Source organism: Dermacentor silvarum, chromosome 3 (genome assembly GCF_013339745.2).
Source record: "Dermacentor silvarum isolate Dsil-2018 chromosome 3, BIME_Dsil_1.4, whole genome shotgun sequence".
NCBI classification, from domain to species: domain Eukaryota; kingdom Metazoa; phylum Arthropoda; class Arachnida; order Ixodida; family Ixodidae; genus Dermacentor; species Dermacentor silvarum.
In genome coordinates this window covers 82,518,204-82,590,292 of record NC_051156.1, presented here as the reverse complement: position 1 = coordinate 82,590,292, position 72,089 = coordinate 82,518,204, and positions in this window count along the sequence as shown.

Sequence of the window (72,089 nt, the reverse complement as noted above, 5' to 3'; positions counted from 1 at the left end):
TTCACTATGGGTATTACTTGCACCACGAAGTTACGAAGTCTCTTCATTAAAGATCATAATTCATGATTTCTCTGTGCTAAAATTAAGGCCTAGATTTGTCGCTGCGTTACCACAGATATTCGCAAGTATCTGTAAATCTGTTTTATTGTCCGCTAGTAGCACAATGTCGTCTGCGTACATCAGTCCAGGGACCTTCTGTTGCACCATTTGTCCATTACGCATGTAGGATAAATGAAAACCTAATTCGCTGTTTTCCAGTCGCCTTTCCATACCCTTAACGTAAAGCGTGAACAGCAATGGAGACAAAGGACATCCTTGCTTCAATCCTTGGTGAATTCCCACCATTTCATTGCCTTTTCGACCTTCCCATACAACTTGTACTTGGTTGTCTCTATATCTCCCTCAGCAGCTCCACGAAATCGTCATCTATGCCTCTGTGCTTAAGCATATCCCATAACAACTCCCTTTCTACGTTGTCCCCTGTGTACGTTGTCAGTAGCTCCTTTAAAATCTAGAAATGCTATCGATAAAGGTCTTTTCTGAGCTTCTGAAATCCCTATGCACTGAGTTAGTACAAACATATCCTCTAAGCGTCTGCCTGGCCTGAACCCATTCTGTAGTTCCCCCAATACATTGTTTTTCTCCACCCACTTCGACAGTTGTAATTTTATGGCTTGCATTGTCATTCTATATATCACCGACGTTACTGTAGCTGGCCTGTACGAGCTCGTCTTATCCTTATCTCTTTTGCCTTTGTAGATGAGGTTCATCTTGCTTTCACGCCATCCAACGGGAATTTTCCTTGTTGTAATCACTTGCTCTACGGCATTAGTCAGCAGTGCCTTCCTCTTTGGACCGAGGTTTTTGATTAGCTGTAATGGGATTTCATCTGGTCTTGCTGTTGTATTATTAGGGACATCTTCTGCTACCCTTTGACAGTAAAAGCTTGCTATGCTAAATTTTGATCTCTCAGGCCTCTATGTTGTTGCTGGATCAGTTCTCTGAACTACGATTTTTCTCGTGCCGAAGATATCCCTAATAACGTCGGTGATGCACCGCAGCGCATCGTCTCTTTTGTCTCCCCAATGTGCGCGGAAGCGCCGCCCGCTCGCTGCCATATTATGTTCAGCTCGGTGACAGCTCGGTCGGTTCGACGGCGCTGCAGCATGCGGTCCCAGTCCCGGCGGCAAGGCGCATGCTGCCGCTGCTGCGTCTTCCTGCTTGCATGTGCGGTCGCGCTGTTTTGAAGGCACGCTTTTTCTTCGCGTGTGTTTCATGAGCTTGTGCTTTGGTATTGTCGCCGCGGGCCATCGACAAAGGTGTCAGCAGCCTTCTGAGGGGTGTTTCAAAGGGGTAGAAGGTGCTTCGTTCCGAACTGCAATTCTCGATACCGGACTTGTGCGGAGCGTGTGCCTGTATTCAAAGCGCCATCCGACAGCGGTCGTCTAGAGCAGTGGCGACGTGCAAATATGAGGGCAGACCGAACTCTAATGCCTACCGATCATGCCTGCGCCAAGCATTTTTCAGAGGCTATAATATGCACGGCATATTACGCGCAACTTGAGGAAAGGGTGCTACTTGACGCGCCAAAGAGCCCGGTTGTCTCTGCAAGTGCAGTTCCCACCTTATTTTCGAACTGTCCCAAGAGCCTCACACGGTAAAATAAGCCTCGTAAGCCGCAGCAGAAGAGTGTGCCACATGAACCGCTGTGTGAGAAACTACTGTGTGCCGGAGCAGTTTGTGCAAATTTGCTGCATGTATAAGAGAATGTAGTGTCATCATGCACCAAAATTTTAAAATATGCAAATGTGACATAGCTGGACAGACCAAGCTAATGTTGTTTGCCGTCGGTTGAGGGATATTCAGATTATTTTTACATTCCGCCTAATTACAAAATTATTCTTATAATTGATTGATCAACTTTTCAAATATTATAATTCATATAAAAAGTGTGAACGAGAAAAATTGCAGAACAGCTTTGAAAACTCCCGATACAGCTTTCTGTTGCTCAGTACGTGATACATAAAAGTGTTTTCCGAGTGCGAAAAAAACCCACGAGTACACGCAAAATTGCCGCGCGCGTTGTCGCTCGAGGCACTTTGCGTGTATTCGTTGGCTTCTTTCACACTGGGAAAAACACTTCTATGCAGCACGTTTTGAGCAAAAGAAAGCTGTATCGGGAGTTTTTCATGTTGCTCTGCAATTTTCTCATTGACACTTTTCAATTATAATATTTGGCACGTTGATTAGTTAGACAAATTATGTAATTATGCGGAATGTAAAAAATATTCTGAGTATCTCCAAGAGATGGCAAACAGCATTACCTTGGTTCTGTCCAGCTATTTGAGACTGGCATATTTTTAAATCTTGGTGTACCCTGTATATTACTGCTGTTTTCTGTGCAGATGTGCGCCTGATTTCCAAATTTGTTCAAATCCTGGCTATTGATTTCTTTTACAATGCGCGTGTGGTGTGTATTGCACGCTTGAAATGTTTTTATTCAACATTTTTGCATTGTGCGAATGTATGAAGCCCATTGTGGAGTCATAACGTTAAACGTCACGTTTAGCGACGTGCGGCATGATGAGGAAAACATTGAAGTCGGTAATTGCATGGGTATAGCAAGCGGGACATTTATTTACAGGTACTCTTATACAGATAACAATAAGATTCGCTAAAACAGGTTATTCTCTAACATTCGACGTTCAGAAAACGCAGAATACTGCAAACTGCCCAGCTTAGTTCGCTCTTACGATTGGAAGTAATGCGCGACTACCGAATCACCACTTCTGCAGCGCAGCGCAATATAGAGCAACCGGGTAAGCGGCGGAGGTGAATTAACGAGAAGCCGCATGGGCGATGGGTCAGGATACAGTGTATGACAGCAACCGACAAGACAAAGGACACGGCCAGGACCTTGGCACGATATCTCGCGAGCCGAAACGAGGCTGGTCCGCGATACGCACGAGTAGTGCTTTAAGGAATGGCTCCCCGAACCACTATCTGCTCATCTCATCGGCCTCCATGGCCGCACCTGCCCGTTCGTTCATGTCTTCCGCTTGCTCCTCTTTTTCTGCTAACTCTTGTCATCTGTTGTTACCCGAGTCGTGCGCCGCATGTGTAGCTGCCATCATCGACTTTCCCCACATCCAACAAGCTTTGCAGCTCCCGGAGAGATTGCGGCTGCTTGAAGTTGCTGACAGCGGCGACTTTCTGTGGGTATGGCGAGAGAGTCCAGAAGGTATCTCAGAACCGTTGCTTTGCGTTCTCTAATATAACATTTCAACGAGTTCAATGCGAGTGCAGTTCTCTCGAAACAGATTAGCACAACATCAAGGTAATAGTAATAGTCGTCAAATATGTGGCTTACGATCACCACATTGTCCTGGTAACAAAAGCTATTCTTCCATTGACGCATCGCAGAACTGTGTCCATGATTCTTTCAAATGTTGTGAGTTATCCGACAAACCAAATGGTATAATAACAAATTCCAACAAACAGCCTGCCGTATCAAAAGCCCTATTTTCTTTATCAGCTGGATCCATGGGAATTTCCCAGTAGGCGAATCGCACCAAACAAAAATAAAATGTGAAACATAGGCACTCGATGACGTCATTGGTGCGAGGAAGCGGGAACGCATCCTTTTTGGTTATGTAGTTGCGACGCCGATAGCCGACGCAGAGCCTCCAGGAACCGACTTTCTCCAATATGACAGTCGGCGAAAAATGCTCGATGATTCTTTGAAGACACCGGCAGTCAGCATATCGCTGACTGGTTGCGAAATGAAGTTTCTGTCCGACGTGGAAACTGGGTAGGGATTCTGTTGAAATTACGGGCGGATACAGTGTCGAAAGTGTGAAGAGTACATGTGTGCCGTACTTCAGTTTTATATGCCTTCTGAGCAAAATGAAAACCTCTAGCTTGTCTGAACAGCGGTGGAACCAGGGATCGGTGCTACTGCGAGGAAATAAACCTGCTTATCTTCAGGAACAGCGATTAACTCATGCAAACGTCCGTATTTTCTTAATTGGGAAAAATGCATACCCTCTGGAGATTACTGGACTCGCATGATCAGTGCCCCATAATAGAGCTCTCACGTTAGTAGCAAAAACCACACAGCGCGGAGGCTGTCATGAGTAAGAGACAACATGCGAAAGAATAACCACGACAACGAACATGCAGTGTTCCAAACAGCACGAGCGCTCGAGGCGCGTGACCCGGACCGTGATCGAGTGAGAGAGAGAGAGAGAAACAACTTTATTTAAGTGAAAAAAAAATTCACTGAAGGATGGTGGTCAGGCGGTGCCTGGCCGCCACCTCCTCGGCTCGTTGAATGGCCCGGAGTTGCACGTCGAGGCTAGAGTTCCGGAGCACATTATCCCACGCTTCGGGCGAGGGAGTGGTCAGGAGATCAGGCGGGGGTGGGTCCTCGCTGCAGTCCCAGAGTATGTGGGCAAGGGTGGCGGTCGTGCCACACTGCGAACAGTGTTGGCTAAAGAGGTCGGGGTATATGTGACTGTATATTTGCGGGCAAGGGAACGAATGGGTCTGAAGGCGGCGCCAAACGATTTGCTGGGGTTTCGTGAGTTTGGGGTGCGGTGGCGGTTTTGTTTGGCGAGCGAGGCGGTAGTGTTGCGCGATTTCGTGATACGAGGTCAGAGGCTCGCCGGGGCCCTCCTCGGGATCCGTGGCACTGCCCGCCGCTCGGTTGACGAATCCTCGAGCTTGCCGGTGGGCGGCCTCGTTTCCCGGGTTGCCCGCGTGTGCAGGGACCCAAACTAGCGAGATGGGTGGGGGGTCCTCGTCGTCAGACTGACGAGCGAGGGGTTGAAGAAGGCGTAGTGTGCCAGGGGTGACGGTGCCGCGAGCAAAGTGAAATATGGCGGTTTTCGAATCGCTAAGTATTGTAGTGTAACCGGCAGATGCCGCAAGCGCGATAGCCGCTTCTTCGGCTTCAGCGGGGTTTAGGGCGCGGACGGAGCCGGCGATGCGTAAGGCAGTGGTCGTGTCCGAGGGAGTGCGGATAGCCATAACGCTGAGAGCGTACGCTTTCGACTGCGAGGTGTAACGGGCCGCATCTACATATGCTGCCTCTGTGCTTGAGGCGTAGGTCTCGTGCAGGGCCTGCGCCCTCGCCTGTCGACGCCCGTCGTGGTGACCGGCCAGCATGTTTTTCGGTAGTGGTTTTACTACAAAGCGTTGTCGTATCGGAGAAGGTAGGCAGATCGGGTCTTGGCCAGAGGGCGATGCAGTGAGGCCGATGCGATCGAGTATCCACCGGCCGGTCTTGCTTCCGCGAAGACGTTGTATTTGGGCAGTGCGATGTGCCTCAATCAATTCGTCGAGGGTGTTATGAAGACCGAGGCTCAGGAGATGTGTCGTGGAGGTGGTGGGGGCAAGGCCTAGAGCTAGCTTGAAGACCTTGCGAATGAGTCGTTCGACTCTGTCCTTTTCGGTGCGTAAAAGGCGGAGGTACGGTAGGGCGTAGGTGATGCGCGATATCACGAAGGCGTGAATGAGTTGGACAAGTTCCTTTTCGCGCATGCCTTGCCGGCGGGCAGACACGCGTGCGATGAGACGGGCCGTCTGTGTGACCGCAACGGTCAGCCGGTCGAGCGTGGTGGTGTTGTATTGGCCTGTTTGGACGTGAAGACCGAGGATTCGCATGTGGTTCACTTGTGGTAAAGCCGTGCCATTTACGTAGACTTGGATGGTCGGTAAAGGGGGGTGTTTGATCTTGCGGCGGTCGGGAGGTCTAAGCAGCAAGAGTTCAGATTTGCTCTCCGAACATTTGAGGCCTGCCTGCGTTGCGTGGTGAACGACGGCGTCGGCGGCACGTTGAAGGGTCTCTTCAATCTGGCCATCCGAGCCAGTGGCCGTCCACAGTGTAATATCATCGGCATAGATGGTGTGGCGTAAGCCGGGGATCTCGTCGAGTGAGGCAGGAAGTGTACTCATGACCAGATTGAAAAGAAATGGGGAGAAGACTGCCCCTTGAGGGGTGTCTCTGTCCCCGAGGTTCATTCGTGCGGACGTGAGGCCGCCGGCCAGTGAGAGCTCTACCGTTCGGTTTGAAAGGAATTCACATACGTAATTGTACGTGCGCTCGCCCGGATGTATGGCGGCAAGGTTCGAGGCAATAGCCGCGTGTTGCACCGTATCGAAGGCCTTGTGGAGGTCGATGCCGAGCAGGGCGCGGGTTCCCGCGTGAGGCGGTGTCCGAAGTATGTCGTGATGTATTTGAACGAGTGCGTCTTGCGTGGAAAGATGGGCACGGAACCCCAGCATCGTCGGTGGAAACAGGTCGTTCTCTTCCGCGTAAGTTTGCAGTCTGGCGAGGACTACGTGTTCGATCAATTTGCCGAGGCACGAGGTGAGCGAGATGGGACGTAAGTTGGCGATATCCATCTTCTTGCCCGGTTTCGGGATGAACACGAGTTTCGCGTGTTTCCATTCTTGAGGTAGTTTGCCCGAATGCCAGCACTCGTTTGCATATTGCGTGAGTGCGACAACCGATTTGTTGTCGAGGTTTCTTAGTACTTTGTTTGTAACGCCGTCGGGACCGGGCGCCGAGGTCGTGTGAAGTTTGAGAAGAGCCGCATACATTTCGGCCTCCGTAAAATCGGCGTCAAGCGTGGGGTTTGGATCGCCATTGTAAGGGGGCAACGGTGGTGGCGGTGTATTCGGTGGGGCAAGGCCCACGTAGCGGTCGGCTAGCTCGTCGAGTAAGTCGGCGTCCGTTCCCGGGTAGTAGTGCAGGAGCTGTTGCAGCTGTTTCTGGGATGACGACTTTGAAGTGCCGGGATCGAGCAAGTGACGCAGAAGATGCCAAGTTTTCTTGCTGCTCATCTGCCTGTTCAGGCCGTCGCACAACTGGCCCCACTGTTGCCGCGCGAGGACGTGACTGTGGTTTTCGATATCGCGTGCGAGCGCCTCGATGCGGCGGCGCAGCTTCCTGTTGTGTCGTTGCCGTCGCCACCTGCGGAGGAGGCTCGCATGCGCATCCCACATGTGCAGAAGACGAGAGTCAGTCGTAGGCGAATCGGTGGCGGTCGCTTCTATCTCGCGCGTCGTGATGTTCACGTGCTCGTGCAAAGAAGAGATCCAGTCGCGGAGGTCGGTAATGGCGTCCGGGGCTTGCTCTTCGCGCAGCTTGCGGAACTTGGGCCATTCCGTGATGCGTGCCGTGGGCTTGGGCTTCTTGCAGACGAATGTCTGCACTGTGGTCGCAAGGATGTAGTGATCGCTGCCCGCAAGTAGGCCCGTGTTCTCCCAGGACGCTCGCGTCACGTTCTTGCAAAACGTGAGGTCTGGCGAGGTGTCGCGGCATACGCTGTTGCCTATTCGGGTGGGCGGCTGTTGCGGGTCGTTTAGCAAAGTAAGGCGCAGATCCTGCACGAGGGACCATAGCTTTTTGCCTCGGGGGTTTGTGTGCATGTAGCCCCAGTCAGGGTGGCGTGCGTTGAAATCGCCGAGCACGAGCAGTTGTGCGTCGCCGGCGAGTGCTAGTGTTTTGCGAAAAAGATGAGAGAAATTTTCTACGGCTGCTCGCGGGGAACAATAAACGTTCAGAACGAATAGCGACCGGTCCATGCGTTTTCGTGGTAGGATTTCGACGAGTGTGTGTGGGATGTCTGTGTATTCTATATCGTGCTGTGTGGCCGTGAGGTTGTTGTGTACAAGCGTGGAAGTGCAAGGGGAGCCGTGCGGGTCGAGCTGCTGGTAGGCCGCGTAGCTAGGAAGGGTGGCCGGGGCGGACGTTTCTTGCAACGCGATGACGTCCGGAATTGATTCAGTGTTTGCCTGCGGATCGTTTTGTAATTTCTTTATGAGTTGCTGCAGATGGCTCCGTTTTTTGCGGTACCCCCTGCAGTTCCACTGCCATATGATCAGATTTGTACGAGCCATGATTAATTCATGGGAGTGGCCCCTTGCGGCGTGGAGGGGCGACTGCGCGATGAGGAGCGGTGGCGTCCAAGATGCTTATGAACGCTAGCGAGCGCATTTTCTGTGTGTTGCTTCAGAGTGTTGTACGAAGCGTGCGTGTTGCCGATTGCCTGCTCTAGATTTGCGAAGCGGGCATCTATGGCTTGTTGCATGGTATTGAGACGGGTCTCGAATTTCGCATCCAAGGCGTTAAAGCGGGATTCGAGCTTTGCGTCGCTGGCTTGAAATGCCTCAGCTACGGCTTTCGTGACTGCCCCTGTAATGGATGCGTCTATTTGAAGCGACTCAGTTGAAGTGGTGGCTTTACGCTTTCCCGCAGCGGCGGCTTGCGGCTGCTGCTGCTGTGGGACGGTGGTTGTTACGGGCGGTTGGGTGAGGGCCCTATTCAATTTGGAGTCGAGCGACTGTATGTGCTGAGTGAGGTTTTCTATTTGGGATAGGAGTGTTGAGATTTGGGACTGCTGCGAGGACAATCGGGCCTTAAGAGAGATATTCTCTCTGACCAGCTCCCTCACCTGTGTGTCTTGCGACGGGTCCTGTGACGACGACTTCAGCGAGGACGGGGGTCCTTGGGCCCAGGCAACCTTCGTGGGGCCGGACGACGACTGCGACGAGCCCTTGGTCGAATCCAAGGAACAGTCGACCGATGTCGAAGCGCCCAGGGAGGACGAGGCCAAGAAGTAGCGGCTGGTTGACGGGGTCCTCGAGCGGGACCTCGAGCGGGACGGAGATCTGTTGCCGGTGCGGGATCTCGAGCGACTGGCCCGTTCTTGCTGCGGTGGTTGGCCGAGAGGCGGGAAAGACTGATCGCGGGACGGCGAGCGGCCGGTTCGTAGGATCGACGGTCGTCGAGGCGATTTAGACCGGTTTGAGTTTGGACCGGATCGCGTTGGCTTCTTCACGAAGCGATATTTACAGTTGGAACTGTTTGTGGTGTGTCCGCCGTTGCAAACAATGCAGCGGGCCTGGCATGTCGGCTGGGCGTCTTGCGGGGCCGGCGGGTGGTCTTCGCCGCAACGGGAACAGCGGTTGCGTCTGGGATGAGGGCACACGTCGGTTCGGTGGCCCACCTTGCGACAATTGAAGCAGGCTTCCACCTTCCGATAGAAAGGGTAGAGGCGTATGTGCACGCCGTGGTAAAATATCCATCGGGGTAGATGATCCCCGAGCATCGTGACGAGTATGTGACTGGTCCGTCCCATACGGCGGCCGCCCACCACGGGCATATTCGGGTTGCTCTCCTGTAGGTCTTGCAGGAAAACTTCATCAGAAAAATTGTCGAATGCGTGGAACATGATCCCACGAAACGCATCGTCTGGCGGCGGGGCGTAAATGTGAATTTCGATGGCCTGGTCCCCGAATTTTAGGGACGTAACTTGGAGGTACGTCTTTGCTCGAGCTGAGTCTTGCACGCTTAGAGTGAATGTATTGTTGGTAGGGTGGACCCTCACTTGGTCGCGGGACGCCGGCGGCTGGTCCGGTAGCGACGCTGCCTTGAGTAGGGCTTCGTATAGTTGCCAGGGCGGCAGCTTCGTCAGGTCGATTGGGGTTTTGGGCCATCCCACGATGTGGATGGCGTCGGCCGGCATCCTGGGTAAGGGGCCGCGTCGTCGCTGGGGCGGCGGTCGTGGCTTCGGATCGTTGCTTGGTGGCCGCGTTTGCTCGGCGTCCTTCGGGTCCGGCGTGGCTTGGCGAAGCTCGAGCCTTCGCTTCTCCTGGGCACGAAAACCGGGCGGCGGCTGCCAAGAGTCGTCCTCCCATTCGTCGGTCGAGATCGTGTTTCTTTCTACTACGCACTTCATGTCGGTGGGCGGCCGGGTGCGGTAGGAAAGGCGGGCGGCCGCGAGAGAACGCGCGGCCGCGCTGAGCCTAGGCGCGCAACTGCGCTAGGCCCAACCGTCGGGCGAGAAAATGTGGTCGAGGGAAAAAGAAACTCTCACTTGAGAATGGCCGTCAGAAAGCACGTGAAATTGGTATCCACGGGTTCGGAAGCACTTCGCGCACCCACTCGTGCAAAAAGCATTTACCTAGAAGAACATTTACGGCGAGAAAGTCGGAAAATCACGGAGCTCGATGCGGATGCGTCCGTTTGCTCCGAGCGCCGGCAGCGTTCCCCGTGATCGAGTGGAAAAGCAGCGCTGAGCTGGCATTGTCTGCGTGGCTCCGGTATGAGAAGGTCGCCTCGCCAGCACCGCACTGGCGACGGGAGCAGCGGGTGTTCCCCTCCGGAGGCCGTGACGTTGGCAGTCCGATGCGTGGCCGTCGACCTCGGTGACGTTCGAGCGAGGCTCCACGAACTTGCTTCAGCCTTTCACGGTAGTTCCGGACGCACCAGCAGCAATCCCCCTTCGAAGGATGGCCAGCGGCAGCCGGAAGACAGTCCCCAGGGCACCTCGTTGTCAGTTGAGCAAGGCACCAGACGGAAGCGGCGGCCGAACCCGTCACTAGGTCTAGCTTGCCGAGCCGCAGAGCCACGTCATCCACAATGACCAGGATACCCAGGCTGCTACACCGGCGACGACTTCTACAGGAGCGCAGACTGCTAGAAGTGTCGGGGACAAACACTGACTATAAGGACACCATAGCTGCCTGCTAGTTTTCAGTACGAATTCGTGGTTCGTATACCACAGGTTCGCCATGTATGTGTTACACATATTGTTATGTTTGTAAAGAGGTTTATTGTAAAAAGTTGGGTCCAAGCCGCAATCATAAAGGCGAAGTTAAGCACAAACCGGCCAAAGTAGGAGCATCACCCTACCAAGCTTGGTAACTGCTTTAGAGTCCTCGGTTTTGTGAAGTCGACGACAGCACGTAGTTTAGCCGGGTCTGGAAGAACGCCGTCCATTGATACGACGTGACCGAGCGCTGGTGTGTGTATCCCTTCTTGTCTTCTTGTGTTTTTTTGCGCTGTTTCCCTATGGAGAATGGTAAGTTTTCGCGCAGCAAAGCGGCGCTTCTTGAGGTTCAGTTGCAGCTGAGCGTTCTTCAGACATGTCAGGACATGGTTGAGGCGTTTGAGATGGATTGTGAAACCTGGCGCGAAGACAACAATGTCGTCGAGGTAGCAGAAGCATATGTGCCACTTCAAAGCCCGCAGAACCCAGTCCATGCGCTCGAATGTGGCAGGTGCATTACAGAGGCCGAGCGGCATGACATTGAATTCATATAGACCGTCAGGGGTGACGACGGCTGTCTTTGAACGGTCGGCGTCTGCTAAAGGCACCTGACAATACCTGGAACGCAAATCTAGCGACGAAAAAAACTCGGCTCCTTGTAAGCAATCGAGGGCATCGTCAATTTTGAGCAAAGGGTACACGTCTTTCCGAGTGACCTTGGTTAGGCTAATTCACGCAGAAGCGAATCGATTCGTTTTTTTTTTTTTTTTTGAACGAGAACCACAGGGGATGCTCACGGCCGTTGTGAAGGGCGAGTAACGTCGCATTTAAGCATATCGTTAACTTGGTCGGTAATAACTTGACGTTCTGCGATGGAGACACGGCATGGGCATTGTCGCACTGGCGAGTTGAAGCCGGTGTCGATGTAGTGAACAATGCTAGAAGGTCGGTCAAGGGCACGTTGGACAACATCAAAAAAGTCGCGGAACAGATAGAGCAGCTGGAGAAGAGCAGAGCGTTAAAATGGTGATAGTTCGTCTGCGATCGACTAATTGAATAGGTCGGCAGCTGGTACATCAGAAGGGGTAAGAGTGCTGACAGCGTCGAGGTCACTTGGTGACGAATCTTGCTGCAGGGAAAAAAATTTAGGTAGGAGGCGCGGCAACAGGCTGCGCTGCCTGCGCATACGTAAGAAGTGCGGCGACAGGCTGCACTGCCTGCGTATAAGGAAGAGGCGCGGCTACAGGTGGCTGGTGGTGAGCAACGGGAGCAGCTTGTGCGACCTCTTCGGCAATGACAGAACGGAGCGTCGAAGGCAGACGACAGGACGGCTCCTGAGTGAAGGGGACCAAGGAAAGTTGACGGGCAACCTCCTCTAGCACGAAGTCCTGAATCTGCTGAAGCAGTGGAGAGTGTTCGGAAACGGCAACGAGACTCGCTAGCGAGTCGGCGGTAGACAGAGGCTGCCGAGTCAGGGTGCGTTGCTTCTTCAGCTCTTCGTAGCTCTTGCATAACGTGACTACTTCAGAAATGGTGCGCGGATTCCTGGCCAATAGCATCTGGAATGCGCCGTCATCGATGCCTTTGAGGATGTGCTGAACTTTATCAGCTTCGGGCATGGCGGCGTTGACACGTTTACAAAGGTCGACGACGTCTTCAATGTAACTAGTGAAATTTTCACCAGTCTGCTGTGCACGGGCTCGCAAGCGCTGTTCAGCGCGTAGTTTGCGCACAGCAGGTCGACCAAACACTTGAGTGAAAGACGTCTTGAAAGTTGACCATGTCGGGATGTCGACTTCGTCGTTATGAAACCAGAGTTGGGCAACGCCAGTAAGATAAAATATGACGTTGGTCAACTTCTCGACGTCGTCCCACTTGTTATACGCGCACCCGTTCATACGACGTAAACCAGTCCTCCACGTCCGTTTCATCTGTACCGCTGAAGACCTTCGGATCACGTTGCCGAGGAACCCCGGTGCAGATAACGGGCTGGGGCGCAGGCGCCGGCGGGTCGGTGTTGTCGGTCATGATGGGCGGAAGCGTTCGGGTTCGAAGCTCCAGGGTGCAAGCGGCGGGGGAAATCCAGCAACCTCCACCAATTGAGAAGAGGTTTATTGGCGGTGTCCGTCAAGGACGCTACGAGTTCCAAGAACGGCGGGGCAAAGTGGAGCACCGTCTCCAAAAAAACACCAGCGACCAACAGCGTGAGCAGAGTGGGCCGAGCGTTGGCGATGCCGCTGGACGGAGGCGCGTCTTCTTCTTCACAGGTCGGACAGTTTTACAGGCGCAAGTTGGAATCAGCTAGCGCAAGACAGGGGTAATTGGAGATCGCAGGAAGAGGTCTTCGTCCTGCAATGGACATAAATATAGGCTCCTGCTGATGATGATGAGTCGAGCAGTGCAGGCGGCTATGGGCCGAACAGGGGAGCGGGGACGATTCATGTAGTTCTCTAAATGGTCGTCTGTGTATCCTAGTGCGCCACGATGGTAGTGTCGGGCGATATGACCAGGGCCGCCGCATGCAAAACAGATCGACCGGTTGTCGCGGGTTCGCCAGAGATTTCCAGCTATGGGAACATTCCATGTGACGCACCGCTGAGTCGGGGTTGTGGCATGCGACACACAGTGGAACGGCGAGGGCTGTTGTAGCTGCTGCCGCTTGACTGCCTCACCGTAACTAAGAGGCGCGGCGGCAGGGTGCTGCTGAATGGGCACCGCCATCCCTATTGCAAAACCCAGTATCCAGTGTTCAGTGCCATGCCTGATTATGGGCCCAGTGTCGCGCGCTGGATGCTGGAACGCTGGCAAGGCGCGACATAATGGGAAGCGCTGGGCGCGGGAAACTGGTGCGAAATGCAGCTCTAGAGCGAGAAATACGTAGTGCCTAGCTACCTTACATATTTTTTTCAAATACAAAAAGGAACTGATAGCGTTGTAATGCAATTAAAAAAAAACTAAAAAAGCCGCAAGGATTCGAACCTCCGACCCACACATCACAATCCTAGTATCCCAGCACACACACGCCGATTCCTGATTAATAATTTATAATTTGCCATGTCAACAAGCAGACACAGTTGCAGTTTTGCACAGACGTCTCGCACAGGCATGATAGATGCGATATCGCACCGCAACTAAAACTTACGCCTCTATCAGAACGAGAAAGTTGTCCGTATTGCATAGTATGCCTGGAAGTGCTGCAACACTTATTTGCTTTTGCGATTGGTATATTACCTCCGAAAAAAGCGCTAAATGTACCGCCGACTCGGGACACTGTACGGGCTCTTACTGCCGATTTCGACAGCCGTTTCTTGTTCTTCGCGCAAGTGTAATGCAACATTTCCATAAATCGACAATGCATTTCAATCGACACGTGTGTAGTCACATATCTGCGTCAGAGAAGCGGTTGGTTAATGCGGCTGGCAGCCTTCGGCGACAGCACATATAAGCATGTTTATAACGCGTCATATCGTCGCTCATCGCTTGTGCTCACACTATAGACACGAAAGAATGGTTTGTTTAAAAACACCGATGGGAAAGTTGAACTACAGAGTGGTTTATCCTCGTTAGACTTATTGATTCCTCCGCCCAGACGGGCCGATAGAGTGTAGACGGACTCAGCGGCTACGGTAGGCCTAACCTTCGGTGGAAGCGAACGATCTCGGCGCGGAAACCTGATGAATGCAACAATGTTGGTATTTGAGCTTCAGAACTTCTAACTAATATTTTAGTGTACTAAGGGAAGTGGAAGCACACGAATCGCGTCAGCTTTGTTGTTGGTGCGATAATATCAATCAGCGGCAGGCTTCCTGAGGCCCGTGTGACCACGTCTGAACGGCTGCTTGGTTTCGTGTCTACTGCACAACACTGCGACAACTGTCAGCCATCCCTTGCGTACAAACTGCTGGAAAACGAGGCGTTATCTGCGTTTCCGTAATTTCGTTCAGGAATACAGCTATCCGCTCAGTCAAAAAGTCAAAAGGGAAATGCACAAAGTGAAAGTGATCTTCAGCGCCGCGTGCGCATGGGCAGCTCACGCACCTTTATTCCAAGCTGCAACAGCGCCGACACGAAACAGTTATTTATGACCCCAAATTATAGCGCTATTTAGGACAGGAGTCTGTTTTTGCACAGGACATGCCCATAAAATTTATCAAGCATTTAATATTCAACAGCGCCTATACTCTGGCAGTGCGGCACAAATGAAACCAGCGCAGTTTCCAGTACGAGCCAGCGAACTCCAGCGACAACCAGCGCGTGTACAGCGCACACCAGTGCGCCCCAGCGTCATAGCAGTAAAAACCAGCGTCTCGCCCAGTGTGACCCAGCTCTTATCCAGCGATCTCACCAGTGTCCCAGTGACTCCCTGCGTGCGCCAGCGTCCCCAGTGCCATCCAGTGTCAAAAACACCGCATATCCACGGGGTGAACGATGATGAGTGGGCGAAGCTCCGGAGGGAATCATCGGTAAACCGTGAATCTTCCGTGTAATTCGCCCAGTCTCGCCGCACTAAATCGAACGATTGACTTCCACCAATGACACGCGCCATATGTGACGTCATTCCTATTTTATAACAGCGCCCTTCATTATAATTGCACCATCTCCCGCTTAAGGGGACGCTAGCACAAACGCGTTAGAAACGTGCAGTACTCTCTAGTAAGGGGGAGAGGCCACAGCGTCTTACGCAGCCGTTTACACATGCCGGAACGTGCACCGCGTTTGCCAACGCCATCACATGACTGCTGAGAGAGTATAACCCCCGTATTCATAAACGCTCCTCGACTTGAACTTGACTTGCCACCGCCTTCAACGGAATGCGGTGACGGCATTGGAACGGGGTGGAGAGGCCCTGGAGCGTCGAAGTGAGCGGACGCACTGGCATCGGCTCCGTCTTTTCCGAATGTTTCCGCGGGTACTTGTTTATATTGTGGCGCAGATTTGATATCATCGGATCTGTGAAGACGAGAGGATTCGGCGGATACCTGATTTCAAGGTGGGCCACCCATTTTTGGACTTTATTGGAACTTTTGTGCTCACGCCACGCTGGCCGAGAGCTAGCGTCTGGTAGACCTAGCGCGGCGGGACGCGCGCGTCCGGCATGGCAGCAACGCAAGTCGAAGGGGAAACGCTCCTGGAGGAGGACTTTACTGAAGACCTGGGATGGCGGACAGTGTCCAGCCGAAAATCTAGAGCTACCACGAAGCCTGGATTGGGTGATGGCGGTGCACGAAGCGAGATGCCTGAACGAAGGGGCGCAGGTGAATGGCGCAAAGGCTTGGTAATCAAGAACCGCATTGTGAAGGCATCGCGCATGCCACCGATGCCTGAAGAGCACATCAAAATAGTCATTCGCCCACGGGGTGGATTGAATTTGGAGAAAGTTAGCCCTCCAACGGTGGGCAGGGCTATCGTAAAGGCAGCCGGCCTCAGTACTGAGCAGATCAAGGAAGATGTTATCTGCCCTAACTTTATGCAAAATATCTTGGTGGCTAGTACGCCAGAAAGGAGCAACGCTGAACGATATGTGAGGCTCAGGTCAATCAGAGTGGCGGACAAGGATTTTGAAGTGAGTGCGTACGAGACGGCCCCACACACTACGTGTAAAGGAGTCATTCGCAATGTGGACATTATGGATGGCCCTGCGGCACTTGAGCGGAACATTGTTAACGATCGCAATCCGCTGGCTATGGCGGTCAAAAGAATCAAGAATACAGGATCTGTTATCATTGTTTTCGACGGGTTAAGAGTGCCCAATTTTGTCAGATATGGGCCAACCCTGGTCCGGTGTTACCTGTATCGAAAGCAGGTGAATGTATGCTATGTGTGTGGCAAGCTTGGACATCGAGCGGATGTCTGTCCTGCGCCCGATTGTCTTCAGTGCCGAGGATGTGGGGCTCGGAACCCCGAAGAGGATCATAACTGTGTGCCTTGTTGCAAGCTTTGTGGCGGCCGACACCTGACGGCGGATAAACAATGCAGACAACGGTACCAGCTTCCCTACGTGGTGCGTGTTCGACGACAAGAAAGAGCCAGGGCGGAGCTAGCGACGGCGGCAGCCGAGGCATCGCAGCTGGCGAGCGCCCCCCAAGGAAGCCCCAGGAGGCGCTCGCGCTCTCGGAGCCGTTCAAGGTCGAAGCAGCGGCCCTCGTCTGGGACTCCAGCCACCGGGAGTCGCTCCGTGTCTAGGGAGGCGCGGGTGCGCTTTCCTGCAGCTGGTGGAGGTGGCGGCGCAGCCGGAGGCCAGACCACCTGGGCTGACAAGGCTAAGGGCAGCATCAGCACCGGCCGAGCGCGTGAGCAGTCTCAGGAGCATGTGTGTGGTAATAGGGATAAGGATAGGATTGCGCAATTGGAGAGAGAGAATCGTAGCTTAAAAGCAGCCGTTGACGGGCTTGTAAAAGAGATAGCTGAACTTAGGAGGGGCTTACCGTCCGGTAACAGCGGTAGCATAGGACAGGCTAGCAAACATGATGACCGGGTTGAGGTACCGACGTCTGTGGAAGCTGCAGAAGGGAACATGGATGATGAGGAGACGCCGGCTCCGAAAAAGAGGGCCCTCTCCTCGATGGTGCAGCCTCAAGGCAAGGTCCGTTCCGAGCTTAAAGAAATGATGGTGACATTGCAAGAAAGTGTAAATCAGGTCATTAGTAGACTGGAGCGGATAGAAGAGAGGGAAAATATCACGGATCAAAGATTATGCAAAATTGAAGTATACCTAAACGAGACGGTGGTTCCTGTTATGGAGCGGGAGTGCTCTCGGACGCTGGCCCAGCAGGGTAAGTCGTCGAGTGCAATCAAGCTCAAATTAAGTGAACCGACCTTACATAGCCAAGATGGCTCTGTTAAATAGTCAATTTAGTATTTGGCAGTGGAATTGTAGGGGGTTCAATCATAAGAAGGCGTCCCTGCAGCAGTTTGTTAGAAGCCATGGCGTGAAACCTCAGGTTATCATGTTACAGGAAACTCTGACGTCTAGCGTGACCTTAACGGGTTTCAAAGCAGAGGTTAAGGGTAATGAGCAGGGCAGAGGACTCGTAACTCTCATTAATAGGAGGTTGGCGTATGTTAGGCATGATCTTCACATGGCGGACTGCAGGATTGAATATATTATGGTGGAGGTAATTTTAGGTCGGCAAGGGGCATGTCAGAGGAGCGTTTACCTGCTTAACCTGTACAGTAGCCCCCGGGACACGAAGCAGAGTTTCAAATCTCTCTTGACCAAGGCAGCCAATCTGGCTAAGGATGCGCCATTGCTTATTGGAGGAGACTTTAATGCACCCTATCATGTGTGGAAGTATGCTTATAGCACTACTAAAGGAGAGAGACTATGGCAGCAGGCACTAGACTTGAATTTATCTCTGATTACAGACCCTGCGTATCCCACTAGATGCGGCACGTCGACATGTAGAGATTCGACGCCGGACCTCACTTTTGTTCGGGGGGTGGTGGATTCGTCCTGGTCTAATTCTAACATAGATTTTGGTAGCGATCATTACATTCTTATGATTACTTTGGTAGTGGCTAATAAAAAGGAGCGCACATTCAGGGTAGTTGACTGGGATGCATTTAGGAAACGAAGAATGGAGCGAATCGAAGATAAGAGGAGTGAGTTGACCTTGGAACAGTGGACTAGTCAGCTTAAAAGTGACGTTGAGGCGACCACTAAGGAGGTGAAGACCGATATTGACACAGACCGAATGGATAGTCGCCTAGCGCATTTGTTGGAAGCCAAGCAGTCAATGTTAGTGAGATGGAAGGGTCAGAGGTTGAATAGAAGGCTCAGAAAGCGCATAGCAATGATTAATCGAGAAATTGAAGACCATTGTCGGGTACTGTGCAAGCAGCAATGGGATGAAGTATGTAATTCTATTGATGGTCGCATTAAAAGGGGAGGTGGCTGGAGTTTGCTCAGACATTTACTAGATGAGACAAACACTAAATCTAATCAGAGGACGGTGATAGGTAAGCTGGTTCATCAGGCGTGTCGGGACTCCACGGAGGAAGAGTTGCTGAAGGTACTAGCTGACAGATACCTTCCATTGGAGACCTCGCACGATACACCTGACGTAGTTTTGGAATATCGTGGGGATGAGAATAGCGATATGGATGAGGAATTTACTGAAAGTGATATAAGGGTGGCGCTGCAGGATCTCAATGGTCGATCGGCATCAGGGCCGGATGGAATCACAAATAAAATGTTACGGAATTTAGATGAGGGGTCCATTGAGTTCCTAACTCGGGAGATAAACAGCCGATGGAAGGAAGGCTCTTTCCCGGAAGAGTGGAAGCTTGCAACTACTGTTCTGATACCCAAACCGGGGAAAGTTATAGGGCTTGAAAATCTCAGACCCATTTCCCTGACATCGTGTTTGGGGAAAGTCGCTGAGCATGTCATTTTAAATAGGCTAACGCGCTATGTTGAGGGCAATGGGGTCTTTCCGCACTCGATGATAGGATTTCGGCCCGGCCTCTCGACTCAGGATGCTATGATCAGGATTAAGCATCAGCTACTTGATCGGCGGACAAGGGATACTAAGGTACTACTTGGACTTGATGTAGAAAAAGCTTTCGATAATATCCGACATTCTTTCATTCTACGGGTGCTATCGGATTTGAATCTGGGGCAGCGGCTTTTCCATTTTGTCAAGGCTTTCCTTACGGGTAGAAGGACATGTCTTAGGTTAGGGGAGATCAAGTCGGAAGTCTATAAATTGGGTTGCCGTGGTACGCCACAGGGATCCGTACTATCGCCTATGTTATTCAATCTTGCGATGTCAAAGTTGGCTAATATACTGGACACTGTCCAGGGTATTGGCTATACTATCTACGCGGATGACGTTACTATATGGAGTGTCGGTGGTAGTGACGGAGAGCTTGAGGCTAGGTTGCAGGAGGTGGTAACACTTACGGAAGAGTATTTAGGTCTTATGGGGCTCAAGTGCTCCACTATAAAGTCGGAGTTGTTGATCTTCAAATCTAAGAAGCTGGGTCGTAGGCCGAAGGATTGGGTACCAGAAGTTGAGACTTGCATTAGAATCCACACTAGAGATGGGTCGTTGATACCGAAAGTTGAGGCTATCAGGGTTCTGGGTTTGGTAGTTGAAGCGAATGGATCGAATAACAGAACCATTCAACGTATTACCAAGAAGACGGAGGCGGCCATAAGACTTATCCGAAGGATCTCTAATAGGCATAGGGGTTTAGGCGAAGAGGGCGCGATGCGGCTAGTTCACGCATTTATTCTGTGTCATTTCTCCTATGTGGCAGCTATGCTAAATTGGAATAGGGGGGAGAAAGATAAGTTGGAAGCTTTAATTAGAAAAGCCGTTAAAGCGGCGCTGGGTCTGCCTGTGAGTACGTCAAACGATATGTTGTTGCGACTGGGTTTGCATAATACTTTAGATGAAATTGCCGAGGCTCAGCGTACGGCACAGAGAGAGCGGTTGCTTGGTACACCAGCGGGTAGGCATATCTTAGAGTCAATCGGAGAATCGGTGGCTGTGTCGCGCGATGAGGCACGGCTACACGAGTTGAACGTTAACCTTCGGACCAATATCATGGTTCGTCCGTTTCTGCGGAATGTGCACCCTGTGCACAATGTAGGGAGGCGGATGGCAAGAGCTAGGGCTTTGTTGCGAGAAGCAAAGGATCAGGAGGAGGAGTCTGCGTTCGTTGACGCGGCATGGATTAATGGGAAAGACGGTTATTCGGTGGTGGTGGTAGATGGAAAAGGGAGCGTTCGAAATGCCGCTTCCATTTATGCAAAGGATCCGGGGGCTGCTGAGCAGGTGGCTATTGCTTTAGCACTACTTGATTCAGGAAGAGTTTCGGTGTTCAGTGACTCGCGATCTGCGATTAAAGCCTTGTCGAGGGGACTTGTTGCGGAACCAGCTTACAGAATGCTGCAGGGTAGGGATATCACTCCGCATACAGTTACTTGGTTTCCGGCGCACATGGGGTCAGTAGAGAGAGCCCCGCGTAACCTCAACGAGGTGGCGCACAGGGAGGCACGAGGATTAGTGTGCCGTGCCCTCCCTGATGGGGCTGTATCTCCCGCTCCTGAGTTCAGGGACCAGATGTTAACCTACAACGAGATCACCAAGCACTATTACTTAGAACGCAGGGCATTCCCCCTGCCACATTCTAAATTAAATAGGCCACAGGCGGTTACATTGCGGCTTTTTCAGACACGGACGTACCCTAACCCGGTAGTCATGAATAAAATTAATCCGGACTGTGGGGTTTCAGTCTATTGCATTAAGTGTGGGGGTTTGGTCGATTTAGAACACATGCTCTGGCGCTGCTCGGCGTTGGCCGGTGATGGTTCTCAAGGTGAACGGTGGTGGCAGCGCATGCTGCACAGTGAAGTGCTGGCGGACCAACTCGGGGCTGTCCAGAGGGCCCGTGTGGCGGCAGAGGGGCTCGGCCTCTCTGTCCCGACGTGGGAGCGGCCCGCATCAGTCCCAGACTGATTCCTCAGGACCCAAATAAAGTTCTTCATACCATACCATATACCGCCTTCAACGCGTTTCGAACGCGCTGCCCAAGGCGGTGGCAAGTCAAGTTCAAGTCGAGGAGCGTTTATGAATACGGGGGTAAGGCAGAGAGGCCACAGCGTCTTACACCAGCTTCTTACACGGGCCGTAACGCGCTAGCACAAACGCGTTAGAAACGCGCAGTCTTTCGTTAATGTTGGGTATTTATTGTCATCGTGGTGCGTGTGTCCATGTGCACTTTGTGCGTAGTGATTCTGCTCCTGGACGCCGTGCGGTACAGACGCAGAATGGAGGGCTCCTCGAGAGCTGCGACAGCGGCCGATGTTGGCCGTGGTGCACCGTGCTCTGGATTACCGTGTCATCTTGCCTCCGTTACCAACAGGTGAAGGACAAAGGCGCGCAGTTGTATTACACTGCGACGTTACTGGACGCCCGTATAGAATCGACGACTTCCGGAAGCCCTTGAAGGATGCTGGAATAATTCAGCAGGTAGGCGGCATTGGTGTATACCAAATGTCTCACGTGTGGCTGCTGAACTTGAAGACAGATGAGGCAAAGCAAGCGCTGATAGACGCCGGACCGCTACTGGTGAAGAATCGGCCGTGCCTCATTATTGACCCGGCACGGCAAGAGCTCAGGATCAAGCTACACTGGGTCGCTTTCGATGTTACTTCTGAGACCATACGACGAGCCTTTCGAGAGTATGGTGAGGTAAAGGAAGTCATCAGCGATCAGTGGAAGGCGGAGGACTTTGAAGGTGCCGAGTCAACCACTCGTCTCGTGCGTCTTTTTCTGCGTGAGGGTGTCACACCAGACCGCGTCCCGCATCAGATGCGCCTTGGTAGTGGCACTGCGCTTGTGGTTGTACCTGGACTTGCGCCGTTATGCCTTCGTTGCCACAATACTGGACACATCCGACGTGAATGCCGAGTGCCCAGGTGCGCAGCTTGCCGAGCGTTCGGGCATGAGCAGGCTAATTGTACTCGCTCGTACGCCAGAGTTGCAAGCGCAGGCGGAGACGTGGATCGGAGCGGAGAGCGTGGCTGCAGTGGCGGCGTCTACCAGCGACGCGGCCACGGCGGTCGCGTCCACCAGAGACGCCGTCTCGCAAGAGAACACGGCCGCAGACGCTCAGGCATGAGACACCACTCACGCAGGCGCATCAACAGTGCAGCACGAAGAAGAGGAAGTTTCGCCAGAACGCACTTCGGAAACAGTCTTTTCGAAGCAGCAGCCGCCAACAAGCGTGTCTGGGACTGATGGGAAAACAGATACACTCAGAACTGCAGCAAGCGAAGCCGTCGCGCCGCTGGGAGACAATGACTCCACGGACGAAGCTGCAATGGACGCCGAGGCAACACCTGCGAAGCGTCGACTCAACGAAGCAGGAAAGACATCACAAGACACGCGGCTGCGAGCAATGGAGAGGCGTGAGAACGTGCCCGGAACCAAGAAGCCTCGAGTGGCCAGCCAACAGCGGTCGGCGTCGCTTACGCGCGGCGGCGGCGGCAAGTCGACGCTCTAGGCGTCGACTGGACTGTGGGACACTATACGGCAAGGTATATGGAGGGAACGTCGTAGGCTCGGTATGGTATCACTCACCAATATGGGGTCCTTGGAGAGGGCGATAAAAATTGCTACACTTATTGTCCGTGGGCTTACTGCCAAGAGGCGGCAAAATCAACTTTACCGCCTAGTAACGGAGCACAACCTCGATATTGTAGCCATTCAGGAGACCAAAGTGGAGGGAGAGGACCAGACGGAGCGTATGGTGCGTTCTTTTGCGAGACGCTATGAATTTTGTGTTGCCCATGCGGTAGGCTTGTCTTCGGGGTGCATTTTGTTAATTCAGCAGAGCTGTGAGTCAGGCCGTTTCATTGTATGTGACTTTTCCCTGTCATCAGAAAATTGGCGTGTAATTTGTCTGTGCGCACCAACTAAGGCTCAAGAGCGAAGGGAATTTTTTGAAGAAATTGAGTCATACTTAAAGTGTGAGCGCAGACTAATTTTAGCGGGAGATTTCAATTGTGTCTGTGCGGGCCGTGACAAAACCAGTGGGAAGAAACACAATGATGCGAGTACTGCCGTTTTGAGAGATATGACCGCCGAATTTCATCTAGAAGATGTGGGTGAATGTCTTTGAAGCGGAAAATCAGTCATTTTTACTCACTTTCAGGGTACGAGCCATGCTAGACTTGACAGAGTGTACGTGTCAGCTGAGTTTATTCCTTTGTGTTGGGATTACAGTGTCACACCTGTTGCGTTAAGTGATCATTGTTTGGTTTCTTTCTGTGTTGGAAAACAAAGAAGGAATAACAAAGTATTTTCTTGGGATCTCTGTAAATTTAATGCAAACTTGCTGAAAGATGACGAGTTCTGTAAGCAGTTTCTCGAGGCTATAGATAAAATAACAACTCAAAACTTAGATAGTTGGGGACATAAATGGGAAGTTTGTAAGCAAACAATTAAATTAAAAGCACTTGAAAGGGCCAGTGTTTTGAGACACGCGGAAAAAGAAATTCAGTCCCGTCTTAGATGGAATCTGCAGCAATTATTGGAAGCGGAAAGTGCACAACCCGGTTACTTCTCAGAAGACATAAAAAGCATGAAGCAAAAACTTGAGTTGATAGACCAAGAGCGATACAAGGGAGCATTGATTCGTGCCAGAGCTGAGTACTTGTGCACAGGTGAAATGCCAACAAAACGTGCCTTGGGAGTCGAAAAGAAATATGCTTCAAAAAATGAAATAACAGAAATAGAACATAATGGGTCATTGCTTACCAACACGGAAAAAATAGCAAGTTCTTTTTTCGAATATTAGAAATTACTGTTTTCTCGTGGTCAAGTTGACGCTGATCGATTCAAAAATGACTTCGTTTCACTGATGCCAACATTAGACGACGAAACCAAGGAAATATTAGAAGTACCCATAACAGCAGAGGAGGTTAAGGAGCCGATTGATCGTTTAAATAATGGCAAGTCACCGGGGCCGGTTGGCTTAGGCGCTGCATTGTACAAGGCGTTTAAGGGGGTTATCGCACCAGTTTTGACTGAAGTATACAACGAGGCTTATGAGAAAAAAGATCTTCCGCCGTGCTTTCTGTCAGCACACACGGTCTTAATACCAAAAACTGAAGACCCAATCAAATTGCGTGATGTTACATCGTATAGACCCATTTGTCTGACAAACATAGATTATAAAATATTAATGAAAGTATTGGCTAACAGGTTGCAGACAGTAATGAAAGATTTAGTCGGTCCGCACCAAACCTGCGGAATAAAAGGAAGGACAATTATGACAAACATACACATAGCACGATCAATCCTTGAATGCTGTGACGCAATGCAACGCAGTGTCGCCATGCTGCAGGTTGACCTTGAGAAGGCATTCGACCGCGTGCCGCATGACTTGCTTCTATCTATACTTGATTATGTGAATGTAGGCAATGTGATCAGCGAAGGTGTGCGGATGGCTTACGCCGGATGTACAACGAGACTGATAATAAACAAATCAGTAGGAGAGCGCATACCGGTACAGCGCTCAGTAAGACAAGGGTGCCCGTTACCACCGCTTCTCTTTTGTATATATATTGAACCTTTTTGTCTAAGCGTAATTAGGAACGAAGCGATACGAGGATTCAACTTATATAAAGCCGAGGTCAGCCTTCGTGCTTACGCTGATGACATTGCAGTTTTCTGTGTTGATCATGAAAGTGTAATGCACACTGTCAATGCTGTAAGAAGTTTTTGTCAGGCAAGTGGTAGTGCTGTAAACTGGGACAAATGCCTTGGGTTTTGGCATGGGGAATGGGACGTTGCTCCCAGGGTGTTTATGAACATTAAATGGCAAGAAACACCGACAAAATACTTAGGTGTGCCCCTGCAGTACTACTGTGACAGCGAGCCTTATTGGAAAAAACAAACAGAAGTGTTGCGTGAAAAAGCACAGAAATGGAAAGGCTGGGATAAGCCCATTTTCGCACGGGCCACGACTTGCAACATATTTCTCGTAAGCAAGCTATGGTATGTAATGCAGGTCTTACATTGCAGCAGGTTAAATGTACAAAAAATGCACAGAGTGTTCGCGGTCTTTATTTGGAGCTCCGTATGGGAAAAAAACGAGCCGTACAAATCTGTTTAAAGGAGTGCGTGATGGTGGGCTTGGTTTAGTACATCTGTATGTAAGACAACTTGTCAGTCGATATGTTTTTCTCCGAGATGTAGATGACACGTTTCTCAGAACTATGATTCAACTAAGGCTGGGTAAAGTGCTACCGGAATTTGTTGTGTCTTCGGTGTGTGAGCAAGGACCAGTACGGGGATGTCTAAAAGAAGTAGTTACATCTTTCCGTTTCTTATCGGTACGCTTTTCTTTGCAATACTTGACCGAGGTGTCACGTAAGAAACTGTATAAAGACCTCGTTGATGTGTTATTTCCAGTGTCATTGTACCGTGAATTATACTGTGTAGGCCCAGGAAAAGATGTCTTGAAACGCGTTAAAAGAATGCTTGTTGCGCCAGGGGTTTAAAACCTTTTTTTAAAGCTGCACACGGGAACCTTACCCGTTAAACATGGTTAGAAGACAGGGGTTTATTTGTTCTATGGGGTACTAACTGTTTATTATGCAAAAAACCCGAGACCATTCAACACGTGTTTTTAGATTGCTGGAGCGGGGTGTTCTTCTGGGACATCTTACAGAGAACTCTGAAAAAAGAGTTGCCATTAAATCCGCATGGAATCCGTTATCTCTCGGTTGAAAACGATGATGGCGTGCCTTTTGATCCTGTCATGCTCCTGGGCCTGCAAAGCATATGGCGAACGCGGACGGCTGCACACAATGCAGATATTGATGTGCGACCCGTTCGCGAACATTTTTGCGAATCTGTGTCCCATTTTGTCGAAGTGCAGAAGGTGCAGACGTTTGTACCGGATTGGGTTCCTAGATTGGAACTTTTGTTGCATATGCCGAAATACTGATTACATGCAGTCAGCAAACAGCTGACGGTTCACCGATATAAGATCCTGTTAGTATGTTCTTCTGCGCTCGTCAGATCTGTGACATACGAGGCAAAAAAAAAGCTTCGTGGCGTAGTGGCTAGCGCCGCGCTTTTGGAGGCGAGGGGTCCGTGGTTCGATTCCGCGCTACAGACACAACTTTCGGAATATTTTTTTTCACACTGGAAGGCACTAGAAGAAGGTAGTTTTTGAAATAGGTATGGCCTTGGAAATCTGTTCTTGAATGACGTGTCGAAGCACGGCAGCCGACGGAATTGGTTGCCGCAGTTGCTGCTGCTGTGGGAGCTCCTGACGCTGAGGAAACCGCAGGAGAGACAGTTGATGAGCCACCTCCTCACGCAGAAAGTCTTATTTGTGCGAGGAGGTATGAGTGGTCAGGCATGACGTCCAGTGCAGCGAGTGGTTGCTTAGTCTGAGATGAACGTCGGGGGAGAGCCTGCTGCCTCCTTAATTTGCCATAGCTGTGGCACAGCGTTACCACTTAAGACACAGTGCCAGTGGACTTCGCAAGAAGCATTTGAAAGACATTGTGCTCAACACCCCGCATAATATGGTGTATTTTGACACTGTCGCGCACTGAGGCATCGACGCGCCTGCAGAGGTCAATTCTATCCTCGATATAGGTGGTAAAAGTTTCATTTGGTTCCTGTGTCCGTGTGCGCAGGTGTACTTCGGCGCGTAACTTCCGTGCGGCAGGGAGACCGAAAACGGTGGATATTGCCTCCTTAAAAGCGGACCAGTTCTCAAACTCAGATTCGTGGTTCGCATACCACAGCTTCGTCATGCTAGCCAGGTAAAAGTTCATGGTACTCAACTTAGCAGCGTAATCCCACTTGTTGGGTCCACAAAAGTTGTCGTAGGACTTCAGCCAGTCCTCGACGTCCTGGTCTTCCGTGCCCGAAAATACCGGGTGCTCTCGCTGGCGAACCGGGCCGAAGCAAATGGCGGCCGGGAGAGGTGGCGTCTGTTGGGCAGCGTCAGCTTACATGCTCGAGTGCAACGTGTGGGATCGGAGTTCCAGGGTGCCGGCGATGTGCGTACCCAGCACCTCCACCAAATGTAAAGAGGTTTATTGGACGAGTCTAACAAACAGGCGGTTTGTACATAGGGAGAACAAGATGATGGTGTTCATACGACGAATCTCATGCCTTCTGCTCGTGATGATGATCGCTGAGCCCGGGATGTCATTGTCTTCATTTCCTCATTATTCGTTTATTAATCTCACTTTAGTTTTCTGAGGAATATTTTGTTTTGCTTGCCGGCATGAAATCATGTGTAATGGGCCCCGTCCATCTCCAACACATCCGCGCCCCCAAGATCTGTGACAACATTGGCGAGCCTGCCAGTATTTACTTCCGGCCCTGTCACTGATCTTGGTGGTCTACAGATGGAGTGGGAATATTTGGCGGCGATAACTAAAAATTGAAACCTGTCAAAGGAGGAGGCGATGACGTTTTTAGAGTATGATCAGCAAAAGAAGGAAAATCAGCACTAAATAGAAAAAGGAATCTTAGAGATAAAGATTAAGCTAGCAGAAATGAATGCAGATTCCCGCGAGGCCACTAGCACACCAAGGGCGGCGTCATCTGACTCACCTTCTCCCAAACTAAGCCAAATTTTCCCCAGGAAACAAATGGCACACTTCCGTGAACGAAGGGATGACCTAGATGCGTATTTACATCTATTCGAGAGGATCGCAGTCGGGCAAGGTTGGGAGAAGAGCGAGTGGGCCAGTGCCGTAAGCCTGCGTTTGGTAGGGGAGGTTCTGAGTGTGTTTGGCTGCATGCCAGCAGAGGAGTCGCGTGACTAGGAAAAGGTCAAAAAAGCTTAATTTCAGAAGTTCAGGCTGACCGTCGAAGGGTCTCGTGAGAAGTAGGTCTTGCCCTGAGGATTATGAAACTGACGTGTGCCGCCTTGCGAATTATTTGACAGGTAGATGGACCTGTCAGAAACAGAAAAAAAACATACTTACAAACGTAGCTTTCGCATAAAGAGCGAAAGCTACACGTTGTGGAAGAAATGGCCGAGGATGCCGACCAGTTTTGGAGGCACAACGATTAAGTAATCTAGGAAAGGGGATCAGAGATGCTCCCACTTCAGAAGATGAGTTAAGCGACAGAACCGAGATGAGTGGGCGCAGGGCACAGCAGAGATGTTTCTTCTGTGACCGTCCCGGTCATCAAGCAGTTCATTTCGTGCTGGACGTGAAGACCAACGTGAGCGGATATATTGTGAATGGTGTAGCAAGAGCGGACACAAAATGCAGACGCAGATCACAACAAGTGTCAGCGGTTATAGCGCCTATAGTGAAACTCTCGAAGTTCGGAGGTCCGAAGAAAAGGAGAGATTAGAGGTTATAAGGTGTAGCTATTGTCGAGAGGAAGGAGTGAGATATGCCAGTGGTAGAAGGTAAAGTAGAAGGAAAGAAGGCTACGGTGTTAAGAGACACGGGTCGATAGATAGATAAATAGATAAACTTTATTACAAAGATAGAGTTTTGTCTTGCCCCGAAGGGGCATCGCTAATGGTCGGGGCCCCTAGTCCAGGGCTCCGCTGGCTCTTGCCATCTTCTATGCTCTCTGGATCAGCTTGAGCTGGTCGTCGAGGGCCGAGCTGGACAGCAGTGCTTCCCATTGCTCCCTCGTGGTGTTCGTGTCATGGTGTTCTATGTTGTGTAGCGTGCACTCCCACGTAATGTGGTATAGGGTTGGTGTGGCCCCACACAACGGGCATTCGATCCCGTAGGCTGTGGGGTGCATGCGATGTAATACGTGTAGGTTCGTATAAGTGCCTGTCTTGAGCCTGCGCCAGGCAGCGGCATCCTCCGTCTTTAGTATTCGATGTTGTGGGGGATATCGCAAGCGACTCCCTCTCTGGTAGTTCAGGATTGCTGAATACTCGGGTCAATTTGGTCTGGGTCATCTGCCGTCGGCGTGATGAGTGCTCGGTTATGTGCAAATTCTCGAGCTGCTCTGTCGGCATACAGGTTACCCGTGATGGCAGCGTGGCCCGGTATCCAATTGATGGTTTGGATGGTGTTGTCATCAGTGTCCTCTTTGGGTATTTGGGCTAGGACTTGTGCCGCAGGTCTTGCGATTCTTCGCTGTAGGAAGTTGCGGCAGGCCTGCTGGGAATCCGTGAGGATCGTCAGTGCTTTGTTTGGGAGTTGGCTTTCGCGAATGGCTAACGCGAGGGTCAGCTCTTCGGCTTCAGTGATCGTGCAGGGGCGGGTCGATGCACTGGAGGCGACGTGACCTCGGCGGTCGCAGACCACTGCCACTGCACCCTTATTCTTCGTTCCGTACATAGCGGCGTCCGTAAAACGGGCCGTGGCATGGAACCTGAATGTTTTCTCTACGTACTGGGCCCTCGCTTTCCTCCTTCAGGAGTGAAGGGTGAGAACACCGTGCTAGTAAAGAGAAGTTTGGCACGTCCAAAAAATTTGCGTAGCTTGCACTGTAGGTGCAATGCTAAACAGACAGCATAGCTGATGGGCACCTAGCTAGTCCTGGCTTTTGGACTAGGCTAAGCACTACTAAGACATGCCCAGCATTTCCAGAATTTATTGAGTATTGATCAATTATCCATGAGCTATTGATTGGCTATCAATTGGCTATCGCAAGTTATTCGCCACGAATTTGGGCTACGCTAAGCACAACCAAGTCATCCCCAGCATTTTCCGGAATTTATTGATTATTGGTCGATTATCGATAAGGTATTGATTGGCTATCCATTGGCTATCGCAAGGTATTCGCCACGAATTTGGGCTAGGTTGAGTACTACCAAGACATTCCCAGCATTTTCCGTAATTTATTGATTACTGATTCAATATCGATTAGCTATTGATTGGCTATCGATAACTGACTAAGCTTAAGTAGTCCCAACCATGCTTAGCTAGTTCACAGGGGTATGTGTCATTGCGCTTAGACCCTTTCTGTACCGGCGGAGCAAGCGGACGCATCTCACCTCGGCTCCGTGTTTTTTTTTTTTTCTTGAACTGCGGTGTTTTTGAGTCGCCCCTTAATGAAAGTGCGTCGACCGGATGCATGAAGTTGTTTGGACTATCGGGAACCCAAATTCCGAGCTAGGGGACCGCTTTTTTCCGAATTTAGAGGACTTTTTTGTGCCCGAGAGGAGCGCCCGCGGCTGGGCCTAACGTCGACTTCGGCCTTGGCCGGGGGAGCGGTAGGCCCAGCCCGAGCCTCGGTGAAGCCGCCAGCGGAACATCGAAGCATCGGTAATTACGCAAGTGAGCATTGACCTAAAATGACTATCGCTATGCGTGTAGAGGTGGACGGCATCGAAATTTCGCCGAACCAGTGCACAAGAGCGCAGGCTGGAAAACTGTCGGCGAGAGAGTCAGGCACAAAGGCATGGGCAAGCTAGGCCTAAATCCCGTACTTCAAACAAGCCAAGATGGCGCCAAGGCCACGGCTGATTTCAACAGCTGGAGCAACAACCTCGGCGGTGGCGCCTCTGGCAGTGATACACGTCACTCAAGGGCGAAACGTGTAAACAAGGGCAAATTGTTGAAGGGCGTGCGCATGCCAGACTTGCCGCGCGGCGACATAAAGATCGTGTTACGACCACGAGGCGGGCTCCACGTGAGCGAAGTGACCCGCGTTGAACTAAGTCGTGCAATTGCGGCGGCAGCACAGATCCCCGCAAATGAAGCAAGTGAAGACGTTGTGTGTCTCAACTTCCAGCAGAATATCGTCGTGGTGAGCACCTCCAAGAGAGAGCACGCCGATCGATACGCTGCCGTAGGAAGGATCGAAATACGCGGCACGGCGCACGAATTAAGTACCTACGAACGGCCGCCACGGCACGGTGAAGGGCGTCATAAGGGGCATCGCGCTCGAGAATACGGCCCAGGAGATTCAGGACAATGTTGTGCACAAGCATAACCCAACGGCCCTCCAGGGAAACCGAATGGGTAAGACCTGATCAGTCGCCATTGCTTTCGAAGGGCACAAAGTACCCAATTACGTGAAATACGGCAACATGCTCACGGAGTGCACGTTGCACAGAAAAGAAATCGATGTATGCTATGCGTGCAGAAGAGTGGGCCACAGAATAGACGTGTGCCCGGATCCTTCGAACACGATCTGCCGAGGGTGCGGAATCGTCAACCCCGCCGAAGACCACGGATGTGTCCCGAAGTGTGGCCTGTGCGGAGGCAATCACCTGACCCCGGACAAGGCCTGCAAAGCCCGCTACAAGATGCTCTACGTCGTCCGCCGGCGGCGCTGGGCACGGTGCCGAGCGCAGGAAGAAGACGCCGGGAGAATGAACCGGCGTCTTCAGAGGCTGGGGCCACGCAACTTGCACCAAATAATCAAGAGGCGATGGACGCCGATGAGAGCCCCGCGAGCGGTCAGGAAGCGGCCACCTCAGAGACCGTGACCACGGCAACGACACAGATCCCGCGAGAAGGAAAACTGACGGCCATTTTGGCGGCAATTTCCCAAATTAACGAAAGGCTAGAGAAATGGACGCCCGACTCGAAGCTGTCGAGAGTTAGCTAAACACACCATCGGTGAAGCACAAGCGCCTAGCACTAAATGTAACCTCAACATCGTTGAGGAATCGCTTCGCGTCCCTGAAAAGTGAGCGGGCCGAAAGAATCAAAGACGCGATCACGAAAAGGCGCAATCGACTCGACACGTCCGCAAAGGATGAGTAAGAAGCACAAGAAGAAGACCGGGGGGAACACCACCGTATTTTACCAATGGAACTGCTGCGGGATTCGCAACAAAGAAGCGTAACTACTGTTGCACATTGACGGGCAAGAAAACAAGCCCGATGTAATTGCTCTACAGGAAACAAACGGGAAACCAAGACTCCCGGGGTACGTCACTTACACGGACCCCACAGAGAAGGGAACGGCGGTGCTCGTCCGCAGCAACGTGGCGGCAACTCAACATGCCACGGCGGAGGGTGGCTGCGAGCACACGCTGGTCGAAATTTATGCAAGAGAAATTGGCAGCTCGGGCAATCTATTTGTAATGAGCGCGTACTGCCAGCCGTCACAAAGGCAGTACGAATTTGACTGCATCGTGAGCCAGGCGAAAGGGTTGGCAGGGACCAGGCCGCTCCTGATCCTCGGCGACTTTAACGCCCCTCACACAACGTGGGGCTATAAGTTCCAGTCCAAGAGAGAAAAAGCGTTGACCAAAAAAGCAATGGAGGATCACGAGATTGCCCTCCTGAACGAGCCAGACGTAACCATCAGAAGAGGCAACAGTGCCGCGAGAGACACTACGCCAGACCTGTCGTGGTTATCGGGCACACTAGACGTCTCCTGGAGATGCGAAGAAGTGAACCTGAGGTCTGATCACAGCGTGATCGGCATCACTATTCGAGGCTCCCGATATCGGGCTGTGCTGGGGACGGCACGGATCACGGATTGGGACAAGATGAGAAAGTTTACCCAAGAACAAGAAGAGGCGTCTGAGAAAGAATCGGGACAAGCTGAAAGAAAACAGACCTACACCGAATGGGCGAGGGACCAGACGAAGGCACTCCAAAAATTTACCCAAGAAATCGCAACGACGTCGCAGACACCGTACGTGGACGCCAGACTGACCCATATGTGGGCGGCCCGGCACTCACTAACGCGGCGGTGTAAACGTCAGAGACACAATAGAAAGCTGGCCAAGCGCATAGCAGTCTTGAACAAACAGATCACTGAGCACGCGGCCAAACTATGCAGGGAAAATTGGCTGAAGACCTGCGATGGCCTGCAGGGCAAGCTCTCGACGTGGAAGACGTGGTGTTTGTTGAGGCATCTGATCGACCCGCTGAGTAGCAAAACTGCGACCAATCGCAACCTTACCAAAGTATTGAACACGTACAAGGGAGACGGCCGCAGGCTTCTAGAAGACCTGAAGGCGAAGTACCCCTAAAGACAGAGAAGGGCAAGTACCCGGTGCCCGAGAGGTACGAACGACCCGACAACGAAGAGCTGGACCGGCCGTTTACCATGACGGAACTGTGGACAGCGATAGATGAAAGTAACAAGAGAAGTGCACCCGGCAGGGACGCCATAACTTACAAACTACTCGGCAACATGAGCGGTGCAGCGGCCCGCGGCCTCTTAGAGCACATCAACGAAGCCTGGGAGAACTTGTGGTTGCCGAAGGAATGGACGGACGCCGAGGTCCGCTTCATTCCAAAGCCCGGCAAGGCCCTCACGATAGACAACATGCGGCCCATCTCCTTCACGTCCTGCGTGGGGAAGGTGATGGAGCGCTTGGTCCTTCGCCGGCTGCAGAAGCACCTCGAATAAACGGATCAAATGCCGGAGACGATGTATGGCTTCAGGCAACATCTCAGTACCCAAGACGTCATGATCCAACTCCACGAACTGGTCGTCAATTAGGCAACGAGGCACGGGCCGCGCGGGATACTCGCCCTCGACCTGAAGGGAGCGTTTGACAACGTGTCCCACGCAAGCGTGTTGCAAAGTCTGAACAAGACCAGGTGTGGCCAAAAGACATTCGGCTACATAAAAGATTTCTGTTAAACCGAACGGCGACCATCAGGATAGGCGAGGAGGGATCGGTCTTGTCGCCCCAGCTCTTCAATCTGGCTCTCCTGTCCCTGCCCGATCTACTCAAGCAAATCGAAGGCAAGGCCCCGCGTTCTACGGCGACGACATTACGGTGTGGACGGCCCGAGCCGGGTCCGATGCCTGACTGGAGGAAGCCTTGCAGCGGGCGGCAACAACCGTTCCGTATACGCCAAGTCGTGCGGACTATGCTGCACTCCCCAGAAATCGGAGGTGCGCATCATCCAACTGGCAAAGCCAAAGAAGGAGCTGCCGCCGAACGTGATCATCACCATCGACGGAACGGCCATCACGTCAACACAGCAGATTAGGATTCTCGGCCTACTGCTGCAGAGCGACGGGAAGGCACACGCCGCCGTCACAAAGATCAAAACTACAACCGAACAGATATTTAGTATGCTTCAGAGGCTGTCTATCAGAAACCGAGGCCTTAAAGAGGACGATGCCATGCGCTTGGTACGCGCGTTCGTCGTGTCGCGGGTTACCTACTCCGCCCTGTATCTCCAGCTGACGAAGGCGAATAGGGACACTCTAAACACGATGCTTCGTAAGGGAACGAAGAAAGCACTGGGCATGCCCATATACTCGTCCACGCAAAGACTGCTAGACATGGGCGCCCACAACACGGTGGAGGAGCTCATCGAAGCCCAACTCTCTAATCAGAGAATCCGGCTGTCACACGGAACACGGACGAGCCATTCTACGCAAGATAGGATGGCAGATCGAGCCAGTACCGATCTAGGCGGCCCTTCCCGAAGACTGGAAGACGACCATTCAGACAAAAGCTCTTCCTCGGAACATGACGCGGGGCAAGAACGACGAGAGGCGCACCGCGCGGGCCAAAGCCATGGCCAGGAAGCTGGAAGAGAACCCCAGTTCCAGTCCAAGAGAGAAAAAGCGTTGACCAAAAAAGCAATGGAGGATCACGAGATTGCCCTCCTGAACGAGCCAGACGTAACCATCAGAAGAGGAAACAGTGCCGCGAGAGACACTACGCCAGACCTGTCGTGGTTATCGGGCACACTAGACGTCTCCTGGAGATGCGAAGAAGTGAACCTGAGGTCTGATCACAGCGTGATCGGCATCACTATTCGAGGCTCCCGATATCGGGCTGTGCTACACGGCCACCTCGTTCCGAAAACACAGTGACCGAGCAGTGGTGGTGGTTACGTCAAAAGACAGGCTTATCGTCAGCGCATCCCTGAAGACAACAGACCCCGCAGTTGCCGAAGAAGTGGCCGTGGCCCTCGCACTCACACAGTTGAGCGTGGACACCGTGGTCACCTACTCAAAGACAGCCTACGGAAGCTTCCGCAGGGGGGAAATTTCCTCCGCGGCCCGAGCCACTGTATCCAAGTGCAAGCCTCCGGGAAGAGCCATATAACTCGTGTGGGTCCCGGCTCACTCGCAGGTAGCAGGCAACACCATCCCCGACTACCATGCGACAGAAATGTCAATCCGGGCAGAGCACGAGCCGGAAGAGCTACCACACCCGGTTACCAGCTTTCGGGACATTACCCGGATGTACCGAGAGCAAAGGTGCAAACTGCCAGAACCACACCGCAAACTCACCAGGCAACAACAGACCATCCTGCGTCGAGCGCAGGCGGGATCGCTTGCGCATCCCGTACTGGTGAACCGCATGTACCCCGCAGAACATGATACGCTCTGTCCTTTTTGCAAAAGGGAAAAGGGCGCCCTGCCGCACATCTTGGCCGAGTGCACAGAACTCAAGACCCCCCTCCTCGCCTTCCCGCCCACACCGCCAATCCCCAACCCCTTGAGCGATGGGAGACCTTGTTATCCAGACCCGCCCTACCGATTCAGCTCGCACTGACGGACAGGGGCCAGGAGCTGCTGGGAACATATGGGTCCCGTAACTAGGGAACCACCCCGTCTGGTGCCTGTGGGCACTACCAATATATTTTGGGCCCAATAAACGTTTATTCATCATCATTTCTGTACTACCGCCAGGATTGGCCCACATTTTCTGTTGTCTGCACAGAACTGGCAAGCAAGAACGCTTCTGTTTGTTTCGATCGCGAGCACCGAAAGGCTGGATGAGGCTACGATGCCCTCAGTGAAAAGTATGGACCTTTTTCCAATTCAGCTATGCGCATGCGCGTACCCTCGCCCCAGCTGCATTCTACGCCGCGCCGCCATTATCGCAGGGCGGGTGTGGGAAGTGAGTGCGTGAACCCTTGCATGATCCGCGGCAATTTTCTGAGCTTGAGGGGCTGGACAATAATTTTTCTGGTGTTCTGGGCGAGGATATTGGTTAAAGGAAACACTTAGCAGTTAGTGGGAAAGACTGTACGTACTTTTGTTGATGAAAACGACTCCGTGAACTAACACTCGAGCAGCGTTAGTTCACGCAGCGACGAATCTCATGCCGGGCACTTGCTGTACTGTCGATTGCATAAACCGGCGTGGAATGGTGAACGTATTGTACGGGAGTGGAGCGCACTGTCAAATAAAAAAAATACTCCATGTTATCAGTGAGTTATCACGCGATTCTTGCTGAGTTAGGGAAGCCTGCGTTCTGGTAACAGCACGACACTAGCGCTGTGTTTATTGCACTTCTCGCCGTATACGACTGACTCGGAAGTCACGGCGATGTTTTAATCTACGGGTATGTATACCGCACGGATTACACCATTGGCTGAAGAAGGCGTTACCGCATGCAGACGGAAATAGCTGTACGGTTAGATGGGGCCAAATGAAAAGAAGAATCTCGCCACACAGCCGATCAGAATGCATCGTGCGAGGCCAAAGTGACACACTCGCGGTGCCGCATTATATAAAACTCGCGAGTCTTACTTTTCGCAGGCAAATGAAGCTTTACGCGCCTGAAAAAACAACGTGTTGCGTCCACTTACCTTCTACTTAGCCCCCCGTACTGTGTGGCGTCCGCTTTGTCCCCAGTATCATGCCATATACGATACATATCTCGAGATAAAACAACACTTGCACTGCAGCACACTCGCAGTACGTGTGCAGAAGTTTTGCACGTTGTTTTTTCATCATAGCGAGCTCCTTGCATGCCCGCTATTGAGGGCAAGTACGTACACCCGTGAGCAAACGTATACGGACCACAGGGTCGCCGAAAAAACTGAATTTCTTCGTAGTTAACATGCTTAAACTGAAATTTACGAGTACACTGGAAAGTTCGCAATTCCAAGTTTGGACTGCAGTCCTCAATTTCAAGTTGCATTCGCAGGCAGTTGAAACAAATCTACTTTATCGCGTAATCCCTGGTCCGTATACTTTTGCTCACGGGTGTACGTGCATGCCTATGTTGACAGCCTCCTTCAAGTCGAGCCACTCCGAACGACCGGTCGAGTTTATCCTGAAGAAAGTCCTACCGCGGCGCGTTTTACGATCAAACATGCCTTCGCCAGTTGAATCAAAGTACTGACCAAGCTGTTGAAGAATAAAGGCTGGTGCATCTCTCAAATCTTGGTTAGAAACGGCCTGCACGTTGCATCAGCATGTTGCCGTCGCGTCGGTAAATGTAAGATGTGTTATTGCTCCACGTGAGCAAATACGCGCGCGCTTGAGCAGGACGATGAGAAGCTACTTCAACAACACAAGCGACAAAAGGGGAAAAAAATCACAGCATATCCACGGGGTGAATGATGATGAGTGGGCGAAGCTCCGGAGGGAATCATCGGATCTCCCGCAATTAAGGGGACGCTAGCACAAACGCGTTAGAAACGTGCAGTACTCTCTAGTAAGGGGGAGCGGCCACAGCGTCTTACGCAGCCATTTACACATGCCGGAACGTGCACCGCGTTTGCCGACGCCATCACATGACTGCTGAGAGAGTATACCCCCCGTATTCATAAACGCTCCTCGACTTGAACTTGACTTGCCACCGCCTTGGGCAGCGCGTTCGAAACGCGTTGAAGGTAAGGCGGAGAGGCCACAGCGTCTTACACCAGCTTCTTACACGGGCCGTAACGCGCTAGCACAAACGCGTTAGAAACGCGCTAGAAACGCGGCCTTTCGTTAATGTTGGGTTATTATTGCCATCGTGGTGCGTGTGTCTATGTGCGCTTCGTGGCGTAGTGGGCTAACGCCGCGCGCTCGGAAGCGAGGGGTCCCTGGTTCCATTCGGCGCTACGGACACAACTGCGGAATTTTTAGGAGCGAAGCTCCTTATAGCGGCACCCGTTCCGTCCTCGTCGTAGTAGTGTGTAACCAGTCTGAGAAAAATGAGAAAAAAAAGTTGTCGCAGTTTCACCTGAAAGGTGAAGCATCAATTGCGATAGCAAATTTGAAGAGAGCTATACGGAGTAATGATAGCAGCTTTATCAGCTGTATAAACTTGGACATGCAGCAGCACCGGCAACACGCAGAACTGTTGTCGACGCCGTCGGCGTTTTGCCCGCGTTCGCTCAAAATGCGTGCGGCGTTGGTGACTGTTGCCGGAGCCTCTGATATAAATAGGCACTTGGTGCCGCAGCTAAACGTCGCGTCCCTTCCCTCCCCCTCCCCCCCACGGCCTTTTGTGCGTCGGAAGAAGGCACGTTTGCTCTACATATATGGTGATTGCAGAGGAGGAAAGAGACGCCTACTTCTGCAGCCCTTAAGGGAGCACAGAGCAGAACGCGCGTTTGTTCTCCGCCATGCGTTCACTCCCCGTGAATGCGCGCGTCCCTCGCGCCCTTTCACTCGCACATACAGCGTTCGGCGGCGCGCGGCCACGATTTCATCTCCATTGACGTCATACGGAACCTCACGGCGACGGCGACGGCGACGCTGACGGCAGAAATCTGCTTTTGAGTGTCCATATAATTGCTATCGCAATAAAATTCCGAAGTTGTGTCCGTAGCGCGGAATCGAACCAGGGACCCTTCGCTTCCGAGCGCGCGGCGTTAGCCCACCACGCCACGAAGCGCACATAGACACACGCACCACGATGGCAATAAATACCCAACATTAACCAAAGGCCGCATTTCTAGCGCGTTTCTAACGCGTTTGTGCTAGCGCGTTACGGCCCGTGTAAGAAGCTGGTGTAAGACGCTGTGGCCTCTTCGCCTTACCTTCAACGCGTTTCGAACGCGCCGCCCAAGGCGGTGGCAAGCCAAGTTCAAGTCGAGGAGCGTTTATGAATACGGGGGTATACTCTCTCAGCAGTCATGTGATGGCGTTGGCAAACGCGGTGCACGTTCCGGCATGTGTAAATGGCTGCGTAAGACGCTGTGGCCGCTCCCCCTTACTAGAGAGTACTGCACGTTTCTAACGCGTTTGTGCTAGCGTCCCCTTAAGCGGGAGATCCGATGATTCCCTCCGGAGCTTCGCCCACTCATCATCATTCACCCCGTGGATATGCTGTGATTTTTTTTTCTCATTTTTCTCAGACTGGTTACACACTACTACTACTACGACGGGGATGGAACGGGTGCCGCTATTAGGAGCTTCGCTCCTAAAAAAGCAGGAACGGCCGTCGCGAGAGACTGCTTGGTCAAACGCTACCATGCTCTGCGTAGAGGCGAGAAGCGGCGGGAGCGCGTCTTGCCCGTCATGTTTAGTTGAAGTGGCGGCCGCTAGAGGGGTCGCTTACTGGAAAAAGGTCCTTTGGCTGGACGTGGCGGCGCGTCCTCTACGATTCTACGTATTTCCAGCCAAACGCGCGTCGCGTCTGTTGCGCCTCGAGATCAATGTGATGGTATAGGTGTCTGGGGAAATAAAAACTGCCAGCGCTTCCACTGGGGTGGAGATGGAAGACCAGCGAAGCTGTGCTATGGTGAGAATTATGTATTTACAATTATGACTATTAAGTTGTGATGGTGTAATTGGTTATTTGAACTATTAAAGCATGAGAAATATATATGATCCGGTGGTTTTCGTTTATTTAGTGACTACAGGGACAATGGCCTTATGGTCGCAACGGTACATCGCCATATGGTGTACGACGAAGGGCACGTTCTTCATAAACACGTTACCAACGCCGCGCGCGTTCGGTGCGAACGCGGGCAAAATGCCGCTGCCGTCGACAACACTTGGGAGAGCGGGCACGTAGTAGTAAGTGGTTCATTTGGAAAGGGGAAATGTTGACGCTATCTTCTGCAGCCCTTGAGGGAGCACGGCTCAGCGCCAACGGGAATGGGTAAGTGGGGGAGAAAGGAGGATCGCACAGTCATAAGGTGCCTAAATACCCTCCTTGCCCACCGCTCCCCTTCCACTGGGAAGTCGCGTTTTGTTCTCCGCCATGCGTTCGCTCCCCGTGAAAGCACGCGTCCCTCGCCCTCGCGCGCTTTCACTCGCACTTACAGCATATGGCCAATCAGAGTTTTTTTTTCTATTGCCGGACGCGACCTTTGAAGAGTCAGCCCTTAATAGCTTCGCTGTAAAAAAACAATTTACTTCTACACTCTACAAAACTTACAAAATGGACGGACTCTCGTACGTACCGTTTTTCAGTGCGAAGTTCTCGGATGGTATGCAGGTACTGCCGTTGCCACATGATGACGTCGCATCTCTGGAAGAGCGCACAGCTTATTTCCCGTTTGCGCAATTAAATGCCGATAACATAAAGCAGCCTTTGCATTGTGCGCACGTTCATTTTAGGTATTTCGGAGTCACTGTCAGTGGCCACATCTTGAGCGAGTTCTGCAGTTGTCGGAATTTCATTTCGCACAATGTACTGATGCTCCTTTCTTAGTAGAGCTGCGAGGGTTATGAAGTTGCAGTCTTGTCCTCCCGGTTTTCGCAGAGGCATTCCCAGAGGTACAGGGAAATTGGTGCTTTATTCCATAGCCACTGAGAGTGTACATATGTTAATGTAATGAATAAGACAAGCCGACGATGAAGCAGTCGGCAAGCAAGCCACAGTGTTGGTGGTAGCCACGCGCCGAGAGCTTGCTCTTGCCTGGAGTTTGGCTACTTGTGATCCCGCCGCTTCTTGACGCTCGCCTGACGTTTCTCGCCGTTCCTTGACGTTCACACGTCAATAAATCACGTGACATATGGTGGAGGTAGCGTTGGTCCCCCTCACCAACCTGTAACTTCGCTCCCGGACGCTCCCTTCGGCTCCTGCAGTCATTATGGTCAACGACACCTCGACTCAGACTGACCCTTCGGCAGCGCCTGCCACTTGCAGCGCCATGTACCGTCAGCGGGATCCGCCCATCTTCAATGGCTCAGGTGACTCAGATAACAAATGGGACGATCAAATTAAGTTGACTCACGTCATGTTTTATCTCGCGGACATCGCGCAACTCTGGTATCGCAACCACAAGGCCGACATTTCCACCTGGTCGGTTTTCAAGAATTCCATTACGGACGTCTTTGGTCGGCCTACGGCCCGCAAGCTTCGCGCTGAGCAGCGCTTGCGTGAACGTGCGCAGCATCCAGGGGAGAATTCCACCGACTACATCGAAGATGTGCTTAATCTCTGCAACCGCATCAACACCATCATGATCGAGGAGGCGAAAATCAAGCACATACTGGAGGGAATCGAGGACGACGCTTTTCAGATGCTGCACACGGGAAATCCCACCAGATCGCTGCACTCGTCTCATTGTGTCAGAGCTTTCACGAGTTGCCTAGGCAGCGTACGATCGCTCGCCAAGCCCTCATGACGCCCGACACACTATCAAGCTTGCAGCTAGCTGCCCACCCTGCCGATGAACAGCCGCTGCTATCGACAATCAAGGACAATCGTGAAAAGGTTGCGCGTCGGCTTTCATTACTACCTCTGACGCACGAGCCTTCGCTGTCTTTGGCTCCGGACCTTCAACACGTCATTCGGACCCAAGTTGCGGAGGCCCTCCCGCCTGTGACTCATCAACCACCCGTCACTGCACCACTTACCTATGCTTCCGTCGCGGCTCGTCTCCCTCAACTACCTGCGCCATATGCTCGACCTGCGATGCCGACCCGTGCCTTGCTGACGACCGCGAATGCTGCGCCGCTCCCCTTTGCGAGTCCTTCGGCCCCTTTTTAGGGGCGAAGCCCCTTAGGGCCGAGCCTTGTCCCTCGTAATCCGTAGCTCTGGTTGGCGTGGAGGACAGCTATGTATGTATGCATATATATATATATATATATATATCTATAATATATATATATAGTGTGAGCGCTAACTGTACAGTTCATCATCGTCTTTATGTGTATATACCCATCCTCATAATCATCATCATATTGTCGGGTTGGTGTTCGTGGGCTGTCTCGCGCTGTGTGACAATAGAAGAGCACTGCCCTTCGTCCCGGGCGTCGACTCACAAGTGGTGGAGCGTGCGTTGTTATCCCCGTCCTCTTGCTCTACGGTCCTCTGGAGCTCCACTCTGGTCGACGGTTGTGCTCGCCAACACCAGTCATGGCACAAACTACCGCATCCACTGCTGCTACCACCTCAGCTCCGCCAGCTGGGCCTATTTGGTCCCCCACCGCAACGCAACGCGACCCTCAGGTTTTTTCTGGCCTTCGCGGGCGAAGACGTGGAAGACGTGGAAGAACACAAGCTCCGCTATGTTGCCTTCTACCTGGGGCAGGTCGCCCAAACTTGGTTTTTCAACCATGAGCGCGACTTCCCTGATTGGCCAGCATTTACTGCGCAGCTGCGACAGATATTTGGCACATCTGCTGGGCGCTCCGAAGTAGCGAAACAGAAGCTCGCTACCCGCATCCAGGGAGCCGACGAATCCTATACGTCTTACATTGAAGGCGTTCTGGCTCTCTGCCGTCGCGCTCAGAGTGACATGCCCGAAGGGGAGCGCATCCGCCCATATCCTGAAGGGTATCAACTCATTGCCTTTAACGCTCTGTAGTCCAGAGCCCCACTTCAGTTACTGACATCATCACGACATGCCAACGCCTTGCCACGATCTGCGCATTTCGTCTCCCACGCGCCTCCTGCGACGCTCACCTTACCGACAACGACGAGTTGCGAGCGCTCATCCGCATCATTGTGCGAGAGGAGCTTCACGGCCATGAAGTCCGTCCAGCCAACACCGCCATTGCGTCTCTGCGCGATCCCCGCCCAATTTGTGCGAGATCATCAAAGAAGAACTGGCATCCATGCCAACTGTCACACATGCCCGGTCCCCTGCGCCTGTTTGTGCAACTTCTTACGCCGAGATTGCTTCGCTGCCTGCGGTCCCAGTTCCATCTGCACCTGCCACCGTTGTCTGCGACCACCTGGCCTCGATGGCAGCGAAGGCCCCCGTGCAACCATACGACTCTACCTGGCGCCCTTCCCGCCCAGTATGTTTCTACTGTGGCATACGTGGTCACATCTCTCGTTTCTGCCGCCGGCACCAGCACGATGAACGACGTGGCTATTCCGCCTATGAGAGAGACTATGTGCCCAGATCGGATGCCTACGTTCCAGGACCCTATATACCTCTCACGTCGCTCGCCTTCACCTCCGTTGTCCCAAAACATATCCCGGTCTTCTCGCTCACCCCGTCGTCGTTCCCCGTCTCCGTTCCGCCCTACTTCATCGCCCCTGCGTCCTGCCTCCACTTTTTCGACAACCATCCGGAACTAGACGCTGCAGTTTTTGGAGGAGAAACGGTTCCTGCACAATAGATGCAGGAACACAATGGTGTCAAGGAGCCAGCTCAGCACAACTGCACATGGTGCAGAGCAGCGCACTCAAAAGCACCAAAATGCGCTGCCGTGCCAATTGGACGAGAAAACTAAAATTTGGGTATACTGGGTGTACCATGTCCCTAAATGGCACACTAACTTTCAAAAGACAGTATGTCACACTAAGATAAAAATTCTGACAAGCTCTTGGCAGTCATCTGACTTAGTATTTCTGGAATATCTGATGGCCAAGCCAAGATAAAGTATGCTCTCTGGAGACATACACATAGGAGCAAGTGCCATGAAAATTTAGAAATATGTCTTGAAAAACAGCTGATTTGTTTTGCGTTAAGTGACTGCTTTTTGTCTGGCCTCTCAACAGATTTATCCACGTGACAAAAAAGAGTGCTAAAATGACATTGCAGATTCGCTTAGTGAAATTATACTTCCAATGAGCAGGGTGCGTCTCTTGGCTATAAAAAGCAAAAGCTCATGCTTGGTTTGCTGCTGACATAATTTAACACCACGCAAATGTAAGGGAGCGAATACAAACTACTGTCATTCTGAATTTTAGTGATGGCGTGAAGCAGGCCCATTTTCATGTATTCCCTTTGATAAATTTTTACGCCAAATTTCATAAAATGGCTTCCTTCTAGGGTTCAAGACAGAGGGAGCATTAAGGCAGAGCACTTCAGGTTTGGATTATATTGCGATAGCGATTATATGGACACATCAAGCGGATTTGTGCCGTCGGCGTCGTCGCCATGAGGTTCCGTATAAAGTCCAAGGGCGATAAATCGTCGCCGCCGCCGTATGTGCGAGTGAAAGCGCGCGGGGATCGCGTGCTTTCACTCGCGCAAGGTGAACTGACGACGCAATCTCCCACGCGAAAGGAGGAAGCGGGAATTCTGCGCTGAATGGAGGGGGGGGACGACTTCTACTCTTGTAACAACTGCGTACTTTGCGCCGGTGCGGGCTGTCGCGCGCCGTATCTTGCAAGCGATCTCCAGATGGCTCTGGCCTTTGTAGACGCTTTGCTTCACCGCTCAGTTTCTTTGTGAAGCGATAGACCGCACGAACTTCGCTCGTTGCGGCGGCCGCGCTCGTTCGCGCCAGCGTTTTGACAGTGGTTGTCTGCGGTCATCGAGTGTGATCTATTCATGTTTGTTTGTGCGCGCTGACATCATGCTTGTTAACACATTTAGTAAGCGAATGTTCCAAATTTATGCGCCGATAAAACTACTAGCCGTACTCCTTATAGCTCTCTACTATTAGCTATCGCAATTGATACTTCGCCTTTCGGGTGAACTGCAACATTTTGTTTACGTACGTGCTTACGGGACCGTTCAATAATACCGATCGCACCTCCGGAAGCGGGAGCGAGGCCTTTGACGGTTGTATACACCGTGTTGCGCACCTTAAGTTTTAATCAGAAGCCACATAGTCACTTTCACTGAAAATTCATTTGAGACATGTAAAATTGTGTGTATCTCCTTCTATAACACTCAACCGTGTGCATTTGGCAGGTATTTGAGATTTTAATGAGGGTGATTAAATCTACTTGCCAGCCAAGTTTACAAGTGGAAGCAGGGATGTAAGTTTTCTAGTGTAAGCAGGGATGGAAGCAGGGATGTTCAAAGCAAAGAACTGTGAGAGCATCAGCGTGGAACACTTGTTGAGGCATTGGTCGATGTGAACTATAATCGATGAAAAAGAAAAACTACTTAGATTGATCGCTTCTGCGGGCAAAAGTTTTACAAGGCAAATAAATTTGAGCATTTTTGTACATAGTACATTTCTTTACGTATGATTGAATGCACAGTCGGGTGAGAAAGAATGCAATGGGTGATCTCAGTAGGTTAGAGAGCAGTCGTGCCTATGTTGTCATCCAATTCATTGCCAAGTATTATGCACTCCTAACATGGCTGTCAACATCAGTCATATACTCGTGACTACTTAAGCTTACATTCCATTATCCAACCAAAGCACGCTTGTTGATATTGTGGGCAGAAATGAATACGAGGGAATATTGTAAAACCACATAAAGAGAGTCAAGGAAAAACCACTGCACTAAAACGAAGCCTTAGCACTCAGTATTTCTACTGCATTGGATGTGAAACATCTAAATGACTGCAATATTCAACTGCCAAACCACTTTAACTTTGAGATTAAAGAAAAAAATTGAAATCTGGCCGTTAGGCCTCCATCCAGCACCAATGTTACAAAACTTCTGCTAAAATAATGCCGCCATTCTGCCTGCGATCGTGAATGTCCAGCGAAGATGTATCAAGCACCACACATGGTCGACCTTTCTAGTCACGCTGTGCTTCCGCTGTCTCATTTCCTCGGTCTTCATAAGGCAGTCTTAAATGAACTGAATGAGTTGCGAGACGGGTCTCCTGTTATATAGGAAAGTGCGGTGACGCCACTAAGTATATATCATCATCATCAGCCTATATTTATGTCCACTGCAGGACGAAGGCTCTCCTGCGATCTCCAATTACCCCTGTCTTGCGCTAGCGTTTTCCAACTTGCGCCTGCGAATTTCTAACTTCATCATCCCACCTGGTTTCTGCCGTCCTCGACTGCGCTTCCCTTCTCTTGGTATTCATTCTGTAGCCCTAATGGTCAACCGGTTATCCATCCTACGCATTACATGGCCTGCCCAGCTCCATTTCGTCCGCTTATGTCAACTAGAACATCGTCTATTCCCGTTGTTCTCGATCCACACCGCGCTCTTCCTGTCTCTTAACGTTACTCCTACGATTTTTCGTTTCATCGCACTTTGTATATATATATATAGATATATATATATTATAAATAGATTGATTGAGCTTGGTATCGACAGCCGTCGTAGGATGCACCGAGCACAGTCCCCTAGCTCGAGCCTCTGCTGCGCGCTTGATGCTGCCATAGTCCCTCAATAATTTTGATGCTGCCGATGCTACTTTTCTGCGCCGACGTTCGTTATCTTCCTTACAATGGCCCGCGGAAATACGGAGCTATCCTGGCGGCTTAGTTTTCTGGAAGGACAGTAGAATGATATGGTTTGAGACGCTGAAAGTGAACAACTTCGCGGTTACGGCTCGCATGTCAGCGGCGGCGTGAGCGGCTCAACCTGGTAATTAACGGGTGTTCTTCGAGATTGCGGTATGGCCCGTCGTACTTCGGAAGATGTTTGAAGCGAGCCACAGGCGTGTGGTGTGGCACTATCAACCAGACGAGGACGCCCAGGAGAAACGTGGGAGTCAAGTTCTGGGCGTCGTGAACAGCTTTTTGATGGTTCTGGTCGTCCGAGGTGAAACTGCGGGCCAGCTGGCGACATTCTTCGGAGTGTCTGGCGACTTCCGGGATCGGCAGGCATTCGGATGGGTCGACCGGTAGGGCTGAATGGTGTCAATTGTATGCGAAGGATGACGCCGTAATTAATGTAAAAGGGTTGAGAATCCGGTAGCAGCTGAGTCGCGGTGTGTAGGCGTAGGTGACAAACGGAAGAACTAGGTCCCAATTACAATGATCAGGTGAGACGTACATTGCGAGCATGTCAGCACGAGTTTGATTACAGCGTTCCGTGGTGCCATTCTGTGACCTGATAGGCAGTTGTATTACGATGAACAATTGCGCATTCAGCAAGGAGTTTTTCGATGACTTCAGATAAGAAGGCGAGGCCTCGGTCGCCTAAAAGTTCACGTGGACCTCCATGACGAAGGAGAAAGGCGTAGTATATGAAATTGGCGACCTCCTGCAGCGGTAGCATTTGGTAGAGCAGCAGTCTCCGCATAACGTTTAAGTGACCTACGGCAACGATTAACCACCTGTTGCCGGTAGGAGTCAACGCAAGTGACCCTTAGAGATCTATGCCAACGCGATCAAAGGGTCGGGAGGCATTGTAAAGGCTGGAGTTCACGGTGGGAGTTGGCGGTGGTGCTTTGCGGTGTTGGCACTCATGACAAGAGCGGACAAATTTCGAACAAAACTGTACATCCCCTCCAGTAATAGCGGTTGTCGAAGTCTTCGTAGGTCTTGAAGACTGCCACGTGGCCACACTGAGGATCGACGTGGAACGAGGCAGAGATCTGGTCGCAAGGTTCTCGGATGACTAGTAACCATGTGGTCCCTCTGGGGCACATGCGTCGATTAGTAGCTGGTCTGGAATCGCAAAATAGGAACTTGGCACGGAAACGTTTGTGACGCTGGAACTTTCGACGTATCCGAGAGAAGGTCCAACAGAGATGCAGGTCCAGGCTCATTACGTGCAGCAGCGATAGTGTCAAAGTCCAGAGATGACAATTGTGCACTCGCAGGAGGAGTCGTGACTGGCCTTCGGGGAAGCGGTGATCGGAGATTATCGCGTCAGTCGGAGTGCTAGCGCCCGGCACAGTAAACCCGCGTATGTCATATTCTTGAATTCACAATGCCCAGCAGGCAAGGCGGCCCGATGGGTCTTTTAGCGTCGACAGCCAACATAGTGCGTGGTGGTCGGTCACTACGTTAAAAGATCGGCTGTGTAAATATGGGCGAAACTTGCCAAGTCCCCACGCAATGGCTAAACAGGCCTTTTTTTGATGCTGTAATTGCTCTCCGCCTTGGTTAACGTGCGACTCTCGTATGCGACGACGTATTCTGTGTCGCCAGGTTACGCTGTGCCAACACAGCACCAAGACCTACACCACTTGCGTCGGTAAGGATTTCGGTTAGCGCTGGAGGGTCAAAATGGCGAAGAGTGGGTTGCATCGTGAGAAGACGGCGCAAGGTTGTGAAGGCGTCGTCACACTCTGGAGACCATGATGACAGACTTCTGTAGTGCCACCAAGGAGCTGCGTGAGAGGCTATATAATTGGCGCAAAGTTACGGGCGAATCGCCGGAAGTAAGAACATAGGCCGATGAAACTGCGTAGCTCTTTGATAGTGGTAGGTTTCGGGCACGCAGTAGCTTCTCGGGATCCGGGCGCATGCCCTCCTTTGACACGACATGGCCAAAATTTGTGAGCTGATGTACAGCAAATCGACATTTCTTCAGGTTAAGTTGCAACTCGGCGTTGGTCGAGCAAGTGAGCACGTGCTGGAGGCGGAGCAGGTGCGGTTGCGAAGTCAGGGCAAACACCACAATGTCGTCAAAATAGCAAATACATTTTCCATTTGAGGCCACGCAGAACATTATCCATCATTCTTTCGAACGTAGTAGGTGCGTTGCAAAGTCCGAAAGCCATGACGGTGAATTCATACAAGGCGTCTGGTGTAACAAAGGCAGCTTTTGGGCGCTCGGCCTCTGCCATCGGAACCTGCCAGTAGCCTGACCGCAAATCCAGCGAAGAAAAGAACTCGGTTCCCTGAAAACAGTCCAGAGCATCTTCGATGCGTGGTAGTGGGTAGGCGTCCTTCAGTGTGATCTTGTTCAACCGGCGAAAATCAACACAGAAGCGGATGGAACCGTCTTTCTTTGTGACGTGTACCATGTTAACGTCACATTAACCTTTACACGGTGTCACGCGGTACACGGTACACGGAACCGTACACGGTGTCATTCAACCTCCACAGGGCCCATGGGCCCTGTGAAGGTTGAATGACACCTCGTCGGAGCATGTCATCGAGCTGTTCTGCAATGACGCGGCGTTCCACAGTGGACACGCGGTGAGTGAGAGCCAGTCTCGATGTGATGCTCGACGGTCCATGCATGACCAAGACATGTTTGCGCAACATCGAAAGAATGCCGGAAGTGCTGAAGGATTGTGAGAAGTTGAAATCGCTGCGAACGTGTCAGATCTTCGGCTATGAATGGGCTGAACACATCGGTCCATGTTGAGTCGGGTACGGAGAGGGCGCTCAGTTCATGAACTGTAGGAGAAGGCACTTCGTCGAGGAAGGAGACAATTCGTGTTGAATTGGCCGACTCGACGTAACCAAGGCATTCGCGGCGGAGCAGTGATAGCGGTGATGAAAGATGATTGTAATTGGGCATCGTGCTGATACCGGCGGGGAGGTCAAGAGCTGCAAAGGAAGCGCTTTTCGGGTAACAAAGCGATGAGAGCGCATGAAGACCGTCCCATCGAATATAGCTGGACGAGACTGGTACGAATGCTGAAGAGTACGGGGGAATACAGATGTCTTCTTTCACGACAAGTTTGACGGCAGGATGAGCATCGACGGAGGCCAGGTCACCAACGTGGGAAAGTTCAATCTCAGCCCAAGCGCAATTAATGATCCCATCATCAATCCCATCCTAGAATAACGGCGTGGGAGCACGATGAAAGAGCGATGAACTCAATCGTGTATAAAATGACCTGTATGGCACACGGGCTGTACCAGCAGCGGTAGGGCGCACTTGCCGTTCGAAGCGGCAATCCAGACAGAGACATCGTCACTTTACAAAGCGAGTGGCAAACCCTGGCATCCATAACTGATATAGTGGCACGGTATCGACGAGGGCGACTGTAGCGATATCTTCGACAAAGGCATCAATGACATTAGCAGGTAAAGGAGAAGGACTTCGGCATGCCGACACTGGCGCAGTTCTTGCCTCGGCAACTACATCGTCTTGTTTCCCTCTTCGTGAGATACGGGTCGTCTACGCATAGGGGAAAGCGATTGGCGATGCAGGAAGGGTGACCGGAATCGTTCGAAGTGAGGACGGCGATCAGTCTGGGAGCGAGCTGGTGATGGGTCGAAGGGTCCGTAAGGCGCATTTGGATCGGGTGGCACATGGGGCGCTCGTCAATCGTCATAAAACGCCTGCGATCGGCGGCGGCAGAGCCTTGCGACGTGACCGGGTTACCTACATGCAAATCATGAAGGGCGATTGTCGGGCGTACGCCTCGGGTTAGCGACGGCAGTGGTATGGTAGCCCAGGGGACGGCAGAAGGAGGGCGGTGCACAGGCTGCTGGAATTGTCGTACGGGCACACTGCGAGGGCCATTGCAGCAACCGTAGCATAAGTTATCGGTGTAGCCACGCTGATAACTTATGCTACGAGCGGCACAAGAGCATACCGGTGCCGCTATATCAGTTATGGATGCCAGGGTTTGCCGCTCGATTGATGATGCGAACAGCCGGCACTGCTTCCGCGACCTCTTCATGGATGACGTTGCGGAGAGGAGACGGCAAAGTGGTGGAAGACTCCTGAGTGATGGACACCAGAGATAGCTGTACTGCGGCTTCTTCGCGGACGAAGGCCTTGATTTGGCTTATCACGGAGGCTTGTTCGGGGCCGGTGGTCAGTCTGCAGAGTGACGCCGTATTTGGTGTGGGATGTCGCCTTGCTAGAGCTCGCTGCTTGCGTAATTCATCACAGCTCTGGCACAAGCTGATAACATCGCCAACAGTGCGCGCGTCCTTGCCCAAGCATCTGAAACGCGTCATCATCGATTCCCTTCATGACGTGCTTGATCTGTTCCGCTTCCATTATGACAGCGCTCATGCGCCTGTACAAATCGAGAACGTCTTCTATATAGCTGGTGAACGTCTCACCCGTGTCCTGTGCGCGTGTATGAAAACGCTGCTCGGCTCCAAGTTTTCTGACGGCGGGTCGGTCAAATACTTCTGTAATGGACGTCTTGAACGCCGACCACGTTCGGATATCCCTCTCATGATTTCTGAACCAGAGGCCGACCACGCCCGCAAGACAGAATGATACCTAAGCCAGCTTTCCAAGTCATTCCATTTGTTGTGAACGCTCACCCGTTCGTAGGACCACCGCCACTCTTCAACGTCGTTGTCGTCGGTTTCGCTGAAGATGGGAGGCTCCCGCTGGCGAACGGTGCCAGCAAGGGAGGGTGGCGATGGAAGAGTCTGCTGGTCGGCGTCCAGCATGGCAGAGGTAGCGTCCGAGTACGGTTTCAGGACGGTAGAGTGGAACCTACCCCGCACCTCCTCCACTTATAAAGGAGATTTATTGAGCTTGGTAGCGACAGCCGTCATAGGATGCACCGAGCACAGTCCCCTAGCTCTAACTTTTGCTGCACGCTTTATGCTTCGATGCTGCATACTCTGCACCGACGTTCGTTATCTTGCTTACAATATATAGTTCAAAAAATAGAAGCCCGTAGCAAAAAATTTAACAAGACTTCACTGACGTTTCAACAGGGTCCGGGATTCATCCCGGCCTCTTGATGACAGCTAGACCCAGCCGAAACGTCAATAAAGTCCTGTTCTATTTTTTCCTACGTGCTTCTATTTTAACAGCCAAGCTGTTAAAGCCAGCCGTAATATGTGGTTCGTATCAAGAAACTGCCGCGACGTAGCCATGGCAAGCAGGAGGGCGGAGGAGGGTTGCACATGCGCACGCCGTCACCTCCTCGCCAGCTCCCTCCCTTCCCGACCCGCCCCTCTCCTCTCCGCGGCACGCTGAGCCAGGCGAAAAAAGGAAAAAGCGAAAGCTTGTACTAGGCCACGCAAGCTTAAACCACAGTGAAGCTGGCCGATGATGTCGAGCGGCTAGCCTCCAACGCGTTCGGCGTCAGCAAGCAACAGCGTTCTTGGCACTGTACCAACCTTGGTTAGCCTGCCTGCATTTGTGGCCCAGGAACGCCGTCGCTCGTAGGCGCCGACGCGTCCAGCGCTAGTCACGCGAAATGTCACGAAAGGGACGTACGTCTGAAAATGACCGCTCGAGAATACCTTCCTACATGCGTAGTTAAGTTAAACCAAGTTAAGACCTAGCAGCAACCAAGTTTATGCCTAGCAGTAGCAGCCAGTAAGACTTGAGGATCGACAGTTTCGCTGTGCCTAATCTTTGCACGACCGAGTGCAAACTTGCCCGTTTCCACTTCCCATTCCAAATGGACCAGCTTACGTTGTGACTGTGCTACGTGTGCCGCGCAGGCCGGTGACTTTTTTGCTCTACGGACATCGATCCGCTGGAAACTAGCCATATACAGCTTCCCTGCATATATGTTCAAACTTACTTCAAGTTTCTGAGAGCAGTTACTGTAAACAAAGTAAATTAATGCGCTTGCAGCGAAAGCTTTGTCATTTGGGTCTTGGTGGGAATCGAACTCGGGCCTCTGGGGCGTGAGACGAGCACGCTTTCCCGATGCCATGGCGGTTTCACGGTGCTGGCTGACTAAAGGGGTGCCTAGTGTTTGCGTCATTGCACACATCACTTCGCATTCATCTGGCTGACTAAAGGCGTGGCCTAGTGCGTGCGTCATTCGATGCGTGACGGCTCAGCCAATGGCAAGGAGGTGGCGCCACGTCACGAGTGTATAAAATGAGTGCGCTCTTCGGATTTCACCGGTTAGAGCTTCCTGATCATACTGAACCGTGATCATATATCATACCAAACCGACTATAATGTCTTCGCATTCCGACGGTAAGCAGTCTTAGGTGTAACTGCCGATTTTTTCCTTATTATTGTGTTAAATCACGCTGGCTGAATTGCGTAGTCTGCCGTACCAGTGGCTTAGCGGGCTCAGTGAGGTTTATGCGATGGTAGATGGCGCTTTGCTGTGACCAATAAAGTGCTTGCAGGCTGGCATGGGCATCGACCAGTATGCTTTCCAACCACAGACGGCCTTGTGAAGAGCATACGCCGCGGCTGTGGGAGGTAAGCATTGCCGCCGGGTTCCTATCGGGCAAATATTTACAAGCGCGCTCCCTGCCTGGTGTTCGGCCATTATGAGACCTCAGCGCTCGTAAAGGAGTGTTTGTTCCCAACTCGAAGGCGTCACCACCGCAGCGGTGGCCTAGCGGTGCAACATCCGCCTCGTATGCTGGAGGCACTGAGTTCAAAACCGAATGCCGCCGGAAACTCACCGCTTTTTCATAATGGGCAGATATGTCCCTGGCCGGGTGCTTGGCTTCTAGTGGGGGTTCACATATCGGAAGGGGGCCCAATAGAGATTTCATGCATGGTCTGTGGGCGCCTCTTGTCCACCTACAGACAGCCTTGTTGAAGAGCTTCCGCAGCAGCTGTGGGGGGCAAGTGCTGCCGCCGGGTACCTACCGGTAAAATAGGTGCAGGCATGCTCCCGGTCTGGTGCTCGGCCATTATGGGACCTAAGCGCTTGGAAAGGGGTGTTTGTCCCCAACCCGAAGGCGTCCCCACCTCAATAGGTGTATTCGGGCCACCGCATGGGAAATCGCCGCCATGGGAGGTGCCCAAAACTTCCTTTTTGGAGGGTTCACGTTGGTTTCGACGGAAATATAGGCGCAGACTCCTTTCGCAAATGAATGACCCCTGAAAAAGCTGAACGCCTGTCCGGGGTACACTTGTGCTAATTTGCACCAGTGGGTGCCCGGCGGTGGTGGGAATCGAGCCCACAACCTCCCTACCCGGTACTGCGCATTGCTGCGCATTTCGTGCGTACTCGGTGGCTGAGAAGTGTCGCCATAAACGTAAATCACCTTATCGCTGCTGTGACACTAGTAGTCCGCTGCACAAATGCACTAGGGTTCCTAAATACACTCACTGCAAGAAAGACCTCATGTCCATGCAAAGTATGACAACGTGTGTCGTGCAGTAAATACGTCTTGCCGAGGGAACTAGAAGGTGCCGGTGCCTTGGTGTCATTAGAGATGAGCTGCTACTGCGATTTCAACCTTCTTACTTGTAGCTGCTCTGTCGATGCTTGTGCCCTCTGAATGACATAATTATATGAAGGCGCCAATGAAACGTCTGCCAAGTACATTAAACAGGTCGTGAAGCTTGGAGCGAAAGGTGTACCAAAAGCTATCCAGAGATATCTGTTAGCTGTGCGCGATTGAGGCGCGACTCAATCGAGTAAGAGGTAAACACAAACTAGAAAACCTATGGGGAAAAGAAAATGTTCGAAATCTTTTTTTCAGAGTACTGTCATACCAGGATATATTCCGTTCAAATGTTTTTGCTGCACTAAAACAACAAATGTTAATTTTTTCTACTTCACTTTATTACTTCGTTCTTCGTTACCACTACCAACCAGTGATTCTGGCACAAGGTTTGGCAAGACTGCAAGCCAGCTATTATGTCGTGCGGAATGACGTTGCTCACTCGAACGCGGCGGTTCGATCCGAGCTTTTTTATTTCCTTGCGTGTTTGTCAATAGTGTGGCGTGCGCTTCACTTCAAGTTGCGTGACCTAGCTCAAGCAATTCATTTGGCGAAAGGTGTGAGTGCAGGTGTTTTGTTATTGTGCAAGTTCACACTGCGGCATCCGACGCGCTATGTCACGGCTAGGTCAGCTAGTATACCCCCAGATAAACGCGAATTGCATCACGAGCGCCAGTTTCTCCCTGGTGCTTGATAGGCCATGCTTCTGAGAAAAAAAAAAAAAAATGAAGCCTACTGTTATGGCAATGGTTTTGCTGATTCGCGAGGGGAGGCGGCCATCCCGCTTATCAGCAATGCGCTCGATAAGTGTGCGATTTTCTCGGCGGACAAAAAAGGAAACTAGCACGAGTTCCGTTTGCTGCTACAGTCTGCATTACTACAACGGCTGTCATTTTCAGCCTGTTCTTTATTGTAATGACAATTTCCTTTTGCCTGTGCGGTTCATGTATTGAATGTATTGTGGTTCATGTATGAAATGCCAGCAGCACATCGGTGTTTGCTAAAATTTTACCTTATTCCATCATGATACGTGAACCAGCGTGACATAGCGTGTGGCTATTGCGTTTCGGCAGGAGAATGAAGGCAGTGAAATGTGCTCAATTTTGCAATTTTATTGGCAACATTTGTAGAGCAAGAGATACGATACACAAATGAATATTGCAGACCTGAGTATCTCGCATCTCCAGTACAAACGGCACATTCTGTAGGTGCATATACATGAAGCTTCTGAATAGCAAAAGTCATCTTTTTTGACTTCGCATGAGGCAACGTTACCAACAAATCGTTTGTCGCAGAAGTTATCTGTGATCGCTTATTAAAAAAATATGTTAAGCGAGACCGGTTGAAAGACTGACGGCAGCACATTTCGCATCTCCTAACACAGAATGAGGTCGAGTTATCCGAGCTGGAGCTGTGGTCCGGAAAAAAATGGAAGTAATATAGTTTTATGCTTACACCGAACGCAATTGCAGGAACAAATTTCAGCACTCTTTCCCCAAAACAGTGCTTTCAATTCATATACGTCAACTCTTATATTTTATTGTAGGGTTTATGCTAAAATATGGCACAAAGATTTAACAATTCAAATTCTTATTTTAACTGCTACTATATTGCAATAACAGGTTTGGTAATGCTGCGTTCGCAACAGCTGTCTCAAAACACTGATCAGTTTCTTACAGCAAAATTAAATTGATCGCTGAATTTCCTATTTACTAGTCAATAAGGCACTGACGGATTAGTTTGTTCAACCTATTTGTATACTCCTTGTCTTCCTAGTTCTGCAGAATGCCTATTACTGGCAGACGATCTTCCAAAAGTTGTAGGCCACTGGTAAACGATCTATGAGCATTTGCGGGAACACCGGAGCGCGTGGCTCGCTCAGCGCCGACGTAAGCACCTTCGTACGCATTGCGCGCCAGCGCGACTTGACCCGAAGGTAAATTCGTTCGTTCTGAACAAAACTGCTCGCCTCCTTAGTTCTCAGTTAACAACCGCGAACATCGCACATGAATATTCGTTAAACAGACAAGCAGGCGTTTTCTTTTGTTTTCGCGACAGATTTCGCGGCGCAACGTAAAATGCACCCGGCACGGTAGCGGTAACGCGAAGGAAACGGCGCTTGCAGTGCTTTATGCACTAGCGCAGTTCTCCTTCTATTGGTCTCCGCACTTTGTTAAGCTCTAGGCGACTTGCAATGTCTAACCAAGAAGAGGCAAGTCTCGAACTTTACCCCTTCGTCCATGCAGCAAGCATTCAAGGATTTTCAGCAAAGTTATCAGTTTATTCCATAAAGCGAACAGTAGTCGCCGACATATAACGAAACGCAATTTCTGTCACTGGTACAGCTAGCACTCGCCTGTCTCAGAAGCTGCTGTCGATAGGTAACTTCAATGTATTTGCACAACACAGAGAAGTATACCGCGTACGGAATACCCTTCCTTTCGTCTTACAACCGTTTCGATAAGGTTGGCGGCTATTCGGTATAGCAACTGCATAAAAAGCGTGCTTATCTTTCATTCTCTTGGAAGCGGAAAAAAGTGGCCCTGCTGTCCCTTCCCGTGCTCGTCAACCATAAAGCCGCGCGGAAACGTCTTGTGGCCTTTCCTCTGTTTTTCGTACATCGCTGGAGCCACCGGCCGATACAGAAACAAAATGTTGTAGCGCAAAGTAGAAGGCAAAGGCGTGCACGTGTGCAGAGGGCAGAGAGCGGCAGGAGCAGACGAACGGAATGGCACCGAAGCGATAAGAGCGAAAGCGCCGCCCTTTGGCGCAACTTGTGAAGCGACTAAATAAAGATATAGCATGCTAACTAAAGAAAATAGCCAAAAACACATTTTTTTCTACATATAATTGCATGAATTTACTTTATTGCTATGCATGTCGAAAAGATAGAGCCACATATGCAAAAGTTACTGAATTTGCCTTTCGCTACCAGTGTCATGGCGACGCTTTATTGCCAATACCGAAACTAGCCCGACTGTCCACCGCCTGGCTATGTCTCGTCGTGACGAATAATAATGAACGCTCCGCAAAGAAAGGTAGTGCTATGTTCGTTCACTCTCCGTAACACAGGCTCCGAGTTTCCAACGGGTAGCAAAATTAGTAAGTCGAATGGTTGCTAAACGATAATGTGGGGTAATGTTGTCTTGTCTGATAACTGGTGGATATGAGTACATGTGTAGCACGGAATTACGAATTATTCTGTAAAACGATTTCGCATATGTTGCTATACATAACAACTGTGTGATGGCTATAGTACTTTTAATTCTTTGTCGTTTTTTGCTTGGTCAGTTATATTGGTTGCATAGTTCTAGACGAATAAAACCGAAGCTGCCTTTGAAACCTCTGTGGTACTTTCATTTATTTCCATTCTATTCGCTCACCTTCCTAAGAAATCTACTGGAGCAATTACTGTCAAGAGGAGCCTAATTATGTTTACAGTAAGACACACGCCACTGCTATAGTTAATGACGCGCTGGCGCTTCACCTGAGGCGAGTCGCAAGCTCGCCTCAGCCTCAAAAGATAACTGCTGTTGTAGCCGTTGAAATGCTGGACGCTAAAGAAATCCAAATATATACGCGCCAAGGAGCATAAGATCGTGATGTCACTGCCATTTCGGGCTGTGACGTGACGTTATTTTTGATTTTGCCTGTTGTTAGTTCTCCCCCCGATACGCAGATGGCGACGGTTGCAACGAGCCGCCATTTTCTTGACATGCGGACATCTATGGAAGCTTCGCTACCAGTTTACATATACCAGCCGTATGCTTCAACGCGAATCAAAGCAGCACGGGCGAATCTAGCCGTAAGCGGGGAAATCTGCAAGTACCGGGCACCACAATGTGGTCGTAGTGTTAAACAACCGAATATGTACGCATACATTAAAATGCACCGGCACGGCCAGTGGTGTGGTACCGGGAACCGACCCATACGCTGATCAACCTTCCCAGTCGTGACGTGTTTGGGAGGGTTTTACTTCTGAACAAAGACAAAAATTTTCCGCCTATATGTGTGCTTCGCTGCAAATGACCTGCAAGCGCGTGAGTGTAGTGTTGATACGTCAGTACTCGTCATGCAAGGAAAAGTTATTAGGTCTTTTCAACTGGTCTCGTGAATTCTCAAACTTTTGACTTTGTTACATACAATATGAGAGGCCCGACACCCAGCTGCTTATGATTCGAAAAAATGTTCCCACGAATCTTAGCAGTTTCTTCTACGTGTAATAAAAGTTTGCACAACAAAGTAAAACCGTGTTGACGTCTTCTTCCGTGAGCCTAGCTTAGGCAGGATGGATTCTTGTTAGCATAATAATTTGCTTTGTGGCATCATTTCAGCTTGAGTGCAGTGACTTCAATATTTGAATATTCTAGTAAGAGCTCAGCAATGCATTTAAACTGCCACATTTGTCATTTTTTTATGGTTGGACGAAACTTTCTCGTCGAAGATATAATACTGTCACGTAGTATAGTGACAGTGAAGAGAACAGTCGTAAAACTGTGTATGACGAAAACTGATTCTTTATTGGGCGAACCTGTACCCACAAAAGAAAGCTACACTCAAAGCACAACGATAGCGGCGAACACGTCGCGATCGTCGAAATCTGATCTGCAGTGAAAACGCGTCGGGCTGTATACGTGAGTCATCGAAGGTTGCAGATTAATCACGGCGCCCGCGTGTCTTCCAGAAAGTTCTAGACAATTCGCGTCGCTCGTACAATCAGATTACATGAGCGTCGGTTACCACAGACGACGGATAGAAGCATCAATAACATTCGAGAAGCTTCCAATGCAGGCGCGTCCTGCGCTGAGCGATAACGTTTAACATTCGTTAGCCGGTGGAAAGCGGCCACCGGTGAAAGATAAACATGTATACGTGTCAATACTAACAAACTGAATAACAACTCCACTTTGCAAAAATCTAAGGAAATGTAGAATTTTATTATCCAACTTAGCAGATAGCTGGCTTCGGATTTGGCAGTAGTGAGTGATAGAGGGTGCGACTGCTTCATCATGCGCAGTTTAAATGGTTGGGTTCGGCGATACTGCAGGAAAGTATGTAGTACGATCTTACATGGATGTTATACGTTCTCTGCAGCGTGGCAAATAGTAATATCTTGTCCAGGTGTGCAAAGCAGCATTGCTCGCATCTAACATTTCTTGATTAAATGTTCAAAAAGTGTTGCGGCGTCGCTGTAAATTACGACGTTGAAGAAAAAATATAGGCGTTTGGTACTTACAAACATTCTCGAATGATTTGATCTCATCGGCGAGGTCTTGCGCCCTGGTGCTGTTAACTCCGTATGTTTGAAGCAGTGCCACACAGAAGGCTTTCGTTCTCTCCGGTGAATCATACCACTTCCATTCCGCCATGTTCGGCACCAACTGCGAGAGAGCGCAAGATGCCATGGAAAATACAAGAATGTTATAATGAAGAAGTGTGGGAGTCTAACATGCATGTTCAACGACACAGCGCGGAGTCAAGATGCACGTGCAAGAGGAATATTGGCCAGAAGCACAAAAAACACCGCGTTATCACCATCATAATCACTTATGTAATTTCTCGTCGACGTGCCGTGGTGGCGTTACTCTGAGTTAATCCAGAGGGCGCGGGGTCGAATTCCGGCCTCGGTGTCCACGTTCGATAGGGCGAAATGCCAAAACGCTCGTGTGCCATGCTTAGGTGCAAGCTAAGTAATATGAGGTGGTCAGAGTTCATCCGCGGTCCCCCACTACAGCGTTACTCAATCATGTCGTGTTTTTTGGCGCGAACGATCCCAGAATTATTTTGTTAGCTGCTCGTCAAGAAATGAACCCCCGCATCTCCTGTCTTCCAAGAAAAAACATGTATTTTAAATTTCTTTAGAAGCTGATTAAAACCAAACTTGCTTTATTTGTTGTTGCTGATACCTTAAGTTATCGGCAGAATCAAATAACCGAGCAAAATGAGTTGAAATAGTTTTTAACGGGAGTATCAAAAATACGAGATCACGATCTATGCGGACCTGTGAAGCTTAATCTTTGTTTACGCAGCAATGTTTCTTCTATGAATGTGCTTAAAGACATTAGGTATATTTTAGTTCATATTAGTCTAGTGCTCCTTCGAAACAAGTCTTCGTCTAATCCTCCCGAAGTTTGAACGAATGCCATTCCACGAGTAACTGTAGAGTTTCCTTCGTTGCCATTTTTATGGCGCATCAATAATACTCTGAAATCAACGTTTCATGGATGCCAAGTCCCGACTGCATTTCAGAATTTGTGCACAACACCGGGAAACCAAATTTAAGCCCGACAACTCTTGCACGTTTTGCACGCCCTCGAAATACCTCGGAGGAAGTGGATCGAGTGTCACCATACGGCGTAAGTTTCATTACGCCTTCATTTTTGCTAGAACTAGCTTTAACTGGCTGTTCATATTCGCACAGACCGTTCTCATATGCTTGATTTTCACTCCATGCCACCTTGTTATCTTTAATTCTTGCACTGCGACCAACTGCTGACGATCGTCATTAAATACTATGACACATGATTTGTTCCGCTGAAGTCCTAGAGGTATAAACTTTCCTCTACGTACGCACTTACATGTCTGCGAAAAATTGAATAGCTCTCGGACTAATTTTTTCCATTTCTTTTACTTTCTTCCAGGCAAATACACATAGAATGCGCAAAAATGCGTCGCCTTTGTTAGCTGAAAATGGTGTATGCCCCTGTTGGTGTGCTGTTTGCAGCAAAAAAACACAGATTCATTCACGGTTACTCATATGCGAACACACGAAATTAGTGTGTACGATATGTAAGTAACAAGACTTCCTGAACAAAGTTTGAGAAGACAATGTATTTCCCACATCAATCCAACATAAAATAAATGTTACAGTAACTAAATTACTATCCGCACAAAAACGAGAAACATGTAACAGAAACAAAGAGTTAAAAGCAAACTGCTTTCGTCTTATCTAACGGTAACTTACTCAACCACTAATAAATCCGTCTTTTCACATCAGCGATCAGATGTTTACAATTTGAATTTGGAGTAGCACCAAATCTCATACAGGTGGTCCCACGGTACGTTAAAATGTTGTACTGACGTATTCTGAAACACACAAAAAATCACAGACTTTGTTGCATTCCGGTAACATCGTAGGAGACACAGTGCTGCTTCCTCGTGGAGCGAGCCGAAGAGGTCGCCGGCACCCATCGCCTGACGGCCATGAGGCCTTCCTGAGCAGCCCATGAAATAGCTCCCCACACAATAAAGTTGTCTCTCTCTGACGACGGCAATGAAGGAATAAAAGGGCCACATGGTGGCCAAAGAGCGCCAAGGTCATTTAATGGGTTTTAATGGTGCAATAATTGTGAACTGCATGCGGTGGGTGAAACAGCTTTATAGCGGCCTATTACGTTCGCCTAAATTGCATAACGTGCTTACGTAATTAAACTATGGCAATGACACGTCACGTCTGCTCAAAACGCACCATAAATTAAGGGGTTCATCATCGTTATCAGTCTATTTCCATGCCCACTTCTAGGCGAACTCTCCAAGCGATCTCCAATTACCCCTGTCTTGCGCTCACTGATTCCAACTTCCCGCTCGCAAATTTCCTAATTTTATGGCCCCACCTATTTTGTGCCGTACTTGAGTGCGCTTCCTTTCTGTTGGCACCCATTTTGTAACTCTAATGGTCCAGCGGTTACATACCATATTGTCACGTAGTAGTGACTGTAAATAAAACAGTCGCAAAACTGTGTATGACGAAACTGGTTGTTTATTGGGCGAACGTGTGCCTACAAAAGCAAGCTACACTCAAGCACAACGATAGCGGCGAACACAGTCGGCGATCGTCGAAAATCTGATTAGCGGCAAAACGCGTCGGCTTTTATACCTGAGTCATCGAAGCTTCCAGAATAATCCCTGGTACGCGAGTGTCTTCCAGAAAGTTCTAGACAATTCGCGTCGCTCATACAATCAGATAACATAAGCGTCGGTGAAAACAGGCAACGGAAAGAAGCATCGATAACGTTCTAGAAACTTCCGATACAGGCGCGTCCTGCGCCGAGCGATAACGTTTAACATTTGTTAGCCGGTGGAAAGCGGCCACCGGCGAAAGATAAACATGTATACGTGTCAATACCCTCCCCTTAAAAAGCATCGTCCCGATGCTACAAACAAACGCGAAAGCGAAAACGACGCGTAATAAAGAAAGAAAATAACGAAGTAACAAAGTACCTATAAGCTCGTCAGCGGGCGTAGAAAGGCTTAAGACGCACCACGTGGATGACTTCAGGTCGTGCCCGGCGCCGCTGTGATTGCGAAATGCCGTCTGGCACGACCTCATAGTCCACTGCGCCAATACGTCGGATTATCTTATATGGTCCGAAATAGCGACGCAAGAGTTTCTCGCTAAGTCCTCGTCGGCGTATCGGAGTCCAGACCCAAACACGGTCGCCGGGCTGGTACTCGACGTAGCGTCATCGTAGATTGTAGTGTCGGCTGTCGGTCCTCTGCTGGTTCTTGATGCGCAGGCGGGCGAGCTGTCGACCTTCTTCGGCACGCTGCAAATAAGTGGCAACGTCGAGATTTTCTTCGTCAGCGACGTCTGGTAGCATGGCGTCAAGCGTCGTTGCCGGGTTCCTTCCGTAGACCAGGTTGAACGGCGCCATGTGCGTCGTTTCTTGCACGGCTGTGTTGTATGCGAAGGTCACGTACGGAAGAATGGCATCCCACGTCTTGTGTTCGACGTCGACGTACATTGCCAGCATGTCGGCAATGGTCTTATTTAGGCGCTCGGTGAGGCCATTCTTCTGCGGGTGGTAGGCGGTGGTGCGGCGATGGCTTGTCTGGCTGTACCGCAGGATGGCTTGAGTTAGTTCTGCCGTAAAGGCCGTGCCTCTGTCGGTGATGAGGACTTCTGGGGCACCGTGACGCAGGAGGATGTTCCCAACGAAGAATCGGGCTACCTCGGCGGCACTGCCTCTGGGCAAGGCTTTTGTTTCGGCGTAGCGGGTGAGGTAGTCCGTAGCGACGACGATCCATTTATTCCCGGACGTCGACGTCGGAAAAGGCCCCAGTAAGTCCATCCCGATCTGATGGAACGGTCGGCGAGGTGGCTCGATTGGCTGTAGAAGTCCGGCTGGCCTTGTCGGCGGTGTTTTGCGTCGCCGACAGTCTCGGCATGTCCTTACGTAATGGGCGACGTCGGCAGAGAGGCGAGGCCAGTAGTATTTTTCTTGTATCCTCGCGAGAGTGCGTGAAAAACCGAGATGTCCAGCCGTTGGGTCGTCATGGAGAGCTTGCAGAACCTCTGGACGCAATGCTGAAGGTACCACGAGGAGGTAGTTGGCTCGGAGAGGCGAGAAGTTCTTCTTTAGGAGAATGTCGTTTTGCAAGAAAAACGACGTCAATCCTCGCCTGAACACCTTCGGCACAATGACGGTCTTGCCTTCCAGGTAGTCTACAAGGCTCCTTAGTTCCGGGTCGGCTCGCTGTTGTTCGGCGAATTCGTCAGCACTGATTGGTCCCAAGAAAGTATCGTCATCCTGGTCGTCCTGTGGCAGCGGTTCGACGGGGGCGCGAGATAAGCAGTCGGCGTCAGAGTGCTTTCGCCCGGACTTGTAAACGACGGTGATGTCGAATTCTTGAAGTCTCAGACTCCATCGTGCGAGGCGACCTGAAGGATCCTTCAAGTTAGCTAGCCAACACAAGGCGTGGTGGTCGCTCATAACTTTAAAGGGCCTGCCATAGAGGTAGGGGCAAAACTTTGATGTAGCCCAGATGATGGCGAGGCACTCCTTTTCTGTTGTGGAATAATTTGCTTCCGCCTTCGATAACGACCGGCTAGCGTAACTTACAACCCTTTCTAGTCCATCAGTCCTCTACACAAGCACGGCGCCGAGTCCTACGCTGCTTGCGTCGGTGTGGACTTCGGTATCGGCGTTATCGTCGAAATGCGCAAGTATTGGCGGCGATTGCAGGCGTCGCTTCAGTTCTTCAAATGCTTCGAGTTGCGGCGTCTCCCACTTGAACTCGACGTCAGCCTTCGTGAGATACGTCAGTGGCTCTGCGATCCGTGAAAAATCCTTGACGAAGCGCCTGTAATAGGCGCACAGTCCAAGAAATCTACGCACGACCTTCTTGTCAGCGGCAGAGGAAAGTTGGAGATGGCCGCAGTTTTCTGAGGGTCGGGGCGCACTCCAGAATGTTGATGACGTGGCCCAAAAACAAGAGCTCCTCATATGCGAAGCGGCACTTTTCGGGCTTTAACGTGAGTCCGGAGCTTTTTATTGCTTGAAGAACTGTTTCAAGGCACCGCAGGTGTTCTTCGAAGCTTGAGGCAAACACAACGACGTCGTCCAAATAGACCGAGGCAAGTCTGCCACTTCAAGCCTGCCAGTACTGTATCCATGACGCGTTGGAAAGTCGCAGGTGCCGAGCAAAGACCAAATGGCATGACCTTGAACTCGAACAGTCCGTCTGGTGTTATAAAGGCCGTCTTCTCCCGGTCCCTCTCGTCGACTTCGATTTGCCAGTAGCCGGTTTTGAGGTCCATCGACGAAAAATACTTTGCGTTGTATAGTCGATCCAAGGCGTCGTCAATCCGTGGGAGGGGGTATACGTCCTTCTTCGTGATCTTGTTGAGGCGACGATAATCGACGCAGAAACGTAGGGTTCCATCCTTCTTCACTAACACCACGGGGGACGCCCACGGACTCTTGGACGGCTGGATGATGTCGTCGAGTAGCATTTCGTCGACTTGTTGCCTTATGGCCTCGCGTTCGTGCGCCGAAACTCGGTACGGGCTCTGACGCAGTGGGCGGACATTTTCGTCGGTTATGATGCGGTGCTTGGCGACAGGGGTTTGTCGAACTTTTGACGACGACGAGAAGCAATCCTTGTATTGCAGGAGCAGAGCTTTTAGTTGTTCTTTCTTATGCCTGGGAAGGTTCTGATTAACGTCGAAAGTTGGTTCAGGTATTATAGTCGTCGTTGCGGGTGCACTGGAATTCGTGAAGGCGAAAGTACTGCTGGCTTGTACTATTTCGTCGATGTAGGAGACCGTGGTGCCTTTGTTAATGTGCTTGTATTCGGGGCTGAAGTTCGTGAGCATCACCGTTGCTTTCCCTGCACGTAGCTCAGCTATGCCTCTAGCGACGCAAATTTCACGGTAGAGCAGTAAGTGATGATCGCTCTCGATGACGCCCTCCATGTCTGCAGGCACTTCGGTACCGTCGGAAATCATTACGCTGGAGCGAGGCGGAACGGTGACTTGTTCTTCAAGCACATTGAAGGCATGGTAACTTATGCTTGTAGCCGGTGGTATCGCGTTGTGCGTTGAAAGCGTTATTGACTTGGACCTTAAGTCGATAACTGCACCGTGTTGATTTAGAAAGTCCATGCATAGGATGACATCCCTGGAGCAGTGCTGCAGGATTACGAAGCTCGGCGGGTAAGTGCGGTTGTTTACCGTGACTCGCGCTGTGCAGATTCCAGTCGGCGTTATTAGGTGGCCTCCCGCTGTCCGGATATCGGGTCCTTGCCAGGCTGTTTTCACCTTCTTCAACATGGCGGCGAACGCGCCACTGAAGACGGAATAGTCGGCGCCAGTGTCGACGAGAGCGGTGACGTTATGGCCGTCGATGAGCACGTCTAGATCGGTAGACCGGCGTCTGGCGTTGCGGTTAATTCGTGGCGTCGGATCACGGCTGCGTCGGCTTGCTCTGCTGCTGCTACGTTGCGTCGGAAGCTCTTCTTTCTGCGGCGAATTGCTGTCAAGTATGTTGCTAGGCGGCATGCTGATATCTCGTCGTGATTAATCGCGAATCGTCGTCGTCGGCGGCGGAAGATCTTCGGCATTGCGTCGTACAGCAACCGCACCTCCATCGGTTGCTGCCTTTAGTTTCCCGGGTAAGGGCTCGGAGATCGGCCCCGGGTGGGACCGGTGTACTGACGGCGATGCGGCGAGATGTAGCGGCCCGGTGACGGCGAGCGTGAGGGTCGTCGTGGTTGCCACTGGGCTCCGGCGAGGTAGTCGGCGATGTCACGTGGTCGCTCGCCAAGCTGTGGACGCGGCGCGTTGACCGCGAACCCTCGTAGGCCCATCTCGCTGTATGTGCATCGGCGGTAGACATGGCCGGCTTCCCCGCAGTGATAGCAGAGCGGGCGGTGGTCGGGGGCGCGCCAAATATCTGTCTTTCTTGGGTAGCTACGCTGGGCGACGGGCGGGCGTGCTGGCGGCGGCGGCGGCGGTGGACGACGGAACTGCGGCGTTACGGCGCCCTGGCGCGAGCGTGAAGGGGGGCCTTGACGACGGGCAACGGCGGCGTAGGTCAGCGCTTCCGGCTGGGGTTGTGGCGATTGCGGCTGCACATCGTGATCTCCAAGTGAGCGCTGAACTTCTTCTTTGACGATTTTCGACGACCGCCGACTGTGTTCGCCGCTATCGTTGTGATTTGAGTGTAGCTTGCTTTTGTAGGCACAGGTTCGCCCAATAAACAACCAGTTTCGTCATACACAGCTTTGCGACTGTTTTCTTTACCGTCACTACTACGTGACATCGTTTTATTTACCGTCACTACCCCGCACCTCCACCAGATGTCACGTAGTAGTGACGGTAAATAAAACAGCCGCAAAACTGTGTATGACGAAACTGGTTGTTTGTTGGGCGAACCTGTGCCTACAAAAGCAAGCTACACTCAAATCACAACGATAGCGGCGAACACAGTCGGCGATCGTCGAAAATCTGATCAGCGGCAAAACGCGTAGGCTTTTATACCTGAGTCATCGAAGGTTCCAGAATAATCCCTGGTACGCGCGTGTCTTCCAGAAAGTTCTAGACAATTCGCGTCGCTCATACAATCAGATAACATAAGCGTCGGTGAAAACAGGCAACGGAAAGAAGCATCGATAACGTTCTAGAAACTTCCGATACAGGCGTGTCCTGCGCCGAGCGATAACGTTTAACATTTGTTAGCCGGTGGAAAGCGGCCATCGGCGAAAGATAAACATGTATACGTGTCAATATGCATTGAATTTTCTGCCCAGCTCCCTTTCTTTCTCTTAACGTCAACTAGAATATCGGCTATCCCCGCTTGCTCTCTGATCCACGCAGCTATTTCGCAGTGTCTTAACGTTAGGCCTAGCACTTTTCGTTCCATCGCTCTTCGCACGGTCCTTACCGTGTTCTCGAGCTTCTTTGTTAACCTCCAAGTCTCTGCCCATATGTTAGCACCAGTAGAATGCAATGATTGTACACTTTATTAAGGAGATATGCTATACTAAAATGGACGTCGCAGCCAGTAGCACTACAGCTTCACCAGCACAATGGCCTGGAGGCAAGTGCTCGACAAAACGCGACTATCGCAGCAGTAGCCTTTGTTGAGAAGGTGTGCCACGAATCTTTTTGGCTGATAACTTGCAATGCATCAGCGCTGTGTTCGTCTTCCGTACCTTTGAATCAAGTTTTATTTATGCTGCTGCTCGCTTCAAGAATGCAAAACGAACTGACGCAGCAAACAGTACTTGACAACATAAATTTGAAAGTTTAAAGCTGATTTATGGTGAAGAACCGTTCTGGCCCAAGAAACAATGCCATATTTGTATTTTATTCAAAATACCCCTAAAGGCCCTACAGTAGAGGGTATTACATCGGGGGGGGGGGATGATAGATGATCATACTGTCATAACGCTTTATGACAAAAATGCAACAGCGACGAAATATGCAAACACGACTTTGTGTAAGAAAATGAAAGTTCGGATGAAACGGAAGTAGCACAAAATTAGAATACATTTGACCAATTGATATGCCTAGAATTCCGAATACATACAAGGCACTAACAAGAGAATAACTGAAAACGAATATCGGATGGATAGCGAAGGTACCAGAATAAGAAAAAAAAGTACAGTTTTACATTTCGCGAACACGTCACATTCGGATATGGGTGCACAGCTTATGTTGAAATTTATCGGGGTGAACTTCAGTAGCAATGTCTGATGGTAGGTTATTCCAGTCAAGTATGATTCTGGGTATAAATGATTGCGCGTAAAGAGCTGAGTGACACATTAGGCGTTTGACTTTGAAAGGGTGATCTCGGCGAGGAAAGATGACGGAGGGTGATAGAAAGAAGTAATCACGTAAATGCTCGTGATGATATAGTTTATGAAAGAGATACAGCCACGCGTGTTTCGGTCGTAATGATAGGGGATCTAATTCGGCACGATTTTTTAAAGATGTAACACTAGAGTGCGGTGAATAGTCTGAAAATATAAAACGAGCAGCACGGCTTTGCAAGGATTCAAGGTTACGTACGATGTAGTCCTGGTTCGGATCCCAGATGGCACATGCATATTCAATTTTAGGTATGATTAAAGTGGTGTACGCGAGTTTTTTAGGTGTGACGGCGCTTGCTTTAGTCTGTGTTTGATTAAACCAAAAGTGCGGTTAGCAGATGCAAAGTAATGTTGATGTGATGATGCCATGTCAGATCCGATTGCAAATTGACTCCTAGATATTTATACGTGGTAGTAAACTCAACAGTATTATTATCATGGGAGTATGACGTTCGAATGCGAGATGAGGAGCGTGAAAAATGACATGCACTTAGTTTTAGTATAATTTATGGTCATTTGCCAGTCAGAACACCATGTATTCAATGCATCTAGGTCTCATTGCAGTGCTTCATGCTCAGTGTCAGTAGAAATTTCACAGTAAATAACGCAATCATCGGCGAACAATCTTATCCGAGTTGTCATGCACTTAGGCAAATCATTACTGTAGACTAGAAAAAGCAAAGGGCCGAGCACGCTCCCTTGTGGAACGCCGGAAGTAACAGGAATAGAGGAGGAGTTATAGTTATTATTACTTGTGAATTGAGTTCGATATGACAAGAAATCTTTTACCCATGCAATGACATCTGGGTGAATGTTAAGATATTATAGTTCAGCAGTAGCCTGTGGTGAGGAACGCGGTCAAAAGCTTTCGAAAAATCTAAGAAGATGGAGTAAACTTGGTTTCCAGCATCAATCCATGAAAGCAAGTCATTAATAAATCCAGCTAGTAGCCCATCGCATGAATATCCCTTGCGGAAGCCGTGCTGATATTTGAAGATTATGTTATGTTCCTCTAGGTATGTTATGATTTGCGAATGTATGATATGCTCTAGTAGTTTGCAGACGGTGCTAGTTAACGAAATGGGCCGGTAGTTAAGTGGTGATGAGTGGTCGCCAGATTTAAAAATAGGTATGACCTTGGCTGCTTTCCAGTCATTGGGAATTTGGCCCGAGGACAAAGTTTGCGAAAAAAGAGCGCACAAGATTCCCGAGATACTTTGGGATGTACTTTTGAGTAACTTGTTGAACCTGACGTGATCAGTTGCAGATGACACCTTACGATTAAGTAATGATATGACACGGGACTCGCTAACAATTATCTGCGGCATCGCGAAATCGGGAAGTGTACCTATGACTGGGCATGAAGTGATATCCTCGCGGGTGAATACAGACGAGAATGTGTCGTTTAATACCTGTGCACACCTTGACTCGGGAATAGTGGTGCCTGTGTGATCAGTAAGCATTACATCAGGATGATTGTTTGGAATGACTACTTGCCGAAATTTACGAGGGTTGTTAGTCAGCGGGGATGATAGGTCGTGGCTGAAAAAGTGACGGCGAGTGGTTTTAAGCATAGCCTGGTATTCCCTGTCGCACGGTTTATAGTTAAGCCACGATGATGAGCGATTGCATTTGACGGCTCGCCTATACAGTCGCTTTTTTTTTAGGCGCCGCAGTTTTTGGTTAAACCACGGGGTAGAACTGTTACTCCTAATCGTTATGGTCGGTATATATTTGAAAATGAGGCCAGTAAACACATTTCTGAACGCAGTCCAGTTATCGTTAACTGTACGGGACAGGTAATTATGACGAAACTGATCTGCAAAAAGATATAAATCGGCGTTTATTCCATCAAAGTTAGCTCTATTATAGCATTTAATTTTCTTTGTAATGATTTTCCTACTGATCGGTGGACACACTATGTTACCAGTAATGACGTCATGATCGGAAGAGGAATGCCGTCACTGTGCCAGAGCAAAGCATTTTTTTCTTGTTACTTCTCATTCCCGACAATCCAGCAAGATGTAAACGACGGTTAGAGTCTCAATGCATTTGCCACAAATAAGGGAATCATCAACGACCAAACGATAAGAGTGTGTACCATGCATATGGCCTTTCCGAATTTGTCAGAAAATGGCCTGAGTTCGCAAATTCTCTATAAACTGCCCAATTAAATCGAGCTACTTAATGTTTAGGTGCTCCAGAAGCATTGCAAATAAGTTCTGAGTTTTTACGCAAGAAAGCTTTCAAGCCTGTAGTGGGGATAGCTATGGACGTGTTGGTAGATTTATTTGCCGTGGATGCTGCAATTTTATATTCGATAATGTCGCCTTCAATGTATCGCTGTTTAGGCACCCAGCATGTTACGAAATGCTGGTTTCATGCATAGCTGGTACACACTGCAGAAGCGAATAAACACAAATAATTAGACAAATATATGCTTTTGCAGGGTAATAAAACTTTGTTGACACTGAACGAGTCTGTAAATGTGGTTCATTTATGCAGTTTCAATTTGGGGTTGTCCCTAGCAGCCAATATGGTTGCGCAACGCTTTGCTGTAAAGGTACTTGTTAATGGATGCAGGATTGGGGGGGGGGGTCAGATTAGGAAAAACATGATCCCACTCCTGCATGGGAAACGCCGGCGCGGGACCTCGATGCATCAATGCACTCTTCAGGACAGGAGTTCTTCAATTCAAGCTCTAAAAAGTGTATTCGGATGTTTGCCTCCAACAAACGATGCGTCACATTCGGAGAGCTGTCAGTGCAATGGCTGCACCAGCTTCGCTGGAGCTATTAGAAAACATCTAAAGAGTGAAACCCCAATTTCTTCATCAACTTACCTCACATGCAGTTAGAAGGTTTTTTTCACTGAAAGTCGGCTTCAGAAAAGTGTGGCGCCTGTCAGTTCGCTCACAGTTGGATAAGAATGATGTTCTTGTTTGGAATATAGATTTACTTTGCTCCAAAAGTCACTTTGCCCAATTCAAAAATTGAGTTGATCTACATTCAAAAGCGACATTGCCAACTCACAAAATTGCTTTGCCATATTCGAAAATTGAGTTGACACACACTCAAAGCCGACCTGCCCAACTCCCAAAGTTGACTTGCACACCCCCGAAATTGACTTTGCCCATTTCGGAAACTGATCCACCTTAAAAACCGACCTGGCCCACTTCAAAAATTTATTCGGCATATCTCCACAATTTTGATAGCCAACTGCGGGAATTGGCTTTTCCCACTTACAACCTAAGAAGTCACCCATTAACTCTTCCTAGTACCAACAGGATCGATTTATAAAACGACTATCCAATAATAGTCATCTTTTTGGAGTTCACATGCCACCTGTTGATATCAATGGATGATCATAGAGAAGTAGATGCAGTTTTCTTTGAGTATTTCCGGGTATTCGACGAAGCAGCCCATAATCATCCTTTAGTAAAGCATTCTGACCAGGCCAGCCTGATATGGTAATGATTTGGCTGGAAGAGTTCTTGAAAAGTCTCTGTCCGTTCACATCTATAGACCATGATTTTCCTCCGACTTACGCTATATCTGGCGATCCCAAGGTGGAGGGTTATCGCTGCTGCTATGTTTAAATTGCATAAATGACCTACGTAGTAATATAAATGCAAAATTCGGAATTCTCGCTGACGATTGCCTTGTGTTTAAGTTCATCTGGTCTGCTAAGGACTCAAGCACGCTACAAAATGGCATCAGTAGAAATACAAAGTGGTGTGAAAAATGGTGCGTGAAGCTGTACTCTACAAACTGCCAAGCCATGACATTCGCATGCAGACATCATCGTCGTCATCATCATTACTTATTAAAGCCTTCAAGGCCCTTGCTGGTATTAAAGAAAGGGGAGGGGGGGTACATACGAAAACGGTCTGCATGCATCAGTCATGTGATTTGTCACAAAAATGAAAGATTATTAATTAAGCTCTGACACTGTAAATCAACAATTAGCAACAATTAAATGCATGATAAGATGCATACAGTGGTGAATGCATGTGTTTTGTTTACATCTCTCCAATTCATTTTAAATGCGAAGCATTTCTTGGCGAACATTTGCCACTTTGACAATATCTATCTATCTATCTATCTATCTATCCATCTATCTATCTAGCCGCCTACGTCTTGGTGCTCTCATGGTCGTTTCGTTAACTTGGTATTTACCAAAATTGGCATAGTATGACAAGAGTGTATGACGAACATAAATGATAGGTCATGACACGAATATCATGACGTGTGTCATGTATGTCATGAAACAGCTGCCTACGTCTG